Genomic DNA, 72,089 nt, shown 5'->3' on the forward strand with positions numbered 1-72,089 from the left:
AGATCCCAATACAGGGCTGGAACTCACGAACTTCAAGGTCACGACCGGAGCCCAACAGACGCTTAACCGACGGAGCCACCCAGGCGCCCTTTCTTAACATTTATTCTTAAACACAGCTTTCGGTGAACAACCTTGGTTTTGTGTAAGGTCAAGCTGAGAAGGAAAGGAAGAATATAGAGTTTTCAGATGAAAACAAATACCAAAGAAAGACGAAGCTCCAGACAGGTGAATACAACACAAAGGCAGAATCCGAAGGGCCCGCTGAGAGCAGCCTCACAAGAGGCTGATCGTCCGAGGAACTAACATAGGGTGTTTCGCATCCAACAGGAAAGAGGCCAAAAAAAAAGAGGAGAAAAAGGACATTTGTCAGAAGATCACAACAAATTGTCTAAGTAGAAACCAAGATAAAATTCTCAGCTTTAAAGGTATTGTTGGCTGAAGTTTCTAGCATTTATTATGGGCTGAATGAGGTGCCAGTGGTTCCACAGGTAGCAAAAGCCAACTTGTAAGTGAGAGACCGTGTCTTCAGCGAAACAAACACAGTCTATCTTGGCAATGGTTTCACAGGTTCCTGCCCTGTGTTCCATGTGTTGCTTGTTGGATACACTCTTACAGGAGGACGCCTGAGCCATTTCTCACAGCATGGGACCGGGGTGTTAATCGTGATGCGTTGGGCTGTAGGGAATGGGAAAACAAATAAAGCAGCTTCAAGAATAAGAAAAAAACGGATCACCACCGGTGACAGGAAGTCTGGAGGTGGTAGGCGAGGCTGGTCTCGGGATCAGTGAGCTCAGCTGCCCGGTGCTGTCAGGCTGACCTAGATTCTTTCCAGCCGTGTGGTCTGCCAATCTCTCTGTACGTCCTGCTCCCCCGATTGTCACGAAATTGCTGTAGCTGCTCGGAGCATCACATCTTTCCACCATGTCAAAAGCCAGAAAAGGACAGTAAGTACCGAAAGGCACATGACTGTCCCTTCAGCCCCTACTTAAAGAGGAAACAGAATCTGGGCAGAAACTTCCAGACCTTCCCATTTTGGATTACCAAGAATTCTATCAAATGCCATTCTTAGCCGGGGCCCCCCGGGTGGCTCAGTCCAACTTCGGCTCGGGTTAAGCGTCCGACCTTGGCTCGGGTCATGATCTCACGGCTGGTGAGTTCGACCCCCGCGTCGGGCTCTGTGCTGACCGCTCAGAGCCTGGAGCCTGCTTCGGCTTCTGGGTCTCTCTCTCTCTCTCTGCCCCTCCCCCGCTCACACTCTGTCTCTCTCTCTCTCTCTCAAAAGTAAATAGACATTAACAACATTTTTTGAAATGCCATTCTTAGCCAGTCAGTGACAAGAGGAATTGGCTTACCAATTGGTTTAGAGTAATCAAGATGTATCTTTAAGAGGCAAGGAGGGTCCAGTCTCCCCCAAACCAAATAGACGCCTGAATAAAATCAGGATTTTGTTAGTAACGAAGCCAGGTGGGTGTGGGAGAAAGGCGTTGTCTAGGCAACACTGGTGCGCGCCATGCTCCCTCTCTCTTATCTCACACATGGTAGCTGTCACTCTCCAGGGCGTGCGGTTCTGTGGGTTTTGGTGGGTGTAGAGAGATGTGTAACCACCACCTCTACCATCAAGACTTAGAAAGCAGGAGGTAGGTTTATGATCCGCCAGCATGGACTTACTCTCGTGGTGTAAACAAGCGGGAGAGACTCATGGTTCTCGCAGCCTTCTCCTTCTCTGAACCTCCTTCCAGGAGGGCAACCAGGCAATGTGCAGAGGGAGGTTCACAGCGGGTTTGGGGGGCTTGCACCAGGGAGGGACCCCCGCTCTGGACCCATAGCTGATCTCGTCCTTGTGACTGTGTATGTCACCCAAAGAGCCATTTCTGATTGCTGCCCCGGGGTTGAGCTGATGGCTCACTTCGCTCCCCAGGACTCACAACCCTGGATTTGTTTTATCCCTCTTTCTTGTCACCCCTCCGCTAGCCAGCTGGGGTCGTCTGAGTCATCTCTGCAGATTCAGGACCTGCTTCCAGTCCAAAGAGGAAAGCGGAGTCTGCAGGGGGGCGGTGTTCCAGAGAGGACGAGCTGGCCTCAGGATGGCACGGGGCTAGCTGGGGTTTGCTTTTTGATCTTTATCACGGCAGGCGGATGATCGTGACCAACTGTTTTAGGAGACGGGCGGGGCCTCTGTGATGAGTTCGAACACAGTAAATACAATTGTAAGATCACCTGATTACAGTACGACAGCAAACACAGTAGCTAAAATTGACACACCAAGACTGCCTGGTGAGAGCAGCTTTTCAGCCTTGTGCAACAATACTCACAGTGTTTAGAGTCCCAGGAATGAGCCCAGCTCTGGCTACAGCCACTGTCATCTATCCCGGATCGCTTTCTCCCAGGGAGCTGGGCTCCAAGCGCTTGTCTTTGCCGCCGGGGACCGGTGCTTGCGCGTAGAGTGCCTTCGGGAAAAGTAGCAAACATCTCTCCCGCCTCATGATGCTTTACTTACGTCGATTGGAGAATCACAGGAATGTGCAGGAAAATCATAACAGTCAATGTACAAGTCCTTGAAGCGTGACGGGGCGCCTGGGTGGCTCAGTCGGTTAAGCACCCGACTCTCGATTTCGGCTCAGGTGGTGATTTCACGGTTCTGGAGTTCGAGCCCCGGGTCAGGCTTGGGGTTCTCCTCCCTCTCTCTCTCTGCCCCTCCCTCTGTCTCTCAAAATAAATAAATAAACATTAAAAGAAGAAGAAGAAGAAGAAGAAGAAGAAGAAGAAGAAGACCCACTGCCTCAGAAATGCAGCAGGTCTAGACCAATGGTTTGGAGGATAGATGTCAGTTTATGAATTTATTCACTGGGCATGGACAGAATATTATATTCTAGGTGCTGTGCTAAGTGCCGTACGAGTGTTATCTCATTTAATCTTTGCAGAATAATTGCAGACGAGGAGGAGGAGGAGGAGGAGGACGGGGGTGGGGAGGGAGAGGGGGTGTGGAGGGGGAAGAGGAAGAGGGAGAAGAAGAAAAAAGAGAAAAAGAGAAAGGAGGAGGAGAGAAGAGCACCTCAGGGATAATTTAAATAGTCCTGTAACTAGAAGGGAGTTGACATATATAAATAGATAATAAATATATACGTTTAAATAGGACAATTCTGTTGGAAGTGATGTTGGTGATTCTTATAAACATGCTCTCTATTTGAATATATTTTTGCTGGATTCCTCAGGAAGAAAGGAGGGGGCCCCCCACGCTACCTGAGGTGTGGCAGGAGACGATGATGTCACCACCCTGAAAGCTGCAAGTGTGTAGGGGGAATGGTCTGTCTTCTCCGGATCAAGTGGCTGAATTGGACACAAGCAGCCAGGCAGCGGTGGAGGTGAAATTGCTTGGCTCTTCCGTGGCCCTCGCTCCGAGGTGGGGGGAATGGCTGTACTTTTGCTCCATCAGGAGGATCAGCCTTCCAAATTGGGAGCGTTGGCCAGGAGTCAGGCCTGTGACGCTGAGTGTTCCTAAGCAATAATCCTGAAGATCCTCGGAGAGGCCACGTGGCGGCCCATGCTGGAGAGGAGCCTCGTGGCCGGAGACCAGGTTTCTCTTTCTTTCTGGGTTCCGTGGGTCCGACAGCGCACGGGTGCTGGGTCTGGCCGCCTTGCCACCGTCTCTGAGGGAGCTGATCGAAGTGAACGAGGAAGGAAAATGTTGCCCAGCACCTTCTTCCCTGGTTCTCTTACATGAGGGGGTTCTTCGCGTGACTGGCTTCCCCTTCCTGGTGAGAGCTGGCGGTTAGGGCTCCCCATGAACCCCAAGTTTTCCGGCGGAAGCCTCGCCCTCCATTGCACCTGCCCGCCTCACTGCACCCCAGCTTTGTACTTGCAGTTAAACCCACGTCCCCTCTTGCAAGCCGAGGAGATGTTCACGGCCAGGTGCAGGCGGCTGGCTCTTCAATCCGGTGGGATCCAAGAAGCGTGGGCAAAGCCCTGTGCCAGCCCCTCCGGGGCAACGGAGGGATGAGGACAGACTGGGACCGCAGGGCTCCCGTGAGTCATTCACGCGTTCAGTCACCAAATGCTGATGGAACACTTACTATCTGCCAGGCACTGTCCTAGGCATTGGAGATACAGCAGTAAAGAGATGAGACAAAATGTCTGTACTTTCTGGTGGGGGAGACAGACGATAAAGAAGTAAATAAGCAAATGTGCGGTGTGCTACATAAGGGCACAACAGAGCAGCTCTTGTGATCTAGGCATGTGTATTAAAGGACGAAACCTTTCTGGTGCTGTGTGTTGGTCCAAAGTGCTCTGGGTTTACTATGGAAGAAGAATTTTTTTTTTTTTTTTTTTTTTGAGAGAGAGAGAGAGAGAGAGTGGGAGTGCAAGCATGAGGAGGGGAAGGGCAGAGAGAGAGGGACAGAGAATTATTTTGAAGTACTTATTTTGAGAGAGAGAGCGTGAGCGGAAGAAGGACAGAGAGAGGGGGAGAGAGAGAGTCCCAAGCAGGCTCTAGGCTGTCAGCACAGAGCCGACCGAACACAGGACTCAAACTCACAAGCGGTGAGATCATGAGAGCCAAAACCGAGTCGGCCCCTCAACCGACTGAGCCACCCAGGCGCCCCGAGAGGGAGAGAGAACCTTAGGCAGGCTCCATGCCCGGTGTAGAGTCTGACACAGGGCTCAATCTCATGGCCCTGGGATCATGACCTGAGCCGAAACCAAGAGTCGGACGCTTAACTGACTGAGCCACCCAGGCGCCCCTTTCCTTCCGTGTATTTATGGAGGCTCATTGTCTTTTCTCCTCTCTTTGTGGGTGTTTATAATGAACGGAAGAACAGAGATGCCTCCGTGGGCAATTTTAGACATTTTGGCCACGCTGTAAGTATGATGTACTCTTTCCCCAACTCTCCTTCAAGTCTTGAGTGAAGTATCCATTTCTCAGGAATGTTTTGTGGAGTTGGCTCTAATAATTTGGCCTTTTTCCCAGGGGGTGTGGGACTGGAACAGGGGGTACCCTTGGCGGGGGGCGGTTCACCGTGGTTGCAGAAAGAGCTTGTGAGGCACGTAGGGTCTCCCCTCTGACTCAAAGGCCCTACCAGCCCATGCTCTGGTTCTCTCCCCAGGGATTAGTGGTGGAAATTTGAAGCCAGTTGAAGAGGGCTGGCAAAGAAATGGGTATTAGCATTGATACTTTGAAAGTGCAAAGGCTTGCCAAGGCTTAAATCCTTCAGTTGTTTTCAGGACGCTTTCAAAAACACAGGGCTGGAAATCCCAGAATCCTAATCCCATTTGGCTCTACCTGTACGCCTTCTCACTGTCGAAGGATTTTCTTCCCCCTACAAAAACACGGGAGTTGCTAAAAAATATGGCTGTGAAATTGCTTCCCCGGGCGGCACTGGGCTGCTTCAAAGGGAAAGTGTGAGAACCAGACAGAAATGAGGAAGATCACACTCAAGAACTAGACCTTCCAGCTCACAGGGGTGGAGAAAACGGGGGCTGTTAGTTACACTCCTTAAAAAAAACAAAGCCAACCGAAACAAGCTGAACAGTTTATGGCCATTCTGTGCCTTCAGATGTTCCGTGTGAAACCATCCGAGGCCATGTGTCATTTTGAAACAGCGCTGGGTGGGGCTTAAGCCGTCCAGTCGCCTGCATTTGTAAATTGGTTCCGGCACCAATTCCAACGTGGGTGTTGAGCGGGAGGGTGCGTCCCACAAAACACCAGGAATTCGAGTCAATTCTGACACTTAACCACCTGGGGACAACCTCAGATCCCACAGGTTGAGGGTTCAGTCCTGTGAGACGACCCTCACCCACCCCTTCAGATGCCAGTCATAAGCCCAGGCTGTTCCCTGTGCTTCTGATGGCCAGCTACAAACTGGCAGTTCCAACGACCCCCTCCAATTAGGGATGCCAATTGTGAGCCCAGGCTGTGACTGTGCTTCTGCCTGACTGGTTGTAAACCAGTGGTTCCTGTAACTCCTTCTTCAGGTTTAATTTGCTACAGCAGCTCACAGAACTCAGAGGAGCATTCTACTTACTAGATTAGTGGTTTATTATAAAAGGATAGAACTCAGATGCTTAGGGCAAGGTGTGGGGAAGGACGCAGAGCCTCCAAGTCCTCCCAAGCACACCATGCTCCCCACGTCTGCCTGCTTTCACCAGCCCAGCAGCTCTGTGAACCCTGTCCTTCTGGGATTCTATAGAGACTTCATTATAATAGGCATCATTGATTAACTCATTGGCTATTGGTGATTGATTCACCCTCTGGTCCTACTCTTTTTCCACCCCCTCCCACCCCCCGGAGTTCAGGGTGTAGGAATCACAAGCTTGGGTCACCTGGCAACCAGCCCCCCATTCTTAGGCGCTTTCCAAAGGTCGCCATTAACATGACAAAAGACACCCTGGTCAGTCTCATCTCTCAGGAAATTCCAAGGGCTTTAGGAGCCCTGTGGCAGAAACAGGACGAAGACCATATATATATTTCTTATGATAAATCACAGCCTCACAATTACACTCCTGGTTCTCCCTTTTCCTAGCTCCGTGGCCTTGAGAAGTCACTTCATCTTTCTGGTCCTTATGTATAAAGAAGGTCCCAAAGAGCACCTGCTTCACAGGTATGGGGTGGGGATGGAAAAGACCGATTCCTGGAAGGGTAGGGGAACTGCCTAGCATCTAGCGTTGGGCCTTTATTCCCCTTGTGCATGCTGAGCGGGACCCTACCGAAGATTCTCAAGTTCTGTCTGTAAATATTAGAAAGCTGTCGGGAGGCTTGGCTTCTTCTCCAAAGGAAAAGAGCTTTCAAACATCACGGTGATATGGAGACAGGAAAGGCTTTCTAGAATCAGTTACAGGCATACCTCGTTTTGTTTTGGGTTTTTGGGTTTTTTTGCTTTGCTTTATTGCGCATCACGGGTATCGCGTTTTTTACAAATGGAACGTTTGTGGCAACCAGTCCACTGACATCACTTGCCCACAGCATTTGCTCACTTTGTCTCCGTCACATTCTGGCAAGTCTCACAATATTTCCAACTTCTCATCATTCTTATGTTTGAATGGCTGCAATCTCATAATAAAACTCGAACAGATGAGGAAGCGTGTGTTAGGGACGAGCAAAGAAAGTGGCTTCTGGAGATGGAGCGACTCCTGGTGACAATGCTGTGAAGACGGTTGAAATGGCAACAAAAGGTTTAGAATATTATATAAATGTAGTTGAGGAAGCGGCGTCAGGGTTTGAAAGCAGGGATGGAGTCCAATTCTGAACGAAGTTCTACTTGTGGGTCAAATGCTATCAAATGGCATCGCATGCTACAGAGAAATCACTACTGAAAAAAAGAATCGACATGGCAAACTTCACAGCTATATTAAGAAATGGCCACAGCCACCCCATCTGTCAGCAGCCATCAATGTGAAGTTCAGACCCACCACCAGCAGAAAGATGGCATCTTGTCAAAAGCTCAGATAATAGCTAGCAAATTTTAGTGGTAATTTTTTTTTTTTAGTGTTTATATATTTTGAGAGAGCATGAGAGCAAGTGGGGAAGGGGCAGACAGAGAGAGGGAGAGAGAGAATTCCAAGCAGGCTCCATGCTGCCTGCGCAGAGCCCAACTCCGGGCTCGGGCGTGGGAACGGTGAGATCAAGAGTTGGAACCTGAGGGGCGCCTGGGTGGCGCAGTCGGTTAAGCGTCCGACTTCAGCCAGGTCACGATCTCGCGGTCCGTGAGTTCGAGCCCCGCGTCGGGCTCTGGGCTGATGGCTCGGAGCCTGGAGCCTGTTTCCGATTCTGTGTCTCCCTCTCTCTCTGCCCCTCCCCCGTTCATGCTCTGTCTCTCTCTGTCCCAAAGAAAAAAATAAATAAACGTTGAAAAAAAAAATTAAAAAAAAAAAAAAAAAAAAAAAAAGAGTTGGAACCTGAGCCACCCAGGCACCCCCCCCAGTGGTGTTTTAAAATGAAGGTAGGTACGTTGTTTTTTTTTAGACATGTGCTATTGTACACTTAATAGACCACAGTAGGGTGTTAACAGAACTTCTATATGGGAAACCAAAACATTCATCTGACTCACTTGATTGTGACATTCCATTTATTGTGAGGTGGTCTGGAACCAAACCCAGGTGAGGGGAGGTCATGGCTCCCCCAGACTAGATATTACATTTTATACCTTACGTACGTACACCTTACACGTTCTCCTACAAAGAGGGGAAAGAGGAGGCACTGAGGTTTATAATTCTGCTTCCGGTTTCCTTTTCCAGTGTAACTGGTTCATTTGTGGAGGTTACACTTGCTTTGGTAGAGCTTATAGAACACCTAAAACCCAGGAAGGCCATGGTCAGACACGGTAGGGAGTTGGACTCGAATAGATAACCCGAGTACCATTCCGGAAGGTGCTGCCTTGAGTCTAAGGGCCGTACCCGCCCAGCGTGCGTGAGCATCGTTCCACACGTGTAGGAGCGGCCCTTGAAGAAGCTTTCAAATGGTAGCCTTGTCGCTCTCCTCCACCCCGTACCGCTCACCCGCACGCTCTCCTGGCCATATGCAGCAGCGGAGCCCTGGTTTTGAACACAAAGGACATTTGTTGCGTGTAATCTTTTTACAAAGCCGGCCTACTTCCATTATGCATAATCATGAAATTGGGGGTGAAGGAGAAAGCTAACTCCACATTTGAAGCCACAAAAGGGCCGTGATTCCTTTTCGGTCTCTTTATTACGAGGCCTCGTCTGAGTTAGATAATTTGCAGTAAAGTTTTACCCTGGAGCAGGCTTCGTCAGTCATGTTAAATTCATGGGGGAAAATCCTCCTAGGATTTAGAACTGAGAAATAGACAGCTTTAATAACGGAAACGCTGAGGTAAAGAGCAGGGAAAGGCAGCATGTTCTAACCATTTAGGGAGAAAATGGTAAGGCGGTGCTAATAAGCCCTGCTATATTTTTATCTTACCATTTTCTTCATCTGAAGGAATATTGAAATGAGGTTTTAAATTCCGAATGATCATCTGACAGCTTCCATCTCTAGGGCAAATTATTAGCGAGAGCTCTATTTTGCTATTACCTTTACTCAAAGCTCAGAGGACGCACACTCACCAGAGCCCAGATGCGGAAGTAAAATCTGCAGACGAGAGTGGTGTGAACAGAATCCCAGAACCCAGCTACTTTTAGGTTCCTTTGTGTGACCTTTGTGGACATTGACCTTCTTATCAAGTAGGGCTGGGGTAGGGATGGGCGGGGCCCATGGCACCCTCCTGGATGTGTTATGCCCCAACCTAACGTCATCTCTCACCATTGGGCCTCAATCCATCCCACCACAGACCTGGAATTCCAATTACACCAAGCCACCCGCTAGGTCCCAAACAGGCCACCTCTTTGAACAACCTCCTCCCACCCACCTTTCCCGTCCGGGAAACCAACCTTGAACTCATCTTTGAAGGTTCATCTCCAATGTGACTTTCTTCCAGAAATCTTTCCAACCCCAAACAGAATCGATGGCATAGTGTCCTGCCCTTTCAAAATAACCCAGTACTCTTTTCACTGTGGACCTTAGTGTGCTGGAATTATTAGCTTACGGTGTCCCCTCCCCCTGGTAACCCTAGAGGGCAAGGACTTTCTCTCTGACATTTGTACCTTCTAGCCCAGGGTTTCTCAACAGCAGCACCATTGACATCCGGGGCTGGAAAATTCCTTGTTGTGGGAATCACCCCTGACCCCCACTCGCTAAATGCAAGTAGCACCCCATCCCCAGTGTGACAATTAAAACCATCTCCAGACATTGCCCGTGGCCTCCTGGGGGGAGAGAAAAGGGCCCCTGGTTGAGAACCACCGCTCCAGGCCTGTAAGAGAGAGCTTGATCTATCCTAGGTGCTTAATAAAATATTTGCCGAGCTGCTAAATCGATGTCCGAGTTAATGAATAAAAAGCTGGGCGAATCAACAGAGGAAGAAAGACCTCACTACAGCTTTTACACACTTACCAAATCAAACTTAAAACCTTTATTCCAGCAAGTCAAGGCTCTTCATGAACTGGCTCCGCTTCTCCCTCTCTGTTCCTTGTACCCTGTGCTTCTCGCCCATGGGCTCTTCCCCATTCTTGAGCTTTATTTTCCTTCCCGCCAACCTAAATTCTGTACTCACTTCAACACAAAGAACAACTTACCTACTTCAAAAAGCCTTCCCCAACTCACCCAGCCTACAACGATCTAAGTATTCAGCAGGATCAGGGAGGTAAAATGGTAAGAATACATATATATGTAATATACGTGTAATAGAGGTCTATACACACATATGCCTACGGATTGTTACTTTTGGTCTTAGAACCATTCATCTGTTTCATAAACACGTGTAGGAATTTTCTTCTCAACTAGAAGAATCGCTCCCTGATAGCGTCCTCACGCCTTCAAGGTTTTTCTCCTCCTCAGCGTTCGTGCAAGCTTTATGAACAGCGGGTGTTCAGCGTTTGCTTGGAATGAATTTTTTCTTTAAGCCGCGAGCACGTGTGTTAAATGTGTGTCGTTTGGGTGCTCCTGACGCAGTTTCGGTTTTAAAAGGCATAGGGCTAACTCTTTAATATCTTGCAGTCTTTAAACAAACCCATTTCAAAGAGACTCTGCAAACATGAATAAAAGTCATCTGTGGTGTTTTAGAAGTTCTGCGAGAAGGCACTCGTGATAAGCAAGGAGAAAGACAAAAACGGCTGCCTTTTGTCTTAGATGGTGATTATACTCAAACTTCATCGAGGCTTTCTTCCACTGCTTAGGAGAACTGTACTAAAGCTTTGGCCTGAGGTGTCTGGGTGGCTCAGGCGGTTAAGTGATTGACTCTTGGTTTCAGCTCAGGTCATGATCTCGTGGTTCGTGGGTTCAGGACCTGCCTTGGGCTCCTCACTGACAGCACTGGGTGGACTTGTAACCCTTGTAACTTGTGTCTTTTGACAGAACAGCCTCTTGAGGCTTCAGTCTCTCCATTTATTCCTCTCTGCCGTTTCATTTTTATTTGAGAGAGAGAGAGAATCTTAAGCAGGCTTCACGCTCAGTGCAGAGCCCAACGTGAGACTCGATCCCACGACTGTGAGATTGTGACCTGAGCCGAAATCAAGAGGTGGACGCTCAACCAACTGAGCCACAGCGACGCCCTTCTGCCATATTGTTTAACTCAGGCTCTCCATGGCCGTCTCCTCTATGCCTACCCATGCCCTCCCACTGAAAATACAAGACCACAATGCTTCTCTGACCCAGCCTCCTCCTCCAGCACCATCCTGTTATTTCACACGCCACCCAACGTGCGTTGGCCTCCACCTATAAGGTCCACGTGCTTGTCTCACACGTGTCCACGGCTCACTATGGTCTGGGAACTTGTAGCATCTCCTCACTTCTCAAAATAGACCCACTCTTTCCCAGAACCCTGGACCTCCTATTGACTGCCACGTTTTATGCCCCCTTCTAGCTACTCCAGCGCCTTGACCCTGCCACAGCTCCTCCTCATAGTCTTATGATTTTGAGTATTTAACCTATGTGAAGTAGTGACAGATGAATCACGTCTTGATCCTCGTTAAATTTCCAGCATGCAAGAATAACTTACGTACTCAATGAACGAAGGATTGCTAGAAATCGACGGGAGACTGAATCAGGTACAGGAATCGTAGAAAATAAATGCCCATCTCTCAATTTTTAAAAGGTTATTTTCTGGAAATGATCCTACTTGTGCCGGACTGAATTTCTGTTGCAGTTGAAATCACATCCTTCAACTGCTACAGCTCATCATCAGTTACATATATAACGCGCCGCATTCTAGACGACACCCAGCAGCACAAATGAGCACACCTGGGCATACTTACAGCAGATCCCAGCAGCAGCAGCGAGGCATCCCACAAAGTATATTCCCAGAGTCTGTCCCCTGAGACCGTTACTGTTCAGACCCCGACAGGTACTCATCTGTCCAGGCAACTGACTAGCTGCATCATCTGGGTCTAAATCGTTACCTTCCAGGGGCGCCTGGGTGGCTCAGTCAGTTAATCGTCTGACTTTGGCTCAGGTCATAATCTCACAGTTCTTGGGTTTGAGCCCCGCCTCGGGCTCTGTGCTGAGAGCTCGGAGCCTGGAGCCTGCTTCGGGTTCTGTGTCTCCCTCGCTCTCGGCCCCTCCCCCACTCGTGCTCGCTCTCAAAAATAAACATTAAAAAATTAAATTGTTACCTTCCACTTCTGCCATTCCTCTCCTCCAACACCTTCTGGTCCCATCCCCAATTTTTACTTTGCGTCTGCTTACATAGATTACTCCGTTTTCGCCTACATTTCAACCCTAGACCAGAAAGCAGAGGAGTGAATAAGTGGATGAATGTTCTCGATTAGAGCCAATACCCCCAACGTTTTCAAGTTTTCCATATATGACCACGATAGATACCAAGCGTGATGTCACCAATGCTTTTTTTTTTAGTGAAGACAACTGGCTTCAATGACAAAAACTGTGATGACTCCAACAGCCATGTTTGCTTTAAAGTCTTTATTATCCTGAATACAAAAGACAGAAGTCCTTGAGGATATAACAGAGTTCTTTATGTGGAAACATTATTTTTTTTTTTACAAGTGAAAAAATAAATACCTCTTGGAATAAAGGCTTATATGCTAATATGTGCCATAAAAAAGTAGAGTTTTAATATTTGACAAAATGTCTGTGCAAAGAAACAAATGCATAAACACATTACTGCTACATTAAGGCAATATGAAAAGTATACTCGGAAATCTCAGTAAAGTGACAGTGTAGGTTCCTAGCTTTAACTTAGCTAGTATTGCACCCAATAAGGTCATCTAGGTGTCCCGACGTCCTAGAAAACCCACAAGCTGACCAGCGTCCAAAATGCCCAAGTGGGAGTGGATAACTTGATTAAGAACAAAGAAACGAAGAAGCTCCAAACCCCTCTGAGACGTAGGGAGGGGACAACTGAACGTTAATATGTAAGCACTTACAAAAAAAAAAAAAAAAAAAAAAAAAACAGAAACAAAAAGCATACAATCTCTAAGATACCTATGATAAGGCTGTAAAGGCTCGATGGCTCAAGCAAAAGCGACCCCACCGGATGAAGCTGGAGTTTTGGGGAGAAGTGGAGAACCCCCCGGTTTGTACACCGGGAAGCTTCATCTCCGCGAGCAACGCTTGGCTTTCCGAGGAACGTGGTTCCCTCTTCAACTGAAATAATCTACTCCACCAACTCAAGAGCCCAAGGAGTGAGGACTGCTCCACAGAAATCTTCTTACCAGACCGGTAGCGTCTTATAAATCGCAAGACGTGGGGGTGAGGAGACGGGGAGGGAAGAGGAAGCCGTGCACACCGAGTGACTGGTTTTCTACCAGCCAGACCGGTTTACATCGGGCAACCTGGTGATCAACCTTTTACAAGTCGCAGAATTGATCTTTGCGCCTGTTTGCCTTCCAATCATTCTCGACCAAGTTATAAAAACAGAAATGACATTAAAATGACGGTTTCCTTAAGAAAAATTTCCTATTAAAATGTTCAGAGCTCCATGACCGTACAAAAAGAACCAAGTAAATTCTTAAAACGAATTCTTACAAAATTTGCTGCAAGTAGGAAACTTACCTTGGGATACATTAAGGAGACTTAACAATATCCTTTCCTAAAGGGTACCCAACTTTTTGGCTATGCTGCCACTTAACTGACATCAAAGATCTGACTTACTCCTTTACTTGATCATAAGAAGAATGAGCCCAAGGAACATGTCTGTGTCCCAGAACCCTTCCTGGTCCCCACCACTGCAGGTGCGGATTCTACGCATGGTTTGTTTTGATGGGGAGGAATATTCTTTTGAGTCTTCCTTTTTTTTTTTTCTTTTTCTTTTTTAAACACTGCATGGCAGATGGGTGTCAGAGTACTTATTTTCTCCACGATCGTTTTTTAGTTTAAGTAATAGTGCAGTTCACGGAAACGTGGCTTGTCCAGTTAAGTGCACGACACGTCAGATCACGGTGAGGTTGAGGAGACTGGTGTGGGTCGGTAGGTAGACGTGTTGCACGTGTTCCACCCGCGACCTGCAGACCGGACAGGACTGGAAAAGAGAAGCCAACAGTATTTGTTAGGACACCTTCAAGGATGGGTCTTCAGTTTCACGTGTGGCGCCTACTCTGTTCCGTTTGCTAGTAAGTGGTGGTCACAATTATTTCTAGCTCTCCACTGGTAGAGATCTTTGTTTTCTAACGGGCTTGAAATTCTATACCTTACAAGGGGCTCAGAATACTGGGGAAAAGTATGAAGTGCAGGCAATTAGTTAGGTTTGCAGTCACGCGCTAAACCAGGCACAACGAGTGGCTGCTGAAGAACTACTGCCGTGCAAGAAGGCTGTGGTCCCTCCAGGGGCCGATTGTAACCCCTTCTGGCAGTGAGGCAGGAAATCTGAGACCCTTCCGGAGTCTGGGCGGCTGGCTGACTCAGACCAGCGTCACTGGGTTAATGCCATGTGGCCAGTGAACATGGCTCTGCTCCAAGTCGCAGGTCACAGCGCCACATCCCCGGCTGGCTTCTCAGCAAGCACTGTCCCTCCCCCACCTTTCCCCCCAACCCCCCCCCCCCACCACAGGGGAGCCTTAGGCATGGGGATCAGACCAAGTAGGTGGAAAAAGGCAAATCTGTGACCGCTTCTGGAGAAATAACTCCTTGTAGTAGAACGATCTACTCTTCAGAAAGACAAAGGCATCCTTCCTGATGGCTCATTATAGGACCCTAAAAATAGTTCTGAAATTAGCAGCTTTTGAAGGACTGGATATTTAGGGCTTTTTTTAATTTATTTTTAAAAATGTTTTATTTATTTTTGAGAGGGAGACAGAGCATGAGTCGGGGAGGGGCAGAGAGAGAGGGAGACACAGAATCCGAAGCAGGCTCCAGGCTCCGAGCTGTCAGCACAGAGCCTGATGTGGGGCTTGAACCCGTGAACTGTGAGATCGTGACCTGAGATGAAGTCAGCCGCTTAACTGACTGAGCCACCCAGGCGCCTCCCCTCCTACTATTTAAAAATTTTTAAATGTATTGAGGGCTTCTTTTAAATAAAACCACACTGACATTAAGCAAACAGTTCTTAGAAATGAAAACGAACAGAAAAAATTATTGTAAGAGGAAATGTAAGGTGCAAGAAAGGAAAACATACATGACTTTTATTTTTTGTACTGATATTAAAATTAGTTTGACTTACTAAAGGCCAATCCAAGATGCCCCCTAGAGGCATATGGAGCCATCAAAGAAAATTAATCACAGATAATCACAGAGCAAACAATCCACCCATGGATAACTACAAGGTAGCTATAACTAAAACCTCTTAAGTATTCTTTTTCAAGTATTTTAAGTAAATAATAAAGACCATCCTCCTGAGGAGGCTGGGTGGCCCAGTCGGTTAAGCTTCTGACTCTGGATTTCGGCTCAGGTCATGATCTCAGTTTGTGGGTTGGAGCCCTGTGTTGGGCCCTGTGCTGACAGCACAGAGCCCGCTTGGGATTCTCTCTCTCCCTCTCTCCGCCCCTCAACTCTCCCTCTCTCAAAATAAATAAATGAACTTAAAAAAATTTTTTTTAATTAAAAAAATAAGAATAAACAAACTTAAAAAACGAAACAAAACAAAAACCATCCTAAGCGTTGGGAAGCGGGAAGACACACAAATGGAAGCTGCAAGTCCTGAACCAGTGGTCGGGAGGCCTGGGTTCTAGCCCCCGGTCACCCCACTGACTAAGACGCGCTGCCCTGTGAATCTGAGCCTCGTTCCCAGAACCTGAAAAAAGCCTACGGTTTACGGCAGTTACACTGTGGCAAATACTACGGCGATCCAAAATGTCCCCTTAGAGCAACACCTCTGGGGTCCCCGAACGCGGGGACCCTAGCCGGGCGTGGCGGGGCCCTCCGGCTTGCACCTGGCACACAGCAGGCGCTCAGGAACCCCGGTCACAGCGGGGAGAGAGCCCGCCCGCCAGGGGAGGGCCGCCGAGCACCCCTCACCTGCAGCTGGGCGGCGCAGCCCTCACAGCACACAGTGTGGCCGCAGGGGCAGAAGGCGGAGTTGATCTCCTCCTCGCAGCACACCATGCACAGCATGGCCTCCTTCAGCTTCCGCAGCTTCTCCTGGAGCGCCCTGGTCTGCTGGCAGCTGAGGCCCTCACAGCTGGTGCAGTTCAGGCCGCTGTCCGAGGACTTGAGCGGGGAGTTCGGAGGGCTGGGGTCGCTTCTCGAAACGAGGTCCACGACGCCGGCGTTGTACAGGGCTCTCCTGGCGTGGTCGTACACCTCCTTAGACGTTCTTTTGATATCGAAGACGTACTTCTTGCCGAGGTTGATATTCTCATTCAGAAACAGAGACGCCAAGTGGCCCTTCAGGTCTCGGCTGTACTGCATCATGACGGCGCTGGTCACCGTGTCGCACCTGCAGGGAGACGTGGCACGTCAATACCTACAAGCCCGGGCACTTCTGTGACTCAGACCTTCAAATGCTGCCGTGAATGAGAATATTCTGTGGCAGCAGACATTTATATTCTTGTGTGCATGCCTGCAAGTAAATTCTTCCAGTGGTATCTGTGCTAAACATTTTCATGATTCTACCTCCGGGTTTCTCCAGTGTCCCCAAAGGACCTTGACGAAGGAGTGATAAACGCAGAAACAGTGAGCGTGCGCCCTCACCTCCGGGGACACAAGCAGTCGTCAAAAACAGCTTGTGGCGAGGAAAAAAGGACATTTTCTTCTTTCAAGTCCTGGCTTTTATGTTAAAAATTTCTACAAATTTTCCATTCTGCTCCAAGATTTGTGTGTCTACCTTAACATAAAAAAAGGTTAAGATGGCAATTAAATTTCTTAGCTTCAATTTCTCAAATATTTGGGTCAAATCACAAGTCTACCTTAAAGCACCTTCTGAAACGAGGGTATTGCTACTGTCAGTAAAAAAAAAAAAAAAAATCCTTGTACTACGGAGTGAGGAATCGGGATAGCGGCTCCCCCACAAGGACGGTTAGGTCATCCTGTGGGGATGCGTTAAAGCCGTCGTGGGACGGGTCCAACCACTCAGAGCTCCCGGGAGAGGAGCTGCCGTGAGGAAAGAAGGCAAGAGAAGCGGGGGGAAGGGGTCTGTGCAGCTCACTCCCACGCACGTTCTGTGGTAAAAGCAGCACCACGTTGAGAAGGCCCCCACCGCCACGCAGAATAGAACGAACAAAATGTTCGAGAGCGGTGGATTTCTTGAATTCTGACCAAGATTCGTGGACACGGCGATACCAGAAACCGTAGGCCCCTTGGTGGCACCTGAAAACTTAGAGCTGCAGACAGACGCTCGAGCTGTGGGGACGGAGCACTACGTGCCTGTAGAAAGCGTGCGTCTCCGTTATCGCTCGGTAGAGCCCGCTGGCGGCCCTGGTGCTGATCATCTTGAACAAGAGCACGACGCTGTTTCCGGACTCCTTGGTGACGGTCAAGTACACGTTCTTCCCCGACTGGGTGGCCATCTGGACCACCGGGTAAGCAATCCTGAAACACGGGACGAGAAGGTGAGCAAGCCCGGAAGGAGAGGCCCGTCATGGTGTGTGCCCTTTCGTAGGACTCTCCTGTGCTCAGGACCCCGAAGTAGAATCAGATCGCTCTAGGACTCCTAGTAAGCACTTGGCTCCCTAGTCATAGAGGCGCGTTGGAAACCAGTTGTGGAGAGAAGTGTTGGGAGTGATGCGCGTGTGCGCGCACGTGTGTGTAGGTGGAAACGCGAGTTTTACAGCAGTGAACGTACTTAAAAAATATTAACTCTGCCACATCAATACACTTGAGTTTGTAGTTTAAAGAGTAATTCAGTGGTTATCGAGGCCTGACTCAAATTAATATACATACCCAAAATGAAACATTTCATCCCCAAAGGATAACTAATTGTCTAGCAAATCCCTTTCCAGTTTTATCTATTTTAATAATCAGAGCTACAAAGGGATATATGCACATTCGGGGCTGAAACAAAATGGAAGACGTAGGTACGTTACCTATTAATTGGGCAAAAGTCGTCTTTGCAAATGGAGATTCCTTCAGGTCCAACCCCGATGAGGAGTTTCTGCCCTTCACTGTCCCTCACGGAATGCCACTCTATGCCATAGTTTTCCATCGTGGACACGATTTGTAACACCTGGTATTCGGCAGAAGCCTGGCTGGTCCCCTCCAGCTCCTTATGCTTGGCCACAATGCTGCAGGATGCCAAAAGGGCAGAGAGGCGTGGGCAGATTAACGCATGTGGTCCTTAGAGAGGAAATCTGTATCATTTTCCCTAGTGAATCATACAGACACTGCCATTTATGTGTAACACTTAAAGTGATATAGCAATGACATTTCATTTGTTTAGCAAATTTGTAATAATATACTTCTAAGACACTGCTCCAGATCTCAACTATTAGACATTTTAGTAAAAAAGCAAGTGGAGAGGCCGGATAGAGGTGAATTGGAAGAATTATGGAAAATCTCTAAAAATATACATGAGACGTTTTGTATGTAGGTACTTCTCATGCAAGGGTCTACTTTGTAAGTTTCGTTGTAATATAGCATTTTAGGGGCGTCTGGGTGGCACAGTCGGGTCAGTTAAGTGTCCAGCTTTGGTTCAGGTCATGATCTCATGGTTTGTAAGTTCAAGCCTTGCACTGGGCTCTGTGCTGATGGCTCAGAGCCTGGAACCTGCTTCTAATTCTGTGTCTCCTTCTTTCTCTCTGTCCCTCCCCCACTCATTCTCCCCACCCTCCTCAAAAATAAACAAACATTAAAAATATATATATAGCATTCTAAGGGGTTGATTAGATCATCAGCAGGATTTATTCTGTCTACTGCGGCAGACAGCCTCCAACATAGTCCTTGAAGATCCCCACCTCCTGGTATTCACACTCTTGTGCGAATCCCTTCACCTGAGTGCTGAGTGCCTGTTGTGTTGATCACTGGCTGGATTCATAACTTGCTTCTAATGAACAGAATATGGCAAAAGTGGTGAGATGTCACTTCTGAGATTAAGTTCTAAAAAGACACTGACCTCTGTCTTGGGTGTTCTCTCTTGCTCTGACTTGGACTGCTGGTCCTGGGGGGAGCCAGCCACCTCGTTATGAAACAGCCCCTTCGAGAGGCCCATGCGGTGAGGGAATAAGGCCCTGCCAACACGCCACAAGAATCAACGTGGAAGGGGACCCCTCCTTCGGCTGAGCCTTCAGATGACACTGAACTCTACCAACAGCCTGCCTGCAGCCTCGTGAAAGGTCTTGATCCAGAGAACCCAGTCAAGCCATGGCCAGATTCCTGACCCACAGGAGTGTGATATATAGTTATTAAGCCACTAAGTTTTGGGGTAACTTGTCCCCCAAGAACAGATAACTAAGATAACACCTATTTTGGCCTCTTTGTTTAGTCTTTGCTGGGATGAAGAAAATACTAATAGACATGACAGACTTTTGAAGAGACCTGCATTTTTAGATTTTTTTTTAATGTTTATTTTTGGGAGAGAGAGCAGGAGCAGGGGAGGGGCAGAGAGAGAGGGAGACACAGAATGGGAAGCAGGCTCCAGGCTCTGAGCTGTCAGCACAAAGCCCAACTTGGGGCTCGAACCCACGAACCATGAGATCATGACCTGAGCAGAAGTCGGCCACTTAACCGACTGAGCCACCCAGAGATTTGCATTCTTAAGAGTTCAGAGATTTAAAAAATTCCCGTTCCATAGCATTTTATATAAGGGCATAGATTTAGGTGGATTGTTTTGTGCCTGTAAATCTCTCAGAAGGAAGGCTGAGACTCTTTAGAAAACAACTTGGCTAAACTGGGTAATGGCCTAGTCTTAACCTTACCAAATATCTGTATATATACCGTAGATTCATATTCTTTGGGAAATATGTATAAATTCACTAGATCTATGAATGTAAATAGTCACCTCCACAGCAGCCTCACCTGTTCAAGGTGGCACTGGAGAGTTCCTTTGCACAGAGCTCCTCGTAGCTGTACTTGGCAGTGTTCTGATTATAGTCTCCGAACTTGGTTTGGGCCAGGAGGGCGCTGAGTTCCACTGCCTGCTCCGGGGAACACTGGAGGTGGCCGGCCAGGAGGGTCTCCTTGATATGCAAGAAAAAGATATGCCTGCAAAGCAATGTGACAATGAGGTTACCCTGGGGACTAGCCTGATGTCAAGCTCAACCGGGGGACTAGCTTGATGTGCAATCTCACAATCCCTTTTCGGTAAGGAACACACAGTCACTTAAAAAGCCACCCTGAAAACGCTCACCACTAAAAAACATTTTTTTTTTTTTGTTTTTAGTATGAAGGCAAAATAAATCTAAGGACTTTCATTTCTCCGGAATAAAAAGCGTAACTCAGACAAAACAAATGTGAGACAAGCTCAGGAATATTCAATTTAGCACATACAAAATAATCTCACAGAGGTTTCCGCATTTCATTTTTTTTAAAAGAAATTCTGTTCACATAAACTTGATCTTGACATGGACTTGGTATCTTAGATCCTCACCTTTATTCAAATGACCCCCAAATCTCTAGTCTTTGCCCCAACCTCTGTAAGCATCATATTCAGATGTCCAACTGCTTACAGACGTCTCCACTTGGATGTTCAGTATCCTAATTTCACTGTTCAAAACCAAACTCACTGTTTTCCTTCCCAAACCCACTTTTCTCCCAGTGAAGACCAGAGACTCGTTTATTATTTTACCCCAAGACCCACTTTTGATTCTTCATTTTATTCCCATCTACTTTCTGTCTCTGAAAACTCCTTAAATCCAGTTTACTCTTCCCATTTTTACCTCAGATGTCCTACTTGTGGCTCCCAACTGTCAGAGAATTTACAATCTCCCCAAAGCTGATCTCTCTCGACTCTGCTAATCTACCTTCCAAGCTACTTTCTTCTGGGATAAGCTTGCCATCTCTCCGCTCAAAATCCTTCAAGGGAGGGGTGCCTGGGTTAAGCGCCCCACTTCAGCTCAGGTCATGATCTCACGGTTCGTGAGTTCCAGCCCCGCGTCGGGCTCTGTGCCGACAGCTCAGAGCCTGAAATCTGCTTCGGATTCTGTGTCTCCCCCACTCTCTGCCCCTCCCCTGCTCGTGCCGTCTCTCTCAAAAATAAACATTAAAATAAATAAAAAATCCTTCGAGGGATCCCGACTGTTTGCCGAAGAAGCGTGCTGTTGGCATGTACCCAAGCTTCTGTGGGTGTGGCCCCCAATGTCCAGCCACACAATCCACCATTCCCCCCAGCCACTGTGCTCTGGGAAAGGGACAATTCCTCTTCCTGGAAAGGCCAAGCACGCTCACGTCTCCACGACTCTCGTCTTGGCTGTTCCCTGTGTCCTGCGGGGTATTCTTTTTGTTCCCTCATTTAGATACCTTTTTGTCCACATCACCTGCAAGCTGTTTATTCCTCTCTTACAGTATTTGACATATTCTGATTTTCTACCACAGTTAGCTGCACATAAGTGGATGTCTTAAGTGTCCCTGGCACCACAGAGCTCTACAAATGGACGTAAAACTGCACATTGCCTGTGGTCAGTTTCTTTCCCTACCTAAGTTGCAGTCCTTGTGTGCCTGCCCCAGTTGCATATGATACTACGCTCCGTTCACTATGAGGTACGTCAGACTTAGAAACTCCTAGGAAACTCCACGTAGGTTGCCTGCCAATCCAGCTCCGCCAAGATTCTCAACGGAGTATCCAAACTGCGACAGGCCAGTCTAGATTATAAAATTGGTCTCTGGCAAACGTACAGGTATAACCTTCCTTTGATGACTTGTTATAGCCTCTCAAACTTGCTTAAATGCCACAATATTCCTTCCACTAACAACTGAATTACGACCAGCAGTAAAGCTCTAACACTGCTCTGAATAGGGCTCGTAAGCCCAGCTTCCCGCTTGAGCTGGGTATCCTTAACACTGCTTTTATGCTTTTATTTCTACTCTCGTCTTAACGTCTGACGTCCCCGGTGGAGGGAACAACATGAGCAGTGAAAGAAAAGCCAAGGGAAGAGGGGCTGAGACACACAAGGAGGGGCTCTACGGACAGTCTCACAATGTCAGGCAGGCAAGAGCCGTTAATCTTCCTTAAAGAGATGTTTGAATTCAATGTTTTGTGTGTTCTAGAATGATAAAGAAATATTTAAAATGATCACACTCCGCCAAATACTGCAGGGTTGTCTTTATCGAGAGCCCCGATGAAGAAATCACGGTAAGAATGCATAACGGCACTGAAAGGAGAGAAGCATGGTTTTTATTAACCCAAACATCTGTTAGTCTTTAAAGTATTTCTGACACGCTGCTAAACTGAGGAGGGGGTCCCTACTGGGGCAAAGAAATAAGCACGAAAATAACTCGTTCTGAAACAGCTATCTGAGCAGCGGAGGGCGGGCATTCCCCACGGGATGTCGGCGTCACGATGCGGCTTTGGCCTTCGAAAGCCTTTTTTAGATGACCATTTGGTAAACTTCATCTTGGTGAACGCATCTGTGTTTGTAGGAGACACAAATCTGAATATGTGCTTAAAGATGAAATGGTGTGCTGTAGGATTTTAAGGGGGAATCCAAAAAACAAGTCTCCTAAATCTGATCTCTGCTCGTGTGGAAAGGTCTTTTCACGTATTGCCCCACGATCAACCTAGAGACTAGTCTTCTGCTTTATGAAAGAGTTGTGTGTAGCCTGCAACAGAAGACTTGCTAAGTCTATCCGATTTCTTTTTCCAAACTGTCCACACCCGCTTCTGGAGAGGCAGCTGCCGAAATCAGGCAAAAAAGCAGTAACAGAGTATTAACAGGTGGTCAGCAGGGTGAGACCGAACGCCAATCTTTTCTAGGCCTGTGGGTCAGAATTTTTTAAACGGAGGAGAACAACCGGCCTTTTGTACGTACTCCACATTCTAGGCCGAAATGCAATCGATACCCTGTGAGTGGAAGAATCCTCCCCTTTACTATTTACGTCAACTCTCCGATACGGTTCTTCCTGCATTTTGCCAATTTCAAGGCTATAAAGCAACCTTTTCGTTTTGAGTCAACAAATATTTGTCATTCATTGCCTCTGTGCCAAGCCCTACCCTGGAGTTACAGTATGAACATATCTGATAGATCCTTTTTTAGATGGAACTTACAGCTTTTTCGTGTGAAGGTGCATATCCCTATCCCAGTTAACTCCAGACACAAGCTGGTTTTTGGGTGACAAATTTTTATGTTCTCTAGGAGAACGGCACCATGGAGCAGTGACAGCAAAGGTCACCAGCTGTGGTGAGCCATCAGCAGACTCTATTTAACGTGCTCTTTCTAACAGGGAAGATGACAGAGCTTGGAGACGTTCCGATAAGGAATCCAGGGATGGCTCAACAGTTAGTGGGGTGATTTTTTTTTTAAATGTTTATTTATTTTTGAGAGACAGAGACACCATGGGGCGGGGGGCAGAGAGAGAGAGGGAGACACAGAATCCGAAGCAGGATCCAGGCTCTGAGCCATCAGCACAGAGCCCGACGCGGGGCCAAATCTCGTGAACTGTGAGATCATGACCTGAGCTGAAGTCAGACGCTTAACCGACTGAGCCACCCAGGGGCCCCTGGGGTGATTTTGAAACAAGTATTTTTTTCCCCAATCATTTTCTCTTGAACCATCTGCTCTGTAACTTGTCTGGTTCATGGATTCTTCCCCATCCCTTTTTTTTTTTTTTTTTTGTAAAGTGGGTGAAAGGTTACTGATAATATCAAAACAAGCAGATGTGGACAAAGAGGTCTTGCCTGCAGTGAATTTTTTTTAGTTTTTTTATCTAAAGATCAAAAGCGGTAGACCTATCTAATTCACTTGAGGCTACATGCTAGAATCACAAACAGAAGGCCTTTGGGGAAAAAAACTTCTTTGTCTTAAGTAAATGTCTGTGAATATGTCCTGCAGACATAGGCTCAAACTGCATTTTCTATTCTGGCTGCCTGGTTGTTCAAGGTTTTACTCAGTTACTAAGAAAGTGGATCCGGTCGACGAGTGGATTGGTTGGAGGCCCAAAGTGAAACATTCTGGCTAACTTTGCATCATGGGTAGAAATGAACTCCCACGTGTTGTAGCCTAATGGAAGATTTGAAAACAAACAGTATGACGGAAACGCCCCAGTCTCATTAAAAAAAAAAAAAGTCACATATCCTTAATACATTTGTTTCAGAGTACCTCAAATTTCCTCTACTGTAAAAATTAATTCCTTTCCATAGTTTTAAGGAATACAGTTAGGTCATTTATGTTTTAACGACTGTAAGCAGAGAACTGTCCCCTGAACACTGATTTGTCTCATAAAGAAATCATCTGATAATCAAAGCAGAACCTTCTGCAAACCAACGGGAGTCACTGACCTGTCCACCATAGGCAGTTATGCCCAATCACTGCCCTCCAGTATCTTCCCAGTGACATCATTTTGAAGAACTTTCTTGTGACACAAATGTAAATCAACTATATCCACATTCACTATTAGACTCCGCATTTAAGTAACTAACCTAAAACATCTTTCAAATGGCTAAGAATCTATGAACAGCATTTCTTCCCGAGATCTGACTCACTGAACCTGGCCATCCCATCCGTTGGTGATGGCTGGTGTGTTCCCCACCCAGTTAGACCCCCTCTGAGATCATCCCGGAGTGTGTCTGCCTCAGTCCAATGAGCCATTTAACCACATCAGTTTGTTTTAAACCAAACTAACTGCCAAATCACACTTAAAAACTATCGAATAGAAAAAGGGGACACCTGGCTGGCTCAGTTGGTAGAGCATGTGACTCTTGATCTTGGGATCATGAATCTGAGCCCTACACTGGGTGTAGAGATTACTGGATAAAAACCTAAAAAAAACTATCAAATAAGAAAAAATTACTATACATGTTTTTGTTTTGTATCTTAAATTCCACCAAAACAAAAAGCAGTTCCTGATGCCCTGTAGGCCTAAACGTAAAAGTTAAAACCGTTAACACTTTTAGGACACATTGGAGAATAGCTCCATGACTTGGGGGAAGGAAGGTAGGCCAAGGTTTCTCAGTACACAGCAAGAATCATAAGGGAGAAAAACTGATACATTAGACTTGACCAACATCAAACATTTCTACTCATCAAAAGGCATTAAGAAAACAGGCAAGCCCCAGGAGAAAATACATTTACAAGACGTATCTCTGACAAAGAACTGGTATATATAAAGAATAGGTATGGCTCAAAAACAAAGGTAACAACTCGGTAAAAATGGGTAAATGACCTGAATAGATACTTCACAAAAGAAGATGTAGGAAAGGTCAATAAGCATGTGACAAAAGTGTTTGACATTACTGATCAAGAGAGACAAATCCAGCGCACCTGGGTGGCTCAGTCGGTTAAGCGTCTGACTTCAGCTCAGGTCATGATCTCATGGTTCATGGGTTTGAGCCCTGCGTCGGACTCTGTGCTGACAGCTCAGAGACTGGAGTCTGCTTTGGATTCTGTGTCTCCCTCTCTCTCTGCTCCTCCCTCACTCACACTCTTATACTCACTCTCTCTCTCAAAAATAAACATTAAAAAAAAGTTAAAAACAAAACTAAACAACCACCTCCTCTGCGATCCAGCTTTCCCATTCTTAGATTTACTCAAGAGAAATGAAGATACAGGTCTACAAAAGATTGTACTTGCAATGTTCACAGCAGCTTTACTCACAATAGCTGGAAAACAGGTGTTCATCAATAGAAGGATGGGTCAACAAACAGTAGTATATTCGTAGGGTGAAATACTATCTAGCAATGAACAAGCCATCGATATACATCAGTATGATGAATCTCTAAAAAATACATAATGAACAAAAGAAGCCAGACACTGTGTGATTCCATGGGTGTGAAGTAGATCTATGCTGGAAAAACAAACTCTGTTTGTGGAGGGGCGGGAGGGAAGGCGGGGGGGCGAGGACTGACTGCAGATGGGCCTGAGGGAACTTTCTGGAGTGCCGGTAATATTCTACATCTTAATAAGGATTTTGTTTAAACAGACACATCTGTTTGTTAAAACTCAGCAAACGGTATAATTAGGATTCGTGCATTTCATCATATGTAAATATTTTATCAAAAGAAAAAAAAAGAACTGTAGACAAATATGGAGCTCTACTTAATGATATGCATACTGAAGTATTTAGGGGGAAGTGTATGTATCCACAACTTATTTTGAAAAGCATCAGAAATAAACGTGTGATAAAGCAAGTATATTAAACTGATTAAGTGGTTAACAGTAGAATCTAGATGGGGGTATTGGTGTTCACTGCGAAAATCTTCAACTTACCTGCATGTTTGGAAATTTTCATAAGAGGTTGAGGAAATAACACTAGTGAAAATCCTTAGGGTCAAGGTTAAGAATTCAAATGAATAGCTTCTTACACCTCAAATGAACTATCAGATCTCTTCCACTCCATGGAAGGCTTGCAACTGAGAAAGAGTCATGGCCAAGTAATGACCAACCCAAGTCTCTATTCAGCTTAAGGGAATCCTTCTCAAAGCCCCAAATGCAAAATGGGAACCATGGACAAATTCGCTTTTCCTAAGGTTCCAAAGCATTTAAAAGATACAGGAGTGGGGGGGGGGTAAGGGAAATCCCCAACATCAAAAGCGATGACAACCCACACCAGAAGCACTTGGAAAAAACAGGATTACTCGCTCACAACAGATACCTGACCCAGGCAAGCAACAATCCAGCAATCGTGTAGTTTAAAAGTGTTAGCTACAATCTCTCCCAAGGGTCTAGATTGTGGTGAGTGCCATTCTAGATTGAGGAGAGGTCTGGAGGCAGGCTACAGTGGGGGCAGGACTCAGAGAATAAGTGTGCCTGGTGCCCCTGGAGTCTGACCCTATGTGCCATCTAAAGAGTCAAGTTTTATTTAAAACTACATATTTAAAATTAAAAGTTCACTTGGGTTGCATGAAAAATCAATAATGTTCTTTGGATCCTTCATACAAATATACAAGTACGAGACATTGATGAAGATACTGAATGTGCCCAGATGGGAGATCTGTGGCTAACATAAACAGACAATAATGCAAACAGCCTACACTCTGAGCAAAAAGAAAGAGTTAATAGATAAATGAGAATTCAGAAATCTAATCAATTCTTTCTGGAAACAATATACAAGTTTGTCTTACTTTCCTGGGGCCTATTTTGAGTTTGGTCATTAAAAAAAAAAAAAAACAAAAACAAAAAACAAAGGGAATGTGCCATTCTACTCTTAGGCACAGAGTTGATATGTAAAACACAGTGACACCTTTACAGCAGATAAATATTGTTGTGACATCCTACCCATCGTGAATCCTAAAAGGTAAATTATGTTAAGCAACCTTTACCAACAGTGACAATGTGTTGAAAGATCTCGAACATCATTGCAGGCCCTGGCTGAGATCCGTATGATTCGGTCGGAACACATTCAAGATTACCACCTCAAATCTGCCCATGGTTGCATGTGGCATTTGCTCTGTGGATTTCAACGGTGCTATCTTCTCTAGATCTTGACATCCAAGTGATTTTTGTTGTGAGAAAGGGAAAAATTGGGTTTAGGAAGTGCTTAGAACCTATAAATTGGTTGAAAATTAGATTTAAGAGAGCCTCTAGCTTGAAAACTATCTGAACTTCACAGAAGGTCCAGGCAAGTGGTAGTTTATTTTAGATGAGAACTAACAGCCACAAGAAACAAATGGCTTGGGGTGAAGTAGAGAGGCCGAAGGAAGGAAGCAAAAGAATGCAAGCACTGAGCAAATCCCTAACAGAGAATAATCCCTACAATACATTTTTTAATGGTGAGACGTCTCTCAGATAGTCTTAAACTTTTCAGTTCATAGAAGCAAACTGGCGAACATCAGTTCACTAAGAAAACTCATATTATCTGTGTCCGTTAACTCCATCTCTATTTATCTCTAATTTCTTAATTCATTGTTTCACCAAATGTTTATGCACCAGGCACTTGCTAGACTCTGGAGATACGATGTTGATCAGTCCCCTGCTTCATGAATTTAAGTTATTAGAGTAGCTGACAATAAACAAATTGTCACATAGGTAAACAGTAGCATTATACGCTCATTAGATGCTATAAAGGAAAGCTACGTGATGCCTTGGGACACTTCAGTCTCCTGAGCAGGGCCCAGCGGATGCTTTTCAAAGGAGTGATGAATGAGTGGAGCCTGGGAGACAGCAGGATTTAACAAGGGACAAGTCAAACTCAACACCCCTCGCTCACATCACTGAAATCTTGATGAGACTCAACGCTCAGCATTACAGCATCTCCCTGAACAGTTAGTTCAGGACTCATGGAACCCTTGTATTGAGGCTGTTTTCTGGGAAAGAATTCGGGTGTCGTTGAGTCTTAACGAAGCCCGAGTGCAAAGACCACAGAACTCTGCTAAAATGCGGCAAAGTTCCGGAGAAACAGATTTTATTGGCCGTGGATGGTATGATCACCATCTCTGAAGATGAAGCATATAATTCTCTAACCTCTGGCTGTGAAAATGTTGACAAAATCTGGTCTGAATTGCTGTGACTAACTGAGAGCCTCTGAAAGGCAAGAATTTCAAAGATCATTATTATTTCAGATCTACTTCCAGAATACATTAGTTTCACTTTTAGTTTCAATGCACAGCATGGCAAACATCTGCTGGATATACCTGCTTGCCTCTGTCTCTCAAATGTGCCAGCTGAGTCTGGACAAGACTCTCTGGTTACTTTCCAGACCCTCATTCAAAGGCAAACGTAATAATCTGGGTAAAGAATCTAAAATTAGGCCAAATCAGAGCCCAGATTAACTGTATCAATCTAAGCAGACATGTGATACAGTTGGGTGTTTTTTGTTTTTGGAAAAATATACTCAGGGAAACATGAAGGAAAATAGAGGGGAAGCAGAAGCAAAGGAAAAAAAATTACTGCTAGAGGGGATTTTAGAGACAAGCTCTTCTTGGCCTTTTAAGAGAAATGAAGTGGGGTGGGGGGGCGGGTACTCAGTCTTGGAAGTCTGTATACCCTGGTAGTTGGGAGCTGGGCTGCACTGAGAATGCAGGGCCTCTGCCGCCCCCCACCTCGGCTCCCCCCTCCGCCGCCGCCCTCCCCCCCAGTCTCCAGTTACAAACAGGCCCTCCAGCCTATTCCCCAGCAGCCTCCCTAGTCTCTTGCAAACTAACAGATTCACTGCCCCCACTCAGACCAGCTCTACTGTGAGTACATTGCTTTAATTCTCCACAGAGGCCAATTTGGCCAGGATATTTCAGCCCCTTTTAATAAACTGTCCAGCCACTTTTCAGTATACTAAACGTACCCTCATGACTTGACTTTGAGATGGTACAAAATCACCACTCATAACCGAACTGGCAAAGCTGGGCTTACGGACAACACATGCAGATCTATTTTATTTTCACGGCATTTTACATAAATATTTTATAATGAACTGTTAAACATCAAAAAGTTTACCAGCCAGCTTTATCTGGCTAACATGACGCTAGGGAAAATAAGTAATTGTGCTCTGTTGTATCATGTACATAAAAACAACGCTAATTGTGACTTTTTTGGACCCAGGACAACTTCTCATCCTAATGAAAAGGCACAAATGCTAATTACAAATCGCTTTAGCTATTAAAAGCAGAATGCTGTATAAACTTTTCTTCAAATTCTGCATTTTGGGCAAACCTCCTGAAAACAAGTAATATTCGCCAATATTTTAAAAGCAAGTCAAATGCTTAGATCACACTGACTTTTCAATAAGATTTCAAAAGGAACTAAGATTCAATTAAAATTACCTGGGCTAACTAGGTATGTGCCTTCTCAGAGTGCTATGAGGCAGGAGTCTCAGGAGTTAAAGTCAATTGAGTCAATGTAACAGGAAATTTAATTTCAATTCTAATTCACAGAATATCTTGCATAAATAAAATGGACTTGATAATGGTTATTAACTCACTTGCAAAAAAAAGCACAGGTAAAGACCATCTAGTGGCAAATTTTAAAGTCTGTAACCATTCACAATATAAATGTATCATACTATTATGATCGCAGCCTTTGTTTAAATGATGTATTTGGTCCTCTAAGCCTCTGCACGTTTAAAAAATAAATTTGTATCATCAAAATGGATTTGCCTCTGGAGGCCCAGAAATTATTGCGAAATCATGACAGAACCACACAATGAAAACTCCAATATGTTATAATATATACGTGTGTTTCTGTATCCTTTTACTCTATTACAATTTATCACACTGAAGGGCACAGTGGAAACTTTCACAAATCAGCTTTAAGTTAGACAAATACCCAAAACCAAACAACCCCCCCCCCAAACCAACTTATTCTGATCAATATACACAGCTAAGACATCCTTAAACATGCAATCATGTGAATATTTTTCAAGACATTTTCAGGAGCACTGAGAATTCAATATACTAGCTTGTCTCAGAAAACAAAAAAAAAACTGAACATCTCCTTCACCTTTGAAAGTGCAGCAACAAGGAGAAATTTCCAATTCAAATAGTATCTCAAAAGATGTTTCTATCAGTTCTTAAGTAAACAAACAAACCACATGCTAACAACTCTTAAAGGGTTTTGCTCACTTACCATTACTCAAGATTGTCACACTCACATTTCTCATGTGTAAGGGCAACTTTCCAAACCAAAGGATTATGAAAAATACTAGAATTTAGACCCAGAGTTTGTTGTGTTTAAAAGTCATTTTTTTTCTTTTTGGTCATTGTTTGTTTGTTTGTTTACATGCCACTCTAAGATTTAGGTCTCTTGCATTTCAGCAATAAATACTGAACACTACTTTCCTAAATTGGCTCATCCTTGAGAAGTATTACAGTCAGTCCAGGAGAGAAAACATTTCTGTTGGAAAAAGGAAACCGTATGCCCCAGTTGCCTACCACTACTGGTGGTTTTCTAGAAGATAAATTTAACAGTCTAAACAATCACGTGTAAACATGTTTGTGGGCTGGAGATTGGCTACACCTTACAAAGTTTTCTTACTAAGTTTTCAAGAAATGTAAAAAGTTAAAAAAAGAAATCTGCATTAAGTGGGACAGAGCTCTTTGCTGCATATTGTAATCTGACACTAGGCTGAAGTTGACTAAGTTTAAGTAACCCAAGAGGAACTGTTTCCTGCTTTCTGTTAGAACAGTCTACAATGACCTGTATTAACACTGCCGAGACAGAGGTTACTATCGGGCATTAGATGCTGCTATCAGGAAGTCAGTTGGGTTTCTAATTTTTTTCCCTCCTGTGCCGTGGCACTGATCCTGAGTGTTAGTAAGACTTCAACCCTGCTCCCTCGTTGTTTATAAAGACAAGAAAAACCACAGGAAGAGCTAGAAAATGTACCCCAGGCCAACTAGGCGGCTCCCTGTTCACCTCGACAAAAGGGCTGTGCCGTGCAAAACTTCTCAGTTATGAACCAACTCACTCTGCAGCAAACAAATTTGCCTGTGAACATCTCTGGGGAGGTGCAACGGCCCTTTCTCAACGGAATCAAAGGTCTGGTTGACATTGGTTTAGTTCAGCATCACTTTACCTAGTCTGCTCCTGTAAGATGAGATGAGGTTCCACGAAGAACTTGACTCTCAGTTTGAGCCGGTAAGGGGCTAGCCCATCCATCTGCTGGGAGATCCGATTTCTCAGATTTAGCCATAAACTTTCACCTTTGCTACCCGTAAACTGCAGTCCAAAATAATCAACTTCTATAATTCCCAACCGCCTGCACACCTAAAACAAAAATGAATGCAGCATGGATGAGCAAACAGTCCATGTAGTCAAAGCAAAACTCAAGGACTCCATCTGAGTCTAAGATCCCTGCCTACTTTTTGCAAAGTTCAAGGAAGGTGTTACAATTCCTGCCTTAAAGCTGTAACAACAAAGTTCTAAGCTTCCAGTGTTCCTACACTAATAGTGAGGCTTGTGCTTCGGTTAACACCGAGGAGATGGTCGATTGCAGCAGAGAAAAAGGAATCCTTAAAACCAGCCTTCCAGAAAGGCTGAGGAAAGGAATCTACGGGGTATTTTCCCTCTTATTCCCATCACGGGAATTCCCTCCACCAGCACAATCTGCACAGCTGATCTGGCAGATTATCTGGACAATTTTAACCATCTGGACTCCAAAAAAACAAACACGCCGAGGAAACACGCCACAAGTGTCAGCGAAGCTTGTTAAAAGAGGTTTTCCAAACATCTCAGGTCTGGGGGGGTTTTCAGGGCATGGCGTCCCACTGGAGATCAAATTTGCTGTCTGTCATACCCATATGCACTGTTTGGAACCATTCTTCTTTACTCCTTAGGAAACACGAGCTTTAAAGACAACGGAGGGGTGGATGACCAAAAACCCAAGGTCCTCTCGAGCCCCGCAAACCGGCAGGTGCAGGTGAACGGTCCATTTCAGAAGCAGCAAGAGACAAGGGCCGGGCTTGTCTGCCAAGCAACCCCAGGGACCAGCGCCGGCCAGCAGCCACCTCATCTCGGGACTCGGGTGGCGCTGCCAGGCCCGCGGGGACCCGAAAGGCGGCATCATGCACACACCTGCGGCAGGTGGGCTGGACCGCCTTCTTCCGGGAAAGTGCGGGACTGGGAGTGGGGTGGGGGGCAGGGTGGGAGCTTCCTCCCCCCCCCACCCACCACGCGCTCCCAGCGTGCGGGGACCGCGTGCCCCACGGCCACGGGGAGGAACGGGGGGCGGGCCGGGCGCCTGGGGCGCGCTCCCCCCCCCCAAGCCGCCCCCCCCCCCCGGCCGCCGCCGCAGCGCCGCCCGCCCCCTGGCAGGCGGCGAGCCCCGGAGCCCGGCGCCGCCGCGAGGCCCCTCCGCCTCGGGGGACCGGCCGGGGCCCCCGCCTGGCCCCTCGTCGTCACCTGGTTGAGGCAGTCCTCGCCGTTGGCTTTCGCCTCCACCTCCACCTCCATCAGCACCGCGTCCGGCCTCGTCACATAGCACAGCATGGCTGGGGCCGCCGCTGCCGCCACAGCCGCCTCCTCTTTGGTGTGCGCGGGGCTGCCGCCTCGCCACCGCTCAGACCCAGCCCCGGGCTCGGCGAGGCTGGCCCTCGGGAGGCTGCAGCGCCGCAGACCCGTGCTCCGCGCCCCCCGCGCCCTCCCCGCCACCCCCTCGCCAGCCCGCCCGCCGGCTGCCCGGGTCTCCGCGGCGGCGCCGCACTCCAGCAGCCCGACTGCCTGCGGCGCTACAGGGACTCCTCTGATATAGTGGCCCCGCCCCCTCCGGCTGGGGCTCCCGCCAATCACGGCGGCCCCGCCCCTCCTCCGCCGCCCCGCCGGCCAATAGCGGCGTCCGCTCGGCCGCGGCCCGACCTGCCAGCGCCGGCCGAGTTTCCCCGGGCCGCCTGGGGAGGTGGCAGCTTGCGGACGCCGAGGGCTTGCGGGAGGAGGGCGGCCCCGGGACGGGAAGGAACGTACCCGCCGCCTCTGCCCGCTGGGCGACGCTGCTCGGAGCGGGCGGCCGCCCGGCGCGCGGAGGCGGGGGCGCCTCTCTTTCGGGCTGGAATGTATGGCGATGCGCCGCCTCCGAGCTGCCGCTGTTTTTCAGAAGCCTTGGGTCGATCGCGGAACGCATTTCGGGAGGTGAACATAAAAAGGAAAGCGAGCAACCCCAACGCCAAAAGCAAACCGTCTTCCCCTGGGGTTTGCCACGGTGGGTTGTTGGAAGGCGGAATGGCTGCTCCTCATTTTAGACCTCGTCCGTGGAAAAACAAAACCTGAGCCTGAAAGTTTTTGCAGTGGACCAATGAGCCAGGGAACTTGATCTAGTGCTTCTGTATAAATCCTCCCTGGAGGCTTCTATTTACTGGTTGTGCTCAATCAAAACACCTTACAGGGCTCTAAGGCCCTCTCTCGGGGTAGCGCATCGTGTCTCATGTGTTATTCATTCATTAAACGTTAATTGATCACTTGCTGTGCTGCCAGTCCCTTTTCTCAGGCAACCAGATGTTATCCCCATCTTGAAGGTTAGGGACTTATCTCAGAACCGAACAGGTGGTATAACCTCAGTAGTAGCCATTAACAATTTAAGGCCTACAGCTCTTCACTCGTTCCTCTTTGCCAGTACATTAGTTAGCCTACCTGTTTGGTTTCTTTATAGGAGAAATGAAAAGATGGGATTTCAGCCCTGGACCCTTGAAAAACCTACTTCATCTCTCTGAAGTTCAGTGTTTTCAACAGTAAAGTAGAAACCCCAATATCTGCTCTGCCCTCCCCTGCCCAGCATTGCTATGAAGAACTGCAGAGACATGTCCAGGAGGGCATTTGAATGACCCTGTATTTGCAGGGAGACCTATAATGTCAGCTGTTATTGCCTGCCAGTGGCTTCTGTCCTTACCTCTTTTCCTGAGTCTCCATGATCTCCGTCCCACTGGCCTTAATTGCTAAAGAAATAGGAAGGGCATCATAGCAGAAGGCTCCAGGGAAGGATCCTATCACAGTCTTTCACTAACACCAACTATGGGTAAACCTGTAAGGAGTCAAAGGTTACCCCCCAGTACCCCCACCAGTGCTGCAGGCAGACAGGTGCACTGACGCTGCTTTCTTTGTGTCTTTCCAATACACTTCGCTACACTGTGCTGTTGAAATAGTCTCCTCTTGTGTCAACTCCTGTCCCTCATTTCCTTAATTCCAGTTTACTGACTGGGAAATTTATAAGAGAGACCATATTTGGATCATTGTTATCTCATCTATGCTTAATCACTACCAACTTTAGGACAGGAAGAAGAGTGAGGACCAAGATGGGATCCAGGTGTATTGGGTAATAGTTTTATTTATAGGCAATTAGCTGGCTCACCCAAAGCCGGCTAACCAAAAGTTGGCTCACTTAAGCAAAAGGCAATCGAGTGCACAGATTTTGGAAGCTCACAAAATCAATGCGGACAAGGTGCGGGAATGAATAGAAAGGGAGAAATATTGGTCGAAAACAAAGATACAAGACAAAAAATTAAAAAAAAACAAAAATAAAATAAAAACAACAACAACAACAACAAACAAAACCCAAGTAAGCAAAAACCAAAGCCAAATACTTGTTTTGTTGAGAAACTAGTTTAAAAATAACTTATATGTTTGGTTTTGGCAGGGATATATCTAATCCAAACCCAGCTTATGTCCTGCAGTGGATGGTTGATAAAGATTCCAATTGTTTTTGAAATTAAGAATCATTGGGGCGCCTGGGTGGCGCAGTCGGTTAAGCGTCCGACTTCAGCCAGGTCACGATCTCGCGCTCCGTGAGTTCGAGCCCCGCGTCGGGCTCTGGGCTGATGGCTCAGAGCCTGGAGCCTGTTTCCGATTCTGTGCCTCCCTCTCTCTCTGCCCCTCCCCCGTTCATGCTCTGTCTCTCTTTGTCTCAAAAATAAATAAACGTTAAAAAAAAAAGAGTCATCAGGAAGGTGGGTGGGGGCATGGGTGAAATAGATAAAGGGGATTAAGGGCACTTTTGTCGTGATGAGCACTGCATAATGTATAGAATTGTTGAATCACTATATTGTACTCTTGAAACAAATATAACACTGCATGCTAATTATATTTCAATAAGAATAAAAGAATCACCAGATAAGACTGAGGAAGAGAAATATTTCTTAGAACTAAACAAAGCTAAACACATGAAAATGTACTTGAGGAGGTGGAAGAAATCCTGACGACTGAGAAGAAAAATAATATAGGCTACTAGTATACGCAGAAAATATGAGACCATAATTTCCCCTCTCTCTTTTCCTCTCTCCCTCCCCCCTTCTCTTTTCTCTGTCTCTGGTCCCTCTCTTTCCTAATTTCTTCCTAGAGTAGAGATAGGGACAGACTGGTTAGTTAGGGAACAAGAAGGCTGGAGTTTGCTGGTGACTGGGTGGGAAGGCACATTATGTTCAAAGACCTGGTTAGGGAATAGAAAGCCTACAGAATTACTTCCTAAGAGGATCCCACCATCTGGTAGTGCTACTAAACGTCTGGAGCCAGTTTCAAGCCCCAGCTGGGTCTAACTGCAAAATAAGAGACGCTGAATACCTCGGCCTGGGGGTGGTAACTGCATTGGGTGATGCAGTGACTGAAGCCGATCTGAATTACCCAGAGAGGTGCTACCTCTTATCTGTGTCTGCTTTCTTTTGCTAGCAATTGGCTATCACCTTTTAGAGGATTAAAATTAACCAGCAAAGTAAAAGGGTCATCTGCACGAAGGTAGAATTTTGATTTTTTTTAATGTTTATTCATTTTTGAGACAGAGAGGAGGGACAGATAGGGAGACACAGAATCTGAAACAGGTTCCAGGTTCTGAGCTGTCAGCACAGAGCCCGATGCGGGGCTCGAACTCACGACCTGCGAGATCATGACCTGAGCCGAAGTTGGACGCTTAACGGACTGAGCCACCCAGGCGCCCCTAGAATTTTGAAATAGAAACTGTAACTCAGTGGTAGAGTTGGCTAAGGCAGTGGAACCCTGGCTGTTGGAACACACCCAGGCACTACAGTTTTTCTGTCTCCTGCACTGGGGCTCAAGACTGAACACTAGATAATATTTGAAGGATGTGATGTGGTGGTTGACTGGCTGCAAAATTTTTCTTCCGGTTGGGCGCGAGGTCTGACCTGGCCCACTGGATACCTGTGCTTATTTCTACCCCAACACTGCCCATGCAGCTGCAGACACCCTCCGCTGGGTCAGAGGAAAGGCCCTTCTCTTTACCTTTCCACCTTCGTCTGCGGGAGCGTCGAGGGAAGAACAATTAGTGGCTTCCTAAAAAGCTGTCTTTCTGCTCTCGCACATTATTCAAGCTGATTATTCTCACGAGCAATGCTTCGTCAAGCACAAGTGGGTTAGAATGTGTTGAGTGAGCCGAAGTCTCTCCCATTTGAAATATTAGGCTTGTAAAATCAGGAGTGGTTTAATTTGATCCTGGCCTACCATCAAAGCGGAGCGTCTCGTTTCCAAAACTGTCGGTTTGAGTAGAGGAAAAACCGGAGACAGAAGAGGCAATGCCCTGTACTACAAAATCTGGAACATATATAATGGTTCCGTCTTCGTTACCGTGCAGTTTAAATGATTTTATTTTAGTTGTGAGAATGGTTCATGTTCATGGAAGACTACGTGGAAAAGACAGAAGAATAGAAGGGAGAAAAGAAATGAGGCGCCTAGAACTTTGTCAGGCATTTCCGGTTAGTACTGATGTTTCACTCTCTTTCTTTTTTTTAATGTTTATTTTTGAAGGAAAGAGAGAGAGAGAGAGAGAGAGAAAGAGAGCATGAGAAGGAAAGGGGCAGAGAGAGAGGGAGACACACAATCCGAAGCAGGCTCCAGGCTCTGAGCTGTCAGCACAGAGCCCGACTCGGGGCTCGAACTCACGAGCTGTGAGATCATGACCTGAGCCGGAGTCCGGCGCTCAACCGACTGAGCCACCCAGGCACCCCTTGATGTTTTACCTTCATTCTTTGCATGCAGTGTGCTGTAAATCTTGATTATGATGTCATCAAATACTGCCCATGAACTCCTGGAGGTGTATCAAGAGAGCAAGGGGCGCGTGGGATGGGAAGTTCCCCATCTAAAGCTAATATTATGAATGTCACGACAATCATAAACAGAAAGAAAAAACTTCGTGGAAAAAATTCCAACTATTAACGTGTCTCAGCTGTGTTTTTTTCCCCCTGAAATACTCCTCCTTCTTCTATGTGTTTTCCTTCTCACTGCTGGTGTGCCCTGAAATGTCACGTTTTGTGATCATGCTTACTTCTGTGGCATGGATCATTTAGCTGAGAGATGCTCAGAGCTGGGAAATCGTTTCCAACCTGGTACAATTTGGGTAACCACAAAAATGTTTTGTTTAATATTTTAATACCTAACTCTTATTGATGGGGACGGTCAATGGTTAGAAGTATGCTTTTACAGTTGCCTCTCAAGTCCGGTGACACGCAGGTGCTGGTTCTCCCACAACAGGAGGGTTCGCCATCATTCTGACCTTGAATGAAACTGGGTGGATACTGGGGACGCAGTTGGGAGCCAGGAAACACAGAACAGACCCAATCAGCCCAAGGCTCAAACTCACAAAGCTATCCCAACTGGTGGCGTTCTAACCAGCTGATCCGTAATGACACTTCTCCTCTGTCCCTCGTACCATCTGGGCATGCCTTGCTGTAAAAGACAGAGGGGTCACCATGATGCATTGTGTGCGTGGATGTGACACAGAACTTGGTGGGGGTGGCCGTTCCCAAGATTCGGTGGCACGTTTAGAGAGCACCAACTTTCCAGAGAAAAAGTGACGACTGTTGGAAATGTTATAGGAACTCCAGAAGAACAGGAAAATCAGCTACATCTGTCGGAGGAACCAACAATATTGAAAACAAGGTAATGAAGAGGATGAGTGCTTTGGAAAGAGGCAACTTCTTAGGAAACCTCAATTCCACCAGCTCCTCCCAGGACATTTGCATTGTTTATATCGCTTGATATGCAAATCTTCCCCCCCCCCCCTTTCAGTTATTCAATATTTTGTTCTTGCGGTGTCCTCAGAGATGGTGATTCTTTGAAAATGACTTGAAAACAGGTCTAATTCCTCCCTGGCGGCCCCTCAGTGGCTATAAGTAACAAGCACGCTCCAGCATTGCCTTCTCCTCTCTTCTCTGTTCAGAATTCCTGGGAACGGGAAGCCATGGCAGGCCAGGGTGAGGGGAAGAAGTCCTGTTTCTCCCACAAGGGATCTGGACTTCAGTCCCTCGCCCTACGTTTCCCTCCACAACAGACATTTCAGTACAGGAGCTCAGAAACCCAGCAGTGATTAGGTGGGTGTTGTAAGCATTGCCCAGACCGGCACAAGCTGGAGATCCTGCCCTTGCTTCCAGGCTTCTGGGAGAAGAGGCATCCACGCATGTGCTCCTCAGTGGTTGGTCTGATGCTCGGTGTCCCCAAGAGCTATGCCTAATGGGTACCGTGAGGCCCAGAGAGCAAACCAGGCCTTGAACTGACCTACCTAGTTTTTGCGTAGTCATGCTTGGTTATCTCTTGCTCATTTGTAAAACTTGCCCAAACGGCCAGCCCAGCCCTGTGCTAGCTTTATGCAGATTATGGTGAGAATGGCCTCAGGACTTCACTTGGGTCTGAGTTCTAAAGTAAATAGAACGCCCACAGGGCCAGTGTGGTGGCAATAATAGTAATTATAAGGGAATAATTCTAGACAAAGGTGAAAATTCCAGCTGCCCTCACTACGTGGGATGTTTACTCCTTATTTCTCATCTTGCGCGGTGTTGTTTGTAATTTTGGTCAATGTCTTAGTCCCCTCAGGCCATAACAACACACTGTAGACTGGGTGGTTTAAGTGACAGAAATGCATCCTCTCACAGTTCTGGAGGCTGGGAAGTCCAAGGTCAAGGTGACAGCATGGTCAGTTTCTGGTTTGCTCTCTTCCTGTATCCACATGGTAGAGAGAGAGAGAGAGAGAGAAAGAGAGAGAGAGAGAGAAGCAAGCTTTCTGATGTGTCTTCTCATAAAGACACTAATCCCATGATGAGGGTCGCACCCATCTGACCTCATGTAAATCTAATCACCTCCAAAGGCCTCACCTCCAAATACCGTCACATTGAGGTGTAGGGCTTCAACATGTGAAATTTGGGGGACACTATAACTAGTGTGGATTAAAATCCATAGCATTCAGAAATACAGCAACTCTGTATATCCCCACATGCATTTCCCATCTTAATCTATTTGCATATAATGAGTAAACTCAAATATATGTCTATTAATGTTGACTTGGAGGACCAGCTATGAAGAGCTCATCAATGGAGGTTTGGTTCAGATTTTCACTGAGCAGTGTAACTTGTAAGCTAAAGTACAATTCTTTCTAGCACATGTTTACAGGATATGCAAGTGTCGAGGGGCAAGTATGCTCTGGAATTCACTACTGTGAATTGTATTTGTCCACACTAAGAGCAGTAAAAGGGTCAAGATAAGCAAACCACCCAACAAGATACCTATAACTGATAGCTTGGGCAGTGCCAGGTTCATAAATTTGCTTATTGTTATTATTATTATTATTATTATTACTCCTCATTGCTACAAATCTTCATTTGGTCTTCAACATTCACTCATGTATTCAACAAATGAATGATATGCCAGGCATTGGTGATAGAGCAAAGAACAAAGCTGCCTCGTGAAACTTACATTCCAGGAAACAGGCCATAAACAGGATAAGCAAGTAAACTATAAATGCTGAATAAAAAAGTGAAGCAGGGAAGGGAGACAGGAAGCAGGAAGGTGAAGGATGGGGTATGGTTTGCAATTTTGGATAGATTGGCCATGAAAGGCTCATGGAGAAAGTTACAGAAACAAAACGTAAAGAATGCAAGGGGTGCCTGGCTGGCTTAGTCAGTATAGTGGGTTCATCTCTTGATCTGGGGGTTGTGAGTTTGAGCCCCACTTTGGGTTGTAGAGATTACTTGAAAAAAAAAAAATCCCAGGGATGGTCAGATGGACGAATATCTGTGGGGAAAGCCTTCCTGGAAAAGGAAGTGTCAGCACAAAAGCCTTTGAAGGGGGTGTGGCCACAGCAGGGGGAGAGGAGATGAACTTGGGGGTAAGGAGGGAGTTAACCAGACAAGTGACATCGGAATCTGAATTACATCCGTTATTAAAAATCACTGCACGTATTTCCCTCAGATTTTAAAAATAAAGTCCAGGAGACTTAAACATACAAATAATTGTCAGATTATCTCGGTTCGAAATCCTTACATTTGAACCATTTTCCCTTCCATATACTGAAAATTAAAATCCATTGTTACTTTCTTTCTTTTCTATCACCCTAAAAAAACCTTTTTTTTTTTCCATCTTTTTCTCAGAATCTGGCCACCAACGGTAAATACAAGGAAGAAAATGTTTAAACACCAAATCTCTTTATCTCAGGGTATAATTTAGATGGAAAGACTTGTAATACAAAACTCTAATTAGCTTCATTGTAATAGATTAGGGCAAATGGTACTCATAAAAACAAGATTCCACTTGGGTTGATATCACTGTTCTTGTTGTGGCTGAAAGACATTTTGATTTATCATAGACAGATTGCCCAAGGCAGGTGTCAGATCTGAGGATTGTGATAGATGAAGAATCAGGAGTACTTCTGGGTGCTTTGAGAATCATACAATTCTCCTCTCCCTTTGCCAGCCCCCATCAGTCAGAGGTCTTTCTCAGATTGTAGTTATTTTTAACCAACTTTAAGTATACATATGTGTGTGAGTGTGTGTGTGTGTGTATAATCTCATCTGTAGTTATTTTTAAGCAGCTTCATATATCTATATCTATATATTTTATTTTATTTTTTAAATTTCATCCAGCTGTAAAAACACTTACTGGAAAAACTGCAAACCTAAGATAGAACATGAATGCAAGGTATAAAATGAAATAATATAGGCAAAAATACTCAGAAGAGAAAAAGTGATATTCAGATGTACAGCGGGAAAATGATATCCCTTTAAAGTCTCACCTATGTTGTGTGTCTGTAGCATCCATTTGGTGTCCTGATGTGTAAATCAGTTCTCTTGGGGTATAATTCCTGCTACCGGATCACTGAGCAGATTGGAGACATTCATAGAGTCAGACGAGTTAGATTGTTACATATTAAAAATGTAAAATTGTTTTGCCATTAGGATTTTGGTGTATGTCATGGATAGCAAAACATATATTATCAATAATTAAAACTATCTTTAGTATTCGCAGCGGTGCCTTGCAATTCGTAGGTAATGTTAACAAGACCCTTTAACACATTTTTTAAGGTTTTAAAAATTAGGTTTTATTACTGAAAAATTTTTATCTATATCCCCAAATAAGGATATTATCTTACAGAATCACATGTGATTATCCTAACCAGGAAGTTCACATGGGTGCATATCTATGGTTTAACACCCAGACCTTATTCATATTTCAGCAATTGTTCCATTACTGTCTTTTCTGGCAAAAGAAAAACTCCGGATAATGCATTGGGTTCAGATGTCAAGTCTCCTTACCTTCCTTTGACCTGGAACAGTTTGTCAGTGTCTCATGGGCCTTGTGAAGAGTACAGATCTTGTAGAATATCCCTCAATTTAAGAATGATCATTTTTTAGGTAAAAGCAAAAAAAAAAAAAAAAAAAAAAAATTCCAAACAAACAAACAACAACAAAACCCAGCATGTAACCATATAACACCATGTAACGTATGTAACACCATACAACATGCATTCAAAAGAAGGGTAAACATTTTATAAAAGCCCATGGTGTTTTACGTGCTTGTGCTGTTTTCTAAATCACTTGTCATGTAAGAGGCTTTCAGGCTTGGACTCTTACTTGGAGTCCCTAAGGAAAGAGGTTAAGATTTGTGCCTTTAATTGCAGTGACAATTTGATGGCTGTGATCAAATTCCAATCAGACGGGTTGAAAGTCAATGTTGTTGGGGTTGGCCATTCCTCACTGGCCTAACCTTCAAGACGCAGCATTTTCAGAGCTACACAAGCCCTCACTGGATACTGTGATTAAACGAAATCCAACCAGGAGCGCCTGGGTGGCTCAGTGGGTTAAGCATCCGACTTCCGCTCAAGTCAGATCTCAAGGTTTGTGAGTTCCAGCCCTTGCGTTGGGCTCTGTGCTGACAGCTCAGAGCCTGGAGCCTGCTTCGGATTCTGTGTCTCCCTCTCTCTCTCTCTCTGCCCCTCCCCTGCTCACATTCTGTCTGTCTGTCTCTCTCTCTCAAAAATAAATAAGCATTAAAAAAAATTAAAGAAAAAAAAAAGAAATCAAACCAGGAAAAACTTCATTGGTCACCGTTGCTTCTCTCATCACTGCGACTATACAGATCCTGTGGTCTCAGGAACTTTTCCACCTTCCCTGCTCAGGAGACTGTGGCCAGTTGATAGCAATGCTTTGCTGCCCCTCGGCAATCTGCTTGTGTTCCTGTTTTCAGCTCTCCTTCCCCTCATTGTGGTCATGGAAAAGGAAGTGTCACGTCTGCCTCAGAAGCAGGAAAAGTTTGCCAGCATCACTGGCCCAGAGTAGGCAAGTCCTGTGTAGGTGGTTTTGAAAACCTTAGCCCGGGCTGACTCTCAGGCGCTCCCAGCCTTTGCTTCCATGTTGCACAAAGATGAGGATTCTCCTGCAAGCCTCTCGAGAGTCAACAGTACGGGGTGGGGGGCTCAGCAACCTCCAGAGTCAACCAGAGTAACGTGAGAAGAGAACAGACAGGATGCCCAGACAGGACTGGCTCCGAGTTGCCAATGGAGCCGACAGAGCCTTTTAGGATGACCTTTCTTTTTAGGACTCTTTCTTTAGGATGTTCCTTTCTCCCTCCTTTCTTCACTGCGCATCCAAGGTCAAGAACCAATAATATCAGTAAAATGTAAAACACACACCAAATCCACGCAGGAACATAACCCGGGAGGAAATACACCCAAACGTGGGCTGTGATTGTCTTGACTGGCAGGAATTTATAAGAAGAAATTATAATAGAAAAGAGCTACCTAATAGTCTTTATTTTAGAACTTGATTTAAATGAGTGGCCATTGCTTCTGTTATCTAGAAATAATACTTAAAGATGGTGGAGTGTTATACTTCCATAGCATTACTTAAATAATTAATGAGGTTTTTAAAATTTTTTTTCTTTTTAATGTTTATTTATCTTTGAGAGAGACACACACACGGAGAAAGAGAGAGACAGAGTGTGAGCAGGGGAGGGGCTGAGAGAGGGAGACACAGAATCCGAAGCAGGCTCCAGGCTCCGAGCTGTCAGCACAGAGCCCGACGCGGGGCTGGAACTCACGAACAGCCAGACCATGACCTGAGCCGAAGCTGGACACCCAGCCGACTTGAGCCACCCAGGTGCCTCTTAATGAGGTATTTTAAACGAACCAAAGAAATAAAACTTGGATATGGGCCTCCACTATGCATAGACTCAAATTCCATTACTTGCACTTCAAAGGATAAATATTAATATTATTCTACCTGATCTGTCAACTAAAGGGTACTAATTAAGTATTCAGGTTATTTCCCCAAATAATGCCTAACAGGTATTTATACTTGGACAAGTAGGTTACTGAAAAAGTACTAGGGAGTTCTTACAGTCTTTAAACTCTACTAAACTCAGGTTTCTTTTTCTTTTTTTTTTTTTTTAAGCACCATACATTCTAATTACCTGAAAATCCTTTGAACCCTGTTAATTATAATAATATCATCTCAGTGCCCCAGGACAGATATTAAAGCAGGACATTTGGGGGTTATTCCTATAACACCCACATGTAGTTTCAGGTAAAAAGGCGGGACCAAGCTCGATCAGGCCAAAGAGATTTTCACGTTGAAGGCTGTGTCTTTATATACACACATACACCAAGTGTGTATCTTAATATGCCAATGCCTCCCATTTCTTTGGAGAGAAATAAAATGATGCTTTCTCTAAGGACTTATGAGCTAAGATAAGCAGTAGCTCATTTGTAATCTAGCCTGCTATAGTTCCTGTTCCTTGACTGGAAGATCATTCTGCGGCAAGTTCTCACTTAGAGTCTTTTATGCAACACCCACACAGGTAAAATGGAAACATGGTCAGCGTAGATTGCTAACTTTCAGCTTGATGGGCGAGGACGATGCACGCATGTGGATTTTAGTGCTGACCCTGCAAGAGGTACCAATGTCACAACCTGAGGCTCACTTTTCAGAGCTGTAAATGGAGTCACACCTGCCCTCTGTTGATACCGGGTTGTTATAAGATTTAAATGAGATAAGTTACATGAAAGCGCTATTGAAATATAAAGCAGACATGTTTTCCTTAAGGTACAGCAGAAGATATACTTAAGATTCTGTTTCTTTTATTTTTAAGTGTATTTATTTATTTTGAGAGAGAGAGAGAGTAAGAGCGCAAGCAGGGAAGGGTCAGGAAGAGAGGGAGAGAGAGTCCCAAGCAGGCTCCATGCTGTCAGCGAGGGGCCGGATGCAGGGCTCAAACTCACGAACCATGAGATCATGACCTGAGCCGAGATCCAGAGTTGGATGCTTCACTGACTGAGCCACCCGGGCACCCACTAAAAGTTCAGAGGATTAAAGTACATAACGGAATGTGATAAAATGATATAAAATTATAAAATATGGTCTGGATGACATCATATGCCATGTGCATATCCTCTTTAAGAGTCATAAAGGATGCCAGGTTCTTTCTGCCAAGTCTCTGAGTGACCACCATAGAGGCATCGGTGGCCTTTAAAGGAAGCTCCACCATCCCTCACAAAGGAAAAGTGACAATATTTCCTTTCAGAAGAATGAATTACATAACATTGTACGAGGCATAAATAAGACTTGTTTTGATGTTGGAAATAAATTACCATCTTTTTTTTTTTTAATTTTAAAGGAATTACAAACAGACCTAATTCTCTTTTCCATATTGCTGGATTTGATTTTATAATGTCATGTAAAAGATTTTTGCGTCTATGCTCATCAGGAATATTGGTTTACAGTTGTCTTTTCTTGTAATATCTTTGTCTGCTTTTGGTATCAGGATGACACTGGCCTCATAGAATGAGATGAGTATTGTCCCCTCCCCTTGGTAGAATTGGTGTTAATTCTTCCCTAAATGTTTGGTAGACGTCACCAGTGGAGAGCTAATTTCTTCCCTAACCAAGTCCAAGGTCCCAAGTCTTCCTACATTTCATGACAGCCAACTTCTGGCCTGCTCGCAGAGTGGGGTGAGCACACAGCAATGGCTTCTTTTCAAGAAAGGAGCTACTCCAGAGCACAGCAGATCTTTCTAGACGTCGGGGATCTTCAGGCCCGTCTTCCTAGCGGGCTATGGTTAGACCATAATCTTCCGATCTCACTCTGTGTTCCCTTCCCTTGAACTCTGCTGGTTTCACATTTACATTTTCCTTTCGTTTTTAAAAATTATTTATATATTTACTTATTTTTAAATTTATATCCAAGTTAGTTAACGTATGGTGCAATAATGCTTTCAGGAGTACAATCCAGTAATTCATCCCCTGCATATCACGCCCAGTGCGCATCCCAGCAAGTGTCCTCCTTAATGCCCCTTGCCCGTTTAACCCATTTTCCTTGCATTTCTATTTTTTGAAACAGCTTCAAAAGAATGAGTGTTAACTCTTCCTCATCTGTTTGGTAGAATTCCCTTGGAGAGCCATCCAGCTTTCTTCCTGCTTCAGTTTTTGTAGTTTATATGTTTCTAGGAATTTATCCATTTCTTCCAGGTTGCCCAATTTATTGACATACAATTGCTCATAATATTCCCTCATTGTTGTTTGTGTTTCTGCAGTGTTGGTGGTGATCTCTCCTCTTTCATTCTTGATTTTATTTATTTGGGTCCTTTCCTTTTTCTTTTTGATCAAACTGACTAGGGGTTGATCAATTTTGTTAATTCTTTCAAAGAACCAGCTCCTGGTGTCATTGATCTGTTCTACCATTTTGTTTTGTTTTGTTTTGTTTTGTTTTGTTTTGTTTTTGTTTTTGTTTTTTTTCCAGTAGCATTGATTTCTGCTGTAATCTTTATTATTTCCTGTCTTCTGCTGGTTTGGGGTTTTATTTGCTGGTCTTTTTCCAGCTCTTTAAGGTGTAAGGTTAGGTTGTGTATCTGAGAACTTTCTTCCTTCTTTAGGAAGGCCTGGGTTGCTATATACTTTCCTCTTATGACCGCCTTTGCTGCGTCCCAGAGGTTTGGGGCTGTGGTGTTGTCGTATTTTCGTTTCATTTTCTATTACCATGTGAGACAACATTAAACCTGGGCTACATTTGTTCTTATTGGATTTGATTTGTCATTTTATTGAATGTGATGCATCTGTCCTAAAGAACTTCTGCCTTGGGCTCTTGGAAAGGGGGTCTGTCAAAGGTATCCTCCATGGGGACCCCAGTTCATTCAGCAAAGTCACGGCTACTAATGTAATCCAAGTAGGTGGCATGTTAGCTAAACAGCAGAAAAGCACTTTCAGGCCGTATGTAGAAACTATAACTCAATCTCGATAAATCTAGATGATTACATGGACTGTAGTTCTATATCAAGGCTATTTCTACTATATAATTACTTAAAAGAAATCACTAAACCGTTATGATGGCAGTCTCATTATTTGGGGACTCAGCTAGACTTTTAACTTTAACAAACAAAAAAAGGACCTATAGCAAGATGGACGTAGGCTAAATGGTTTCTTTGAGCCAGCACTACGGACCTTAAGGGTAAATGCAGGGTTCTATAATTACATAATTCTTTAAAATTATTCCATTCCCAGAATTTTCCCCTCCTATTTTATCTTTTCCTATCAGTAAAAGCCCGTCATTCCTTTTTCAGTCCTGATTGTGACTTAAATTGTACATTATACAGGTTTTCTAAAGGGTGAGCCGATGCACATTCTAAAGTTATACAGATGTGAGGAAGCAAAGCATCTTATCTTTGTGACCTTTACGTGTGGTTAAAAAAAAGAACAGCTTTCCCCTCTCTTTGTGAAAAAGAATCTAATAGCCTGGCCTTTTCCCCCTCAATCAGAGGTTATTTTCTGGGCCACCAATCCAACTCTGAATAGTTGATATTCTTCAAAACTCTTAGTGAATAGAATCATTACTGATTGTTATTTTACATCTGTAGTTTCATTATCTGGTTTCCTCCACCTCCAACCAAAGCTTACAAAAATTTTTCTCCTCTGGTCTAGAATGTAGAGAATGGGATGTCATCTGGGCGAATAAAAAAATCATTTAAAATTTAAAAATCATTTAAAATCATTTAAAAAATCATTTTAAAATAAACTTGTTATTTTAGAATAATTTGCAAAGATAGTACAGAGGGTTTCCGTATACCCTTTACCCATTCCCCTGAATGTCAGCATGGTATGTTTGTCACAACTAAGAAACTGACATTGGTACATTTCTATTCATGAAACTGCAGACATTTTTTTTTCACCAGTTTTCCCACTAATGTTCTTTTTCTCTGCCAGGAATGCCTTTACAATGCCACATTGCATTTAGTAGTCATGTACCCTTAGTCTCCCCTGATCTGTGAAAGTTTTTCTGACTCTCTTCATTTTTCATGACCTTGACAGTTTTGAAGGGTGCTGGTTGGGTATTTTGTCGAATGCCCCTCAGTGGGAGTTTGTCTGATGTACAGAGGTGAAGTGCCAATCTCATTGTATCATATCAGGAGATACAAGATACCAATGTGGCTTACTGATAACATTAATCCCTTGACTATGATCATGTATACCAAGTTAATGTAATTATTTTTAATGGAAAAAAATAAAACTATCAACACAGACTCCAGAGATAGCAAAGTTACATATTTGCCAGCATGAACTTCACACATACAAAGAATTAAATATTAATTACAATAATTGCATAAAACATTCAGATAACGCTGCGCCCTTATTTCAGTGATATTTCCTTCTCTCCTTTAAATGAATTATTAAATGTATTACTTATCTTAAAATGTCTGTGCAGAGATTGCGTGAGAATGTGTATTAAGATTATTTCTGCGTTTCCTTTTCCATATTAAAGGAAAAAACTTCATACAAATAAAAATGTCAAATCACCTTCACAATAATGTTGAAGAAACATATTAAGAATCCCCAGACTATAGCAAGTCACTTCAGTTGCAATAATTTAGTGGATATGTATAATTATCCTCTGCTTTTCCAAAGACAATATTTTAAAATGTTTTTGGCATCACACCATAGGCTATATGGCATGCAATCTGAAATGGCACCTTGGTTGGGTTTTTTGCTTGTTCTTTTCATGTTTATTTATTTATTTTGAGAAAGAGAGAAAGTACGAGCAGGAGAGGGGCAGAGAGAGAGAGAGAGAGGGAGAGAGAGAATCCCAAGCAGGCTCTGCACTGTCAGCACAGAGCCTGACACGGGGCTTGAACCCATGAACCGTGAGATCACGACCTGAGTCGAAACCAAGAGTCAGACGCCTAACCAACGGAGCCAACCAAACACCCCTGAAATGGCACCTTTGTATAGAGTGAAATACTGAAAATTTGGTCCAGCATACTCATTTAATTTTCTGATTCAGCTCATTCAGATTTGTTATCTTAATGAGTAATACATCCTCAAGCTTTTAAACATTTTGTCTTAAGCACTTCATTTTCCCCAATGGCCAATCTCCTCAATTTTGTAGGCTATCAAGTAGGATATTCAAAAGTTTCCCCCAAGTTTTAATTTTTTTAGCTTGAAATAATTTCAGAAATGCAGGAAGTTGCAAAAACAATACAAAGAGTTCCTTATACAGAAACTGTTCCGTTTGCCCTTCAGCCAAATTACCCAGTTGTCAGCATTTTACTGTATTTGCTTCATTAGTCTGTGTGTGTGTGTGTGTGTATGTGTGCATGTGATATTTTTTTATACTATTTGAGAATAGATTGCAGGCATGTCCCCTTATCCTTCAACACTTCATTCAGTATATATTTCCCAAGAACAAGGGCATTGTCTTAAATAACCACAGCATAACTCATTAAAATCAGGAACTGAAATTAATAAATATTACCTAATCAACCCACTTTATTAAAACCTTGCCAATGATCCCCATAATGTCCTTTAGAGCAAAAATAAGATAAAATAGAAGAAAAGAATCTGGTCCAGGGTGCAATCTGGGATCATATACTGGCAAATAGCTTCAGCTTTTCTTTAATCTGGAGTAGATCCCCACTCTGTACATTCTATGACCTTGATATTGTTGACAAGTACAGGCCGGTTACTTTGCAGAATGTCTCTCAATTGGGCATATCTAATGTTTCTTCAGATTAGATTGAGGTTGTGCATTTTTTAGGATACCACTACAATGATGTCACGTTCTCGATGCATTCATTCAGAGGGCAGGATGTTAACCTGTCCCATTATGGGTGATGTTAATATTGGTCACTTTGTTAAGGTGGCGTCTACCCAGTTTCCCTCTATAAAGCTACTATTTCCCCTTTGTAATCAGTAAGTATCTTATGGGAGGATATTGCGAAATTATGTAGATATCCTATTCGTCACCAAACTCTCACTGGTAATTTTTATCATCCATCAATGATTCTTGCTTGAATTAACCACTCATTGCTTTGCTGTTTGTCCAATGATTTTTCTACTTCCATCATTTCTTCTACATTTATTTGTTGGTATTCTACTACAGTGAAGAGATTTTCCTTCTCATTCATTCATTCATTCATTTACTTACTTATAACGGTGGAGACTTGTAGATTCCTATCTCATTCAGCGGTTCACGATTTGTTATTAATATTATTTATTTCAACATTAAAATTATGCCAGAATTGGCCAGTGGCAATCCCTCAAGCTGTTTCATGCGTCCTTTTGATGTGGTCTTATCCTTCTTTGAACAAACACTTCTGTCTGATGCAAAATATTTCAGGCTCATCTTTTATTTTCTTTTCCAACCCTGGAATTGGCCATTTCTTCAAGGAGTCCTTATTCGTTTTAGTGGAGAATAACAGCTAAAAATATATGGTCACGAGGTGTGCTCACTGTTACTGGGTGTCTTTTCTTCTTAGTCATTTTAGCAGACAGAGCTAGGATGTGTGTGTGTGTGTGTGTGTGTGTGTGTGTGTGTGTTGCAGGTCGAGTTCCCTGGAAATCAAACCCTCAGACGGGCGCCTAGGTGGCTCAGTAGGTTAAGTGTCTGACTTCAGCTCAGGTCATGATCTTGCAGTTCATGAGTTTGAGCCCTGCGTCAGGCTCAGTGCTGACAGCTCGGAGCCTGGAGCCTGCTTTGGATTCTCTGTCTCCCTCTCTCTGTCCCTCCCCTGCTCACACTCTCTCTCTCTCAAAAATAAATAAACATTAAAAAAAAAAAAAAAAAGAACAGAAAAACACCCCGAGACAGACATTAGTGAGCAGAAAATTTAACAGGGAGCACTCTAGGGAGGAAATCCTCTGTATTGCAAGGGAAGCAGGATTGTGCAAAGGGAGAAACGGGCTCCGATGTGGTATCTACAAGGCCTCAGCTGACCCCAGGGGAGCGCTGATGCTGGATAGTCCTTCAGAGTTGTTCTGGGCGGGGGTGAGAGGTTCAGCCTTTATATCCTTCCATCCATCATTCAGTGGACACAGGCTGCCCAGAGAAGAGGTCATGAAGCCAGGCAATTCTGAAGAAGGCTGACAGCTGAGAGCTGTTAGTCAACAGCATTCCCTTGCATTTTTGGCAATAAATCCCACAGTCCTGAGAGGAGTCTGGGCAGCATGGAGTGTTCATGCCAAATCCACATACGTGCTTATCTCTATCGATCTGCCATCCATCCATTCATCCATCCATCCATCCATCTACTTACCTATCTTAAAGTCTATAGTGATACCTCCAATTTCAATCCAGCACCACAAGTCTCAGTCTGTAATTTCCCCTCTTTATTTGTAACTCCCATTTCTGATAATGGGAAGCCCGGCACCCACTGTCAATCTAAGCTCACTCCTGGAATTCACTGGAAGTATGGCCGAGCCACTATGAAACTGGCTGCTTAAGTTAACAAATGCTTGACTGTTCTGCCCCCCAAGGAAACTCTGGTTAACCTGATTGATTCACGAGGCTTTTTTTTTTTTTTTTTTTTTGCATAGTTGACGCATCAGCAACAGGACTAGCTATGACTGGAGCAAACGGGGAAGAATTCTTGCAGTTGAGCAGAAAGGACCAGGAGTGAAAGAAAGTAACCTCAGTGACAACACGCCCTGAGCTCCACTGCCCTGGTCGCGCTTCCATTGCCATTTGACCAACCTGTATCCCGTGAAGAGCCATGATTCTTGAATGCACATGCTCAGAAAGCAGGCTCCGCCTTTTCCTCCATATCCAATCAGCATATTCCATTCTACCTACGTACCCAATGACGTCATGACCCTTATGCTTAAATACACCCAGCCCCAACCCTTAGGGGAGGTGGCTTTGTGAAACTGTCTCTCCCCTTCTTGCTTGGCGCCTTGCAACGTATCTTTTTCTCTGCAAAAGGGCGGAGCGACCATGTCTGGTTCTTCCCCTCTGCTCAGTCGCAATTCCACTGCAAAAGCAAACCTACTAACCCGAGTTCAAAAACATTTTTTTAAGTGTATTTATTTCTTTTGGGAGAGAGTGAGAGGGAACAAGCAGGGGGCGGGCAGAGAGAGAGGGGGAGAGAGAGAATCCCAAGTAGGCTCCACGCTGTCAGGGCAGAGCCTCATCAACCGTGAGGTCCTGACCTGAGCCCAAACCAAGAGTCCAGCGCTTAACCGACTGAGCCATCTAGGCGCCCCTAGAGCTCAAAATTTGTTTAGAGCTCCTTCTGTCTTTAGATGGAGAGTGTATAATCGAAACACTGTGTTCAAAAGTTCGTAGGGTTGTCACTCCTCCTCCCTCCTCCCACCCCCCTCAGGGTGGTTTGCTATTCATTTGAAATGCACGTATGTTCCTTTGTGTTTTCCTTTTTTTAGGGCTTTCCCTAATATGATTCATTTTCCCCGTATATCTTTCCCGTGTTATTTTTGCAAATCAAACAAGTTCTTATATTTATTTTTTATTTTCCTTGTTTCCTACATAAAAAGTAACGTACTGTAGGACATTGTTTTACACTTTGCTGCTTTTGCTAAAAAACATATTCTGCGTATCCCTCTTTGTCAACCCATAAAGGTCTTCTCCATTCTTTTTTTGCACAACATAATTCTCTCTTGCACAGATATACCAAAGTTAATTTTATCACCTTCCTATCTGGGCCTGCAGGATGTCTCCAACATTTTGCAAACAGAAACAGCACCGCCTATGTCCTCTCCTAATGGGGAAGCCTTCTGCGGTTTTTAAATAGGCATCTTTTGGGGTGCCTGGGCGGCTCAGTCGGTTAAGTGTCAGGTCATGGTGTCACTGCTCAGAAGTTTGAGCCCCAAAACGGGCTCTGTGCTGACCGCCTGGAGCCTGCTTCAGATTCTGTCTCCGTCTCTCTGCCCTTCCCCTGCTTATCCTGTCCGGTCTCTCTCTCTCTCTTTCTCTCTCTCTCTCTCTCTCAAATATAAAATAAAAACATTAAAAAATTTAACCAAGTGTCTTTTGTCTTTTCTCCCCTCCATTCATTCTCCTGATTGTGTTATTGGCTTATCATTCCTGGAGCCGAGGCTTTAGGGCATGTCAAATGGCAGTGCACAGTCCCAGGATTTCTGTTCCCAAGAGACAACTCTCTGGGGAAAATCGGGCTTTAGGAGACCACTCAGCCGCCAACCGTATACTGATAAACCACAGCATGTCAACAACAGCAGTATTTGTTTTGATGAGACTGTATTTGTCACGTTATATCGCTGTTCCTTAAATGACGTTGATGTATTTATGATTAACATGTGTTTATGCTGTCACCAAGGGCGAGTAATTTTAGTTTTGCTGACGGCGAGTGGGACCCTGAGGAAGTCACTTAACCTCTCCGTGCCTCAGTTTCCTCATCTACAAAGTGGACGTAATGATTGTCTATCTCCACTAGACTGTTGGGCATCTCAGACTTAACGCATCCGGGAGCAAAATTCCCGATCCTCTCGTATTCCTGCTCCCCGACCGTTCCCGCTCCTTCCTCAGTTTCCCCAGCCCAGTGATTGGCAACGTCATCGAGTGCTTGGGGGGAGCCCTGGAGTCATCACCGACTCTTTTTGTCACACCCACACCTAATCTATCTGCAAGTCCTGGGCTGTAGCTGGCTTTCTAACCATCTTTCCTGCTGCGTTTGCTGCCCCCCACTGTGCCCTCCATAAATAGCCACAATCGTGCTTTGAAAAGCAAATCTTTTAGAGTCACTCTCCTGCTCCTAACCCTTTAATGGCTCTCTGTCTCCCTGAGAAAAAAAGCCAGAGTGCCGGCAGGGCAGTCCCCAGTGCTCCCTGACCCACCTCCTACCACTCTTGCTAGGGTTCACAGCCCTGTAGCCGTGCTGGTCTCCTTGCTGTTCCCGAACTGGACAGTCGTGCACCTCAGGACCTTTGCACCAGCTATGCCTTCTGCCTAGAGAATTCTGGCATTAGATTTTCCCTTGACTCACTTCCTTATCTCCTTCAGCTCTTCTCTGAAAGCCTCCTCTGATTCCCTCGTCAAAGCGGCAGGCCCCAAAGTCGACATCCCCTCCTCCTTTCCTGAACTTCCTACAATCAACACACCATCTATGGTGCTTGTTTATGTGTATAAAATAACAGACCCTCCAAAGGGAGTGGAACCTCCATGGGGGCAGTTCTGCCTGCCTGTATATCCTATGCTGCTAGAAAAAGTGCTTGGCACACGGGACACACTCAGTGATCACGTGTGTGTTGGGGGTTCCCAAGACCGCTCCTGGGTTTGGTGATTCACTAGGACGACCGGCAGAGCTCAGCAGACAGTCAGTACTCACCGCTGAGACCGACCACAGCAGTGAAGGGATTCCTGGGACGTGGGACAAAGTCGGGGGAAGCCAGACACAAGCTTCGCGGGATCTTCTCCCGGTGTAGACACACAGGCTGTGCTTAATTCCTCCAGCAGTGAGATGTCACAGTACGCGTGTAATGTTGTCTCCCAGGAAATTTCACTACAGACACGGTGCCCAGGATTTTTATTGTGCTTTGGTCCCCTGGGCACCCTCTGCCTGGCAGGTACCAAAATTTCAGTCTCCCCAAAGGAAAGCAGGTGTTCAGCAGAAACCATATTGTCTGCATAACAAATATGGGCACAGAGTCGTTCTTACTAGAGCCGGGAATGGTGGGAAACCCTTTCCAAATCCAAATTCCCAGATGTCAGCCAAAGACCCACCTTGCAAGCAGGCCTTTCTGAAGATAGCAGCCTCAGGCCTGCCTACAGTAAACCTCTTCTGCACAGTATGTTAAAAAAAAAAAAGTCACTTTTTAATTGACAGAAATGATGCACGTTGGAGCTCACGAGCAAGATAAGATCAATTAAAGAAAATGTTTCTTTGTCTGCACGTTGGATTCCTGCTATATAAATTTTGACCCTATTTATACACATTAACACAGTCTACAAATTTTTTTTTTTTTTTTTTTTTTTTTAGAGAGAGAGAGAGCATGTAAGTGGGGGAGAGGGGCAAAGGGATGAAGAAAGAATATCAAGCTGGTTCCACACTCAGCGTGGAGCCCAAGGCGGGGCTCAATCCCACGACCCTGGGATCATGAGCTGAGCTGAAATCAAGGGTCGGATGCTCAACTGACTGAGACACCCAGGCACCTCCCACGGTCTGCCCGTTTTTCACGTAGCCTGGCACGGAAAGAAAATATGGATAGAGGCTCGCATAGTGTTTGGACTCTACACATTGCAGGGTCGGCTTCTGAAGGGAAATGCAAAGAAGCGAAGTGTGGATGAAGCTAATGTGTATGAGAGGGTGCCTGTGACAGCCGTTGCCATAATTCATTCATTTATTCATTTATTTTGGGTTTTGGTGTTCCAGTACTGAACGCTCCACACAGTATCTAGCGTATTCAAAGAATGACATGAATATTGGCCTGCTGCATGCACAATACTACTATCGATGTGAAAAATGGTGCCATTTTATAGGCATGGCAGTAGAATTCCACTCAGATTAGGAATCATTGTGACTTCCGGCAGGCGCTGAGTATAACTTCGAGGCTGGTATTACAGCTACTGGGAGAGGACAGGTTACGCTATTTTTATTGAATCTTATCTGGGTACGTTGGAATTGTAACTAAATAGTTGGCATGTACTGCTTTTGTTTGCTTAAGCTAAAAAAAAGAGGGGGAAATACACACATGTGTGTGTGCACACCTTCCCTCCCCCCCCCCCAAAAAAAGTCTGGAGTTGTGTAGGGTTGGGGGAAGAGAGTCCCTGCTTCTCCAAATCTACGCTTGCTTTACAGCAGCCTTCTTAAATGTGAGACTTTCCTAATGATACGGAGACCGTGGGGAACCTTCTCAGGACAAAATCTCCTAGGAAACTCAGGCCAAATCTTTTCTTTTTTAAAAAAAAATTTTTTTTTCAACGTTTACTTATTTTTGGGACAGAGAGAGACAGAGCATGAACGGGGGAGGGGCAGAGAGAGAGGGAGACACAGAATCGGAAACAGGTTCCAGGCTCTGAGCCATCAGCCCAGAGCCCGACGCGGGGCTCGAACTCACGGACCGCGAGATCGTGACCTGGCTGAAGTCGGACGCTTAACCGACTGCGCCACCCAGGAGCCCCAGGCCAAATCTTTCACAGCTTGTAAGACCAGTAAAAGCAAGGCTGGTTTACTGGGGTCTGAAATGAAACGGGTAGAGATTTAAGAAGAGGGTTTAATGTCTTGATTGCCATACGGTATCTTGTGGTTTTAGACCTTTGCCCGTTGACGCTTCTGTTATATAAATATGATATGCTTTGCCTGACACATTGTTTAGAGCTTTATTTAAGTGGGGCGTGGTAATTTGCTCTAACTTCTTGTAAAAAAATATTTTTAACGTTTATTCATTTTTGACAGACAGAGAGAGACATAGCACGAGCAGGGGAGGGGCAGAGAGAGGGAGACACAGAATCCAAAGCAGGCTCCAGGCTCTGAGCTGTTGGCACAGAGGTCGATGCGGGGCTCGAACCCAAGAACTGTGAGATCGTGACCTGAGCCGAAGTCAGATGCTTAACTGACTGAGCTACCCAGGTGCCCAATTTGCTCTAACTTCTGATGAAAATTAGAGTGGCTTTTATACATACACATACATATGCGCATATGCACATGTTCATGCATCCATATGTGTGTGTGTATTAACCTCCTGTGATTGGTTAAAAATGTCTACTTACCACTAACCTTGTTGTAAAATCCAAAATTTACGACAGGAGGGAGAAACATTCCAGAAGGGTTGTCTTTCTCACGCAGTCAAACCCTACCCTGGGTCACCATTGTTGCCCGCTGGCTGACATAGCTGTTAACAATGTTTTATTTTGTTATTTGTTATTTTTATTTTGTTTGAGAGAGAGAGAGAGAAAGAGAGAGAGAAAATATTAAGCAGGCTCCATAGTCAGTGCAGAGTCTGATACAGAGTTCGATCCCACGAACCAAGGATCATGACCTGAGCTGAAATCAAGAGTTGGACACTCACCCGAGCCAGGTACCTTAACAATATTTTAATGTTCAAAAGTAAAAGGAAGAAGAAACAGTCTTATGAAAAACACAGTGCAAACACGCAAAAATGTAGAGTTCCACATTTCTGCCCCGAGGGACTGTCCCTCTACAATATTACTGTGGAAGTTCCTCTATGCAAAAATTGACTCAACAAGCAACAGGAACTTGGAGAGTCTATTTCTAGATGTAAGACTTGAAAATGAAATGCCATACATTTTTTCCAGGCTACAGTATAATTAGGTATTCCTAGAGTTTTAGAGCAGAGTCTCATCTTAAGGGGCCCAGACATAATTTCTCATTGTTCAGACCGGGAAGCCAGGCCTACGAATTGAGATGCACTTGGCTAAGATCCATGAGTTTGGGACCACCCGAAGAACCATGGCTCCCAAGTCTAGAATTGTCTCCAGCATATCCGACTGCTTCCTTCCATCTCCTCAGAAGGAATTCAGACCTTAATCACCTACCATATATGCAATTGTATAGGAGTTTCTGAATTAACACAGCTTTCATCCGAAAGTGATTTTAATGCCTCTTAAGCTGAAGTGGTCAGGCTTTCCTACATGATGCCACTATTAGGTTGCACTCAGTGGAAACAGCTGGGGAAGGTGCACCTTCATTGGTCTTGCCACGGGAACTGGTATAGTAAGACCCCAGTTTGCGAGCATAATTCATTCCAGAAACGTGCTTGTGATCCAAAGCACTCGTATATCAAAGCAAATTTCAAGAACCATTGGCTCAGTTGTGATCATGTGACGTTCGGCATCAGGTATGACTGGTGTTGCAAGACATCGCTCAGTTATCCAGTTAAAATTCATTAGAAATATTTGCTTGTCTTGCAGAACAATCACAGAACAAGTTACGCATGATCCAAGGTTTTACTGCACTCTCCAAAATTCTGTTGCGACTCTAAAAACTTTGATGTTAACTCTGTGTCTTGGCGGAAGAGTCCCGAGAGTTGGCCGTGGGGGGCCTGCGTTTTTCTCAAACAAATACCACTTTGTGACAGACTCTTTCCTTTGGTGGGGAGACTATCCTGATTTAGCTGAAGCTGGGAAGCCTAACGTATACAGCCTACAGCCTGCCCGGGCAGCTTGAATCTAGGGCAACAGTTTAAATTTAGTTGCAAATGCTATATTAAAACCTGAAGAGTGTGTTTAGCATATAGCAATATATTCACAAAAGACTGGTGGATTGCTTATGCCTGGGGATTCTCAGTGACAAATGACTTCGTAAATAGGGAGAATTAGTGGCCCTCTCTCTCCAGGACAGACTGAGTTGATAAAGCTGTCACCCAGTCTGAGCCGCTGTGAGGCACCTGCCGAGACCTGTTGCAGGGGTGCTGAGATGTGCCTCCTGGCCTTCAGGATGGCCCCCCCTCCCCCCCTCGGCCTGCTTGGTGTCTCTACTAGAGCAAGCCTACTCTCTGAGTACAACCTTAGCAGCTTGGCGGTAAGTAAACCTACTCTTAACTCTACCTTGGAATGAGGCCGTTAGTCTTTAATGACACAGGCACAGTCTACGTGGTTTATAAATAAACCCCTGAATTCACGTAAGGATCACTCCTACCCTCCTCCTTCCCCTGTCAGATTAGGTTAGTACATTTGCAACACATGATTGTCATAGTACAATACTTCATTAACTTGATGTTCATCTAGGGGCAGCAATTAAGACAGAAATTAGCATGCAGAATTTTGCTTCTTCAGGCAGAGTGAGACCAAATCACCTTGCAGGACACAAGAAGATCGTTCTCTTATTGGGTTTCCTTCCCAGAACCCGAAGGGCTCAACAAAATTCTCACTATCACTGTTGCTGCACCCATAACCAACGATTCCCAGTCTACTTCAGGAAATTAACATTCCTAAATGCTAAAATAAACAGTGGCCTGAATAAAAGAGAAACTTCTTGCCAGCTATGATTGTATCAGTCACTGCTTTGAATTTGCCAGCAATAAAACTCAGTCCTCGTTGGAAAAGACTGTCATTTGCAAGCTGGAATGACAATTCACAAAACCTCCAGCTGGGACACCCCAACGTGCACTGATTGAAATCAGGTCACAGTGTGATCACACCCCTTGTCCCATGCTCCAGAGACCCAGGACCAATAGCGAACACTGAACATCAGAGCATCAGAAACACTGAACGTCAGAAATATGCCCAGGTAACAGACTTACCATGTGCTTCCTCAGACATCTGCCAGAACATCTGTTGGGGAGGAGGCCAGTGAGGTGACCATTTAGTCTGTTCTTTTCCATTTACTATACAGAAAATAAGAATAGAAATGACCGCACAGTATGTTTCTGTAATCTGTATGCTTGTACCACAACAAGTTTTGACTGATAATGTTTGGCTTTTTATGCCTGCCAAAGAAAAATATTCTCCCGCCCTTTAAAGCACTATAATGGAAAACATTCTCATGGTGAATAAATAGAAATAAATAATTCATCTCCATATATCACATGTTAGCCTGAAGGCAATGATGAATTAAGATATCATCTAAAACTCACCTTGGAATGGTTCCCCTCATTAGCTACCATCTACCTGACTATAATATATATGTGTGTGTGTGTGTGTGTGTGTGTGTGTGTGTATGTATGCATGCATATATATACATACATATATATACGCATATATACATATATACACATATATATGCATATACACATACACACATATACACATATATATGTATATACACATACACATATATATACATATATATGTATATACACATACACATATATATGTATATACACATACACATATATACACATATATATGTATATACACATACACATATATACACATATATATGTATATACATATACATATATATACATATATAAACTATAATATATATAAACTATATATATAATATAAAAACTATATATATGTGTATGTGTATATATATATATATATATAGAGAGAGAGAGAGAGAGAGAGAGAGAGAGAGAGGCTTGTCAATGCCTAGGCTTTAAATGCTTAATAAAATGCTTATTTACAATCTTTATTCTTTCTCTACATGGTAAATTTTAGTCGGTTCTCCCTTAGCCATAAATGTCAGCAATGTATTAGATTAAAAGAGAAAACACAGGATGCCTGGGTGGCTCCATCAGTTAAGCATTCGAATTCGGCTCAGGTCGTGATCTCGTGGTCTGTGAGTTCGAGCCCCATGTCGGGCTCTGTGCTGACAGCTCAGAACCTGGAGCCTGCTTTGGATTCTTTGTCCCTCTCTCTCTGCCCCTCTCCTGCTTGCACTCTGTCTCTCTCTCAAAAATAAATAAACATTAGAAAAAAAATGTTTTAAAGAGAAAACAATGCAGTTTTTTTTTCTTTTTAAGAAAGTTTTTATTTAAATTCCAGTTAGTTAACATACAGTGTAATATTAGTTTCAGGTGTACAATATAATGATTCAACAGAAAACAATTCAGTTTTAAGACAATTCTAGTCTCCTAATTTAGAACGATGTTTTTATTTTTATTTTATTTTATTTTTTTTTAATTTTTTTTTTCAACGTTTATTTATTTTTGGGACAGAGAGAGACAGAGCATGAACGGGGGAGGGGCAGAGAGAGAGGGAGACACAGAATCGGAAACAGGCTCCAGGCTCTGAGCCATCAGCCCAGAGCCTGATGCGGGGCTCGAACTCCAGGACCGCGAGATCGTGACCTGGCTGAAGTCGGAGGCTCAACCGACTGCGCCACCCAGGCGCCCCCTAGAACGATGTTTTTTTTTTTTTTTTTTCAACGTTTATTTATTTTTTGGGACAGAGAGAGACAGAGCATGAATGGGGGAGGGGCAGAGAGAGAGGGAGACACAGAATCAGAAACAGGCTCCAGGCTCTGAGCCATCACCCAGAGCCTGACGCGGGGCTCGAACTCACGGACCGCGAGATCGTGATCTGGCTGAAGTCGGACGCTTAACCGACTGCGCCACCCAGGTGCCCCTAGAACGATGTTTTTAAAAGGGGAGGTATTCTGTGCTTTCAGATGTTTTATTATTTGTTCTTACAAGAGTCATGGTTTTGTTTTTTGGTAAGTTTTATCATACGAAAAAAGTACCAATAATAGGTTGGCTTCCTGTATAAGTAACTGTCTTCCTTTGGACATTTCATGTGAGCATAAATACATTAACAATCTTTCGAAGGATCTAAGAAAAGCTAAAATGTTATATTTTCAACTGACACAACATTTTCTTGCTTGGTCTAATGTTTGTGTGTTAATCATGCTGATGCCATCTGAAAGATCTCTGAGCGTTAGGGAAAACTAAGTTAAGAATTTCTTGGAATAGATTCGGGACATGTTATAGACTGAATGTTTGCGTCTCCTCCAAAATTCATGTTTTGAAATCTTAAGCCCCAACAAAATGGTATTAGGAAGCGGAGCCTCTGAGAGGTATTTAGGTCTTAAAGGCAGAGCCCTCATGAATGGTATTAAGGCTCTTTTAAAAGATCCCAGAGGCTTCCGTCCCTTCCACTATGTGAAATTGCAATGAAAACAGGCATCTGACCTGGGATGTGAGTCCTCACCAGACACTGATTCTGCCAGCACCTTGACCGCGGACTTCCCAGCCTTTAGAATTGTAAGAAATATGTGTCTGTTCTTTGTAAGACTCTTCATCTACGGTATTTTTCTTGTAGCAGCAGGAAGGGACTAAGTAGAGCAACATCAAAATTTATCTCTTACCTCTTACTGTCATGGTTGACATATGTCCGCCAAAGCTTTGGCTCTGACTTTCTTCTTTCATTCGATAGCGGTGGTGAGACCTTTTACCCTACTAGACTTCACACACCTCTTGGTCTTTCGTTGGACTTTCAGTCTCAGCTTTGAAGCGAGATTGACCTACAACTCTACCGTCTATCGGCTTTAATCTTTGGTAGGATGACTTCACACTTGTACTTGAGATCAGATATTGTTGCGCAACTGGGCTGAAAGGTTGGTATTGATTACACCTTCATTTGGTCAAAGTGTTTTGATGTGAATATGGCCCTTTGGAAAGGTCCTAAGCAATTTGAAAGTACCCAGTGAGATACGGATGGGAAATACAAGTGCATTACTCCTTCCAAAGAAACCCGTGCTGTTCGCCTTTTATTCTTCTGCCATTTACAAAGAAAGGCTGAACAGTTATATTCAAGCCAGTGATACAGACACCGGGGCTCCCTTTCTTTTGATTATCTGTAAGATAAGATCATTTTCACAGCGATTATACTAGTGCCTAAAGTGAATTTGGAGAGGTGAGTCCCTTTATTTTCATAGATTTTAAGACGACTTGCCAGCGAGGGTTACTACCACAGGCTTTTGGGTTGTTGCTGATCTGGATAAAATGGGTACAGCTGCTACAGGCACCTGGTCTCCATCCCCAAATCTTGATGTGTGCTCACAATTCAGACTTCAGATTTCAGAATCTCAAAGTGATTCCTTTTATTTTAAATAATCAGAAAGACTGAAAATTATGCGTGCAAATATTTTGATATTTTTAATGCCCGGGGTGTCTTTCTTTCCACATGTTATTTCTCATGACGGGCAAAGAAGAGATTTTTTTAAAATGTTTTTAATACTTTTATTTATTTTTGAGAGAGAGAGAGACAGACAGTGAGCGCGGGGGAGGGGCAGAGAGCAAGAGACACAGACTCCGAAGCTGGGTCTAGGCTCCGAGCTGTCAGCACAGAGACTGATGTGGGGCTCGAACTCATGGACTGAGCTGAAGTCCGACACTTAACTGACTGAGCCACGCAGGCACCCCTGAACATAGAAGAGTTTTACGGAGAAGAGGAAAATCAAACAATTGAGGTGTGGCAATGGACATCAACCTTTGGGTGTTGACGAGCATAACCAGAAAGTCTTACCCATTCTGACCTAAAGCTAGAGTGTTAATTCAGATACTTGATTAGGCTTTAATAAAGACACCATGTGGTGAACCCCTTGACCTTCTCCCTACTGGAACGGGGCAGCATCGGAAGAAGACAGCATCTTTCACGGGGACAATTTCCTACCCCACAGGGCAGCAGGGATTTCCATATGCTCTTTTATTTTCATGCTGTGAGTTAAGACAGAACCAAGGGAAGAAGATATAGAGATGGCTGGTGGACAGCACTGGGTCCTCTCCTTCAGAACTTGTTGAGGAAAAAAACAAACAGGGAAATAAACTCTTACCCAAGATCCTGCCAAGCGCTGCTCTGATTTCAGAGGAATTGGTCTGAGTGGTGCTTAGGATAGATGAACTGAGCTCAACTTTTCTATGGGACGTGCTCTCTCGTTTCCACTATGCTTTGCCAAGGCAAAGGGTAGAGGACATTCCACCGAAGGACATCAGACGCTGAACCGAAACAATAACTGTTTCTTTGCCTGTCTATGTTACGGTTTGGGTGGTAGATAGATTAGTATATACAGGAAGATGCACTGAAGTCCTCATCCCCAGAACCTGTGAATGTGACCTCACTTGGGAAAAGGGTTCTTGCAAATGTAACTGGGTTGAGTTCGTCCTCGACTGGGGAGGGTTCGATTCCAGTGACTGGTGTCTTTAAAAGAAGAGAACACAGACAGACAGACAGACACACACACACACACACACACACACACACACAGAAGAGAACGCCTTCTAAAGATGGAGACCGAGAGTGGAGTGATGGGCCTACAAACCAAGGACAGCTGAGGACCCCAGCAACCGCCAGAAAGTAGGCGAGAAGCATGAAACAGAGTCTCTCCAGAGCCTTTGGTGGAAACCAACCCCGTCGGACACCTTGATTTCAGACTTCTAGCTTCCAAAACCATGAGAGAATGCACGTCTGTTATTTTTAGCCACCCGGTTTGTGGTGTTGTGACAGGAAATGGAGCTACAGGGCCCCTCTGCTGCTTAAAGAGAGCAGAGCGGGGCTTGGGCTCTCCAGTGCGTGGGCATGAGTCGCCACCACAGTGGCAGGACCACCTCCCATTGAGTGCTCGCCACATGCCTGGCTCCCTGTGAAGGGTTATTTAAGTCAACAGCCCTGTGAGGCGGCCCGCATCTGACAGAAGAGGAATCCGGGCTCAGATTCAGTGACTCGACCACGTCACAGAGCTCACGCGTGGGGAAGGGGGGAGACGGACTCTGGCTCTGCTCCTCCAGCGAGCTCTGCCCTCTTCTGAGCGATCATACCAGAACATTCGATAGCTTGTCACTGAGAGGCACAAGGAGGTGGTTTCGGAGGGCAGCAGTCTGTGACCAAAGAGAACGCAATCTTGCCATTTGCAATCATGTGGATGGAACTGGAGGGTATCGTGCTGAGCGAAATAAGTCAGTCAGACAAAGACCGGTACCACATGATTTTACTCATATGTGGAATTTGAGAAACACAACAGATGAACATAGGGGAAGGGAAGTAAAAACAAGATAAAAACACAGAGGGAGGCGAACGACAAGAGGCTCTTAACTACAGAGAACAAACTGAGGGTTGCTGGAAGGGAGGTGGGTGGGGGATGGGCTAGATGGGGGATGGGCATTAAGGAGGGCGCTTGTCTGGACGAGCACTGGGTGTCACAGGTAAGTGACGAATCACTAAATTCTACTCCTGAAACCATTATTACACTCTATGTTAACTAGCTTGGATTTAAATAAAATAAAATTTAAAAAAACATTGGCCTTCACTCCATTTTTTAGGGAACTACAGAGAAAATGGAAAGGTAATACACAAAACTAATTGTGGAATTAAGAAAAGGAGTAAGGAGAAGACAGACAGCAGTGGTGACATTTCTACATTTCCTTATTTTGGTGACATTTTAAATGATACATTAAGTTTGCTGTGAAACATGAAGGATTTAGCTGTAAAAACTAAAACCAATAAAACCGATGAGCCAGGAGGCTACCTAGTCAGTGACTGCGTGTAGGACAAATAAGTCTAAAACCACCTTGAACAATTTGGGAGGCTCTGATTTGCTGTAGTGAAATGGCCTTGTTCCTCTCGTGAAGCCCCTGATATGTCCTGAAGGAGCGATCAACGTGATCCATGCTCGAGATAGGCTTTTGATTTGTAAGATGGCCAAATAAAGCCATGAAATAAAAGCCATGCGTAGTGATATAAAGATAGTACATCTAGGAGCTCATATAAAAAGCATCTAGCCCTGCACGGTGAGAGCCCGTAGATTATACCTCTGAGTTTCCATGCGGATGCATGTGGTACCTCCTGTGTATTTAATTAAGCATGTACTTAAGCCTTGTGCACAAGTCATAGGTGAGCTTTTACTTATATTAGAAGTGCCCACAATCTGAACAAAGCTGTGAAATTTATTAAAGCGCAGAACGGTGGGGAAACCTTGAGCTACTCTGAGTTACGTCTCACTGTAATCACGGCCAAACACATTCTGTGGAAGGAATTGAGTGGTTTGTTAGCATTCATCAGAGTATCATCCGGAGTAGCCACGCGGCAGAGTCTTGGGGCTGTTCCTCCCAAGTCCACTTCCTCCTCTTCCTGGGTGTACTGCTGGACTACATTTCCCAGCCTCCCTTGCTGCTGGGGGGGGGCCGTGTGACTGAGTTCTCACCCTTGGGGTGTGGGCGGAAGTGATAGGTGCCATTCCAGCCACAGTTTTTGAGAAGTGCATGTTTGCCTTCCAACTTCTTTCCTTTTTCCCAGATGGATCTAGTCCAAGAACATGCCCTAGAGGATGGTGGACCCAAATATGGAAGGAACCTGGGTCCCTGAGTCACCAGGTAGAGGACAACCGTGCACCAAACGGGAGAACCCACCTCAGACAGTCAAGTGGGCAGTGAGTGGGGAACACACATCTATTGTGTTAAGCCACTGACATTTGGGGACTGTTTAAAATTTATCTTGATCATAATGTAGCTGCTTCAAGTGTAGTCCACAAACGAGCTGATTGATGAACCCTGTAATTATTGGTGAACAAGAAAAGACGTACAGAAATTTGAGAGGGAATTTGCTTGTTAATACCAGCTCTCATACCAATCTGACACCATTATATTTAAGTGGGTGATGACTGGATTCATTGCACTGAACAGAGTATAACCCATTTGAGTACTTACAAAATCACGTGGTGAGTTGCATATGGTACAAGCAACATACTGTCCCGTGCAGTGGGCGGAATCCCAAATTGTGTTTCACACGCTGGAAATAAAAAAGGAAAAACTCGTTCTTCCCTACAACTGTGCGAGAAACACCAGCCTTGCCTATCATGGTGGGTGCGAGCCACTATCTGAAACACTGTTAGGTTACCCTGACTTTCTGCTTGGCAAACTGCATTAGTCCTCGATTGTTGCAAAGCCTGTCAATCCTCCCTCCCAAATATTTACTGAATGCATATTCTTCCTTCCCCAGCCTTAGCTTAGGCCTCAACCTCTTTGACACTGATTGTCTCTCTGTTTCTTCCCCCTTCTAACCCGGCACCCCAGAATGTCACGAGACTGGAGTTTCTGAACGAAAATCTGACCGGAGCATGCCTACTTGAAAACCTTCCACAGCTTCCATTGTTTCGAAAGTACCTTTGACTTAAGGTTGGATATTAACTAAAACTTCAGCCTGATCTATTGCTACTCTCTCCTTTGCACACTTTGTTCCAGGGATAGTGGAAAATTTCATAAATGTGCCACGCTGAACCTTGTGTCCATGCACTGAAGCATGCGCCTGTCTCTGTCGAGAATCTCTTCTTTCCCTCCCTCTAAAATCCAGGGGGAAAAAATTTCTCATTCTTTAAATCAGTTGAAGTAGCCAAAGGTCTTCTCTGAGTAATTTCTCCCGAGTGGAATTAAGCAATCTTTTCTCTGTGCTACTCTTAAAAAAAAAAAAGTTTGTTTATTTTTGAGACAGAGCAGAACGCATGCACGTGCAAGTGAGGGAGGGGCAGAGAGTGGGGGGGGGGGGAGGTGGACAGAGGATCCGAGACAGGCAGGCTCTGTGCTAATAGCAGAGAACCCAATGGGGGTCTCAAGCTCAAACTCAAGAACCAGGGGATCACCACCTGAGCCGAAGTCAGACGTTCAGCTGACTGAGCCACCCAGACGCCCCTGGCGCTAGTCATGTTTCATACATCTTTCCATTATTTCACTTGTCATTTAGAACTTTCAAAAGTTATTCCGTGTTTCGCCTTACCAGCTATGGTGCTGGGTCTGGGGTCTGGCCCACGGAAGGCAACCTGTCAATGTCGAATGAATGAATGACTGAATGATGTCATAAACAACCGGACTTATTAAGTGATTTTGCCCGTTGCCCTCACTCTTGCTATTGAAAAACCTTTTGAGCCCGTCTGACATCGACTTTTACCAACTTGTAATGTGAATGTAACTTCCCAAGGGGAATGGCTCTCCACACCACTTTTATTCACACCTTCATGCTTTGGATTTGTGAGCACGTTAAGTAAGCTTTGAAGGTCTTTTAAAGCTCTATGCTAGCAAACACTACTGCTACTAGTGAATTTAAAAGTATATATATGGCTTTTGCCTTTCTCTAAGAAAAAAAAAATCTGCATGTAGGAATAAGCAAGGAGGCATCTACAGTTGGGAGCCAGGTCACAATTTCAACTCGATTCTCAGCACCTTGGTGTTGCAAGGGTTCTGTTTCAAATACAACCTACGATGCTTTCCTCACCTCCTTTCTGAAAATTGTTCTGCAGCTCACAAGGGAAGTTACTCAGGTCTTTGTAATCACAGGTTAACAAACATATTAAAAAAACTCTAGCACAAATTTTGAAACCAGAGTCAAGCCTACATTTTGAAATCCAGGGTGATAAGCAAGGTGAGATCTATATCTGTAAAAAGACTCAGGTATACATTTTAAGAGAAAGGGGGCCATGGTGGGGGTTTTTTTCATATAATTCATAGTCAAATTTGGTTCCATACAACACCCAGGGCTCGTCCCAACAGGTGCCCTCCTCAGTGCCCATCACCCACTTTCCCCTCTCCCCAGCCCCCCATCAACCCTCAGTTTGTTCTCTGTATTTAAGAGTCTCTTACGGTTTGCCTCCCTCCCTCTCTGTTTTTAACTAATTTTTTTCACCTTCTCTTCCCCCATGGTCTTCTGTTAAGTTTCTCAAGCAAATAATCCTAAAATTTGTATGGAACCACAAAAGACCCTGAATGGCCAAAGTAATAGTGAAGAAGAAAACCGAAGCGGGAGGCATCACAATCCCAGACTTCAGCCTCTACTACAAAGCTGTAATCATCAAGACAGTATGGTGTTGGCACAAAGACAGACACATAGACCGATGGAATAGAATAGAGGACCCAGAATTGGACCCACAAATGGATGGCCAACTAATCTTTGACAAAACAGGAAAGAGTATCCAATGGAAAAAAGACTTTTTTTTTTTTTTTTTTTTACAAATGGTGCTGGGAGAACTGGACAGCAACGTGTAGAGGCATTTGCGGAAGAACAAAGATGACCTTGAGAAAGTGAAATATCAGAAATATGTTTGGTAATTGTGTTGTCAACATTTAGGCTACAGATTGGTGTTATCGAGTTATTTTGATCGTGGAGGGGCCGGTTTCCCTCATCACCCTACCCCTGGGTGTGCAAATTTACACACTTATATCTGTAGAGTCATGGAGCTCTGATCATACCTTTCCAGGATTGTAATTATTCTCCATCAAGTGGAAGAGACACTTGAGGAACGTGGTCAAGGTGAGGAAAGGGAAAAGGACCTTCCATTAAGGGAGCAGCAAACTACAGCTGTAAGAAAAACTTAGGCACCCTGCAATGGGTGTTAGCGGGGCGATTTCTTGGTTCCTGGGGAAACCCTGAGGTTGTGTGTTCTGCCTCCTACACAGCTCTTCATTGCTTGGTTGTGCTTTGGGTTCAGTCATGGGTGCATGCCACCTTACCTCTTAGTCTGAAGCTGCCACAAGGCTGTGGGGGTGGGGAGAGGCCTCTAGGCTTTCTTCTTCTTCTTTTTTTAATGTTTATTTGTTTATTTTGAGTGAGAGACCATGTGCTAGCATGGAAGGAGCAGAGAGAGAGATAGAGAGAGAGTCTCAAGCTGGACACGGGCCTCGATCTCACAAACCATGAGATCATGACCTGAGCCGAAACCAAGAGTCGGAGGCTTAACCGACTGAGCCACCCAGGCGCCTCTAGGCTTTCTGAGGTCTTAAGTGATACTCCAAATTTGCACAAGTCAGCCTCAACTTTTATTTTCAAAAGGAACAATGAAGAAAAACTTTAATGAAGTTATTTTACATGTATTTCCGTGTCAATATCTGATGTATAGGACATCATAAACCAATTGATAGTGATCTCACAGATTACTAAAAATTGTTCTGAGTCCATATTACATTTTAATACGGTTTGTCAACCCCTTAATGGTGGTTTGTGCATGAGTTTATCTCCCCAACAGGAGGATAATAAATAAGTCTATTTATACCAATGGCCAGACTGTTTTTGTTTTTTTTTTTTTTTAATATTTTGGAATACTAGCCTCATCTTATTTCAATAGCAGTTCGGTTGTGGTTGTGGCTTGTTATCCCAGGGTCTCTGAAAGTAGTGGGGGTTGATTCACAATAAGATGCATGTGTCTCTGAGGATGGTCAAGAGAATTTCATAGGGCACAGTCCACTGGGACCAAGGTGGCCTTTTTCCAGAATCTCTGTAGCCACAGTTTCCTGGCCAGTATGGCTATGTTAGGGAGCGTCCAGCATTGGCCTGGAAGCCCACCCTTGGGCATGGAAAGGACTTGGAATATATGTGATCATTGATGATGACAGCAAGGGCCTTCCAGGTGCTGGACAACAAGAGGTGAGAGAGAACTAAAGCCTGATCTGACCTCTAGAGCCCTTTGAAAAGTAGCCCGCATTTTCATCATCGCACCTTGAAGGGCCTCAAGGCCACTTGTGACTGATTTTGTTCCATACTGATCTCTTGTAGTAGACAGTTAGGTGGGAAGCTGCCTGCTTTCTCCTTTGTGACTCCAAGGTGGGGGCTTACCCTATTTATAGTTGCTTTGTCCATGATTCTTCAAGTTCAAGAGCAGAGTGATCACCTTCTCCTCTGCTGGGTTCCAGTTAAACACAGGACCTGTTCTTCTGTCTACCACCGGGAGCCTGCAGCTCTCACTCAGGTTCATAGGGCCCCAAGATACATAAACATCATTCTCCTTCTACCTCTATGCCTTTGAACCTGATGGGATCCTAAGAGATGCCATTTTTAAAGATCTTGGAACTTGATGGGCCCTTGTATTCTTTCCCATTTTTAGGACCACGCAACACTTAAAGATGTTAAAATTAAATTCAATTGAATGTTGGATTCTTTACATGGCTTGGCTTGACTTGAGGTCACAACTCACAGAGTCATTCTACTGATAATTCCCATGAGTCAGACATATCATCGAACAGATGTGTTTGCATTTGCTAGTTTCTTGTTTCTTCCACTGATACATAAATAAACCAGCAACACCAATATGATTAAATGGCAAAAGTTAGCAGGAATGTTAGTTTGAGCAATACAAACTTTTAAAGGTTACAGAGTTAAGCAGTGGCAATTTCACCTGGCTCGATCAAATACATTTATTTTATAAGGCGGCGTATTTTGAATGGGATGGTTAAGGCCTTTGTTTTCAGCCTTAGAATTTAAATGGGAGAGTCCACTTTTGCCTGAAAGTAGAGGAAATGCAAGCCTCTTCAGGGCCATCCCCATCCAGACTCGTTGGACCCAAGGTCGAATTGTGAAATGGACAACAATGATCTTTCTTACTGGCCAGGCTCCCCCTACTCTGACCTTGTGTTGCTCACCTCCCCTCCCCGCCCCTCCCCGACACACACAGAACTTTGGCCTACCTTGGATTGCCGCGTTCGTGTTATCAACATCTCCCAGACGGCCCTGCAGGTAGTTTTCTGTTCATATCAGCCTGCCCCTCGTATCTGTCCTGTTGAGTGACTTTGCTCCATTTTAACGAAATCTACCGAGACACAAATTTAGAAAGTCCTAGAGGGAATAACATCACTATTAAAGAAAGTACTGGTCCCAGGTTTCATTCCACTGCATAAAGCAAACAGTTCCCACACTAATTTGTACAGTGGCTTCTATTTGCCCAAAATATTTGGCCAGAGTTTGCCTGGTGCCTGTAAGTTGCCTAGCAGCGAAAGCCTCTGGCCAAGCAGGTAGGTGAAGAAGTCCTTTGAAGTGGGTGCAGAATGTTCTGCTAAGCCTGTGTGGGCTTCTGCGTGTCAGGTCCTTGGTTGTTCCTTTGGTTCTCACCCCCACTTTACACCTGAACTGTGGCCTCTGAAAAGGTTCTGGCAGGATTCCCAGAGCCTGCCTTGCCGCCCAGTCGTGGCAATGGTGCTGCTTGTCATGACATTGCCTCCAGGGGTGCAGACAATGGCCGGATCCCAGATACTGACCCAACAGGCCCAGAATAGGCCTCTGCAAATTCCCACCATGCCAGGATCTAATACGGTTAAAAGGTTGTCACATATTTGTGACGTTATTGCCACTCAGATTATCTTGAATATTGGCTTGCTCATCAGTTCATTCTGCAAACGTAGAATGAGTCTCAGGGCACATCCTGATGTGCGTGATAGGAATACAATATAGCATGTAGGTCAAACACAGCAACCACAGAAAGGTAACAGAAGGAACCTTCCCCCTTCCTGATTATACAGCAATTGAAGAGTTCCTGAAATCAGTGGATCCAGTTATGTTCCATGAGGGAGTCACACACATACACACACACACACACACACACACACACACACACACACAGTTGGTTTTATTTGTTTAGTTTGGGGAAGAACTTCAAATAAAGGAAATTATTCTAACAGTCTACACTTGTCCCTGGAACTTTCCATTTCTTGATTTAGAAGATTTGCTATTTTCAGAGACAAGTGCAAAGGAGACTGACATTAATTTCCAAATCCCATTTCGTGTAAGGTGCTTTTGAGCTCCTTACAGGGCAGAGTTATTATGTATAACATGAAGATACATTGTTTACAATGTATTTTCCGCCAAAGGACTCAAAGCAGTTTACAGACATGATCTCATCTGGTTTTATAACAGTCTACAAGATAAGACTGAAACAGACTCTATTTCTTCTTGAGATATTTAGGTAACAGAAATTGAAGTAATCCAACTGACACCCCCATACCAAATCACTCTATCAACATACGTATCGGAAACAAGAATCTGGGTTTCAGACTCCTTAGTTTATATTGGCTAACTAGGATTACAAGCAGCTGAATGTCAAGCTAAAACAGCAGCCAATTTAAATTACAATAA

At 44.7% G+C, this 72,089-nt stretch overlaps 1 protein-coding gene and 1 long non-coding RNA gene across 2 annotated transcripts; both read right to left on the reverse strand.

Moving 5' to 3' along the window:
• Nucleotides 1–8,039: 8,039 nt before the first annotated feature.
• On the reverse strand, nt 8,040–9,363 carry LOC147580740 (uncharacterized). Its single transcript, XR_015251048.1, has 3 exons — nt 9,055–9,363; nt 8,723–8,784; nt 8,040–8,523 (listed from the first exon to the last, which is right to left on the reverse strand). It is a non-coding gene; the product is annotated as an uncharacterized LOC147580740 (long non-coding RNA).
• A 3,082-nt stretch (nt 9,364–12,445) lies between these two features.
• MYLIP (myosin regulatory light chain interacting protein) lies at nt 12,446–33,035 on the reverse strand. The gene is made up of 7 exons (XM_086706215.1): nt 32,785–33,035; nt 31,460–31,650; nt 19,883–20,068; nt 17,956–18,153; nt 17,297–17,461; nt 15,950–16,370; nt 12,446–14,018 (listed from the first exon to the last, which is right to left on the reverse strand). The coding sequence occupies exons 1-7, from the start codon at nt 32,869–32,871 to the stop codon at nt 13,929–13,931; spliced, it is 1,338 nt and encodes a 445-aa protein (XP_086562341.1). The 5' UTR covers nt 32,872–33,035; the 3' UTR covers nt 12,446–13,928.
• Between the last annotated feature and the right edge of the window lie 39,054 nt (nt 33,036–72,089).

This window comes from Puma concolor, chromosome B2, assembly GCF_028749965.1.
Source record: "Puma concolor isolate L17-30 chromosome B2, mPumCon1.1.hap2, whole genome shotgun sequence".
Taxonomy (NCBI): domain Eukaryota; kingdom Metazoa; phylum Chordata; class Mammalia; order Carnivora; family Felidae; genus Puma; species Puma concolor.

Excerpts from the sequence above, each read along its gene's own strand:
- MYLIP (XM_086706215.1), bottom strand. The coding sequence starts at position 32,871 with ATGCTGTGCTATGTGACGAGGCCGGACGCGGTGCTGATGGAGGTGGAG. Across the intron at positions 18,154-19,882 it reads TCCAGTGCCACCTTGAACAG|CATTGTGGCCAAGCATAAGG; the intron begins GTGAGGCTGCTG and ends GGCATCCTGCAG. Across the intron at positions 14,019-15,949 it reads GCTGCGCCGCCCAGCTGCAG|TCCTGTCCGGTCTGCAGGTC; the intron begins GTGAGGGGTGCT and ends TCTCTTTTCCAG.